Here is a 67,974-nt window from a genome sequence, read left to right on the forward strand (position 1 = left end):
TGTAAGCTCTTATAGCTGCTAACACCGATCTATTGAGTCTCTCACTGGCATTCGCCTGTGGTGAATATATCGCCGTACGAATATGTTGTATCCCAAAGCGGGTTAGAAAAGCCTGAAAGGCTCCAGAAACGAATTGAGATCCGTTATCTGTTAATATCACCTCGGGGACTCCAAATGTACAGAACAAATAATTTTCGAGGTAATCGCACACCCGATTGGAAGTAAACACCCTAAGGGGGCATAGGAAATGAAATTTTGTGAAGTGATCTACGATAATAAGTAAGCCAATATGCCCTTTCTTGGATCGGGGATATGGACCCAGCAAATCCATATAAAGCTTTTGAAACGGACGATCAGACACCATTGGTTTTCCCATGGGTGGTTTCAACACGGTGTTCGGGTGTTTGGTGTGACGACACACTTCACAATGAGTTACATACTCACGTATTTGCTTGTTCATTTTTGGCCAAAACAAATATCTTTTAATCTTTTCGATGGTTTTCCCTACTCCACTGTGAGCGGCATTGGGCGGATCATGAGCCCGCGAGATTACACCCTGGGTGAGTTCCCTAGGAATCCACAATTTCCAAGATAGATTATCTACACCATTATTTCCCTGATCAGGTTCGGTTCTTTTGTAGACAAAATCATTGAGAATCTTCAAGTCTGGTAATTTGTCTTGCTTAGCGCGAATATTATCAATTAAGGTCATATATTCTGGTGATTTAAATTCTGCGGCAGATAGATCAACTATCGGACCCTGCTCTTCCATTTCAGAGACAGTAATTTCCTCTTTACGCGATAGGGCATCCGCTACCACGTTTAGTGAGCCCTTCCGGTGCGTTATCTCAAAAGAGAATCCCTGTAGTTTTATGGCCCATCGAGCTAATCTACCAGACAACTCCTTCTGACGCATAAGCCATTGTAATGAGGCATGATCGGTTATCACCTCGAATGCCTGACCTTCTACATAAGCACGAAACTTTTTAATTCCCTTTATCACCGCTAAGCATTCTAATTCCGTGACTGAGTAGTTTTTCTGAGCTTTAGATAGCTTCTCGGACATGAATGCTACGGGTAATTCTTCTCCTTCTTCGTTTTTCTGAGCTAACACACAACCAATTCCTACAGTACTAGCATCACATAACAGCAAAAAGGGTTTTGAGAAATCAGGAGTAGACAAAATGGGAGCTGACGTCAAGCACTGTTTAAGTTTTTCAAATGCCTGATTGGCCAAAGGGTTCCACGCATACGCTTTCGGTTTTTTTAATAGTTCTGTGAGGGCGCAACTTACCGTTGCATAATTGTCGACGAAACGACGGTACCACCCAGCAAGACCAAGGAATCGTCGCAATTGTTTCACCGTCTTGGGAACGGGGAATTCTTTAATAGCTTCAATTTTACTCGGATCCGTCTTTACCTGTCCGTATCCAATGATGAACCCCAGATACTTAATCTCACGCATGCAAAAGTGCGACTTGGCAATGTTTATCGTAAGATTAGCCTTTCGTAAGTGTACTGCAACTTCTCTCAGTAACATTAAATGGGATTCGAAATCGTCTGATAAAATTAGTAAGTCATCGAGGTAAACAAACACTCTCGTACGCAAGTTAGCAGGTATTACCTTATCCATTAAACGACAGAGGGTTTGTGAGGCATTGGTTAGACCAAAAGGCATAACTTTGTATTGATACAGCGGTCGGTTAGGTATGGTAAACGCGGTGTATTGGCGTGAAGACTCCTCTAGGGGAATTTGCCAATAAGCATGCTTCATATCGAGTCCCGTTATGTATTTGGCAGGTGGCAATCGACTGAGTATCCCATCTATATGGGGAAGGGGGTATGCATCTTTTCGGGTATATTTGTTGATCTCTCGAGAATCAAGGCATAACCAATTCTTGTTCCCTTTCTTTACTAGGACGCAATTGCTACTCCATGGACTATTTGAAGGTTCTATCACGCCCAGCTTAATCATCTTCTCTACTTCTTCGAACATCACTTTCTCTTTCGCGGGGGAAATGAGCCAATGTCGTTGTTTGACGGGTACTTCGGCATTGATTACCATAGAATGTTGTATTAGGTGTGTACGACCTAGTCCGTCGCATTCATATGACGGGAAGGTTCTTATTACCGCCTCTAATTGGTTCCTTTGTTCTTCATTTAGGGAATGCATTTTAGGGGTTTCCTTCATAATCGTGTCGTCTCTATTCTCCAAACAGCTAACAGTTCCTTCTCGGGTCAATAATTGGGATAGAAGACCGAAATCTTTCCAAAAGTCAACTCCTAAATAAACATCTTGCTTTAAATCTGGTATGATAAAGAACTCTACTTCCTTAACTATTTTACGGAATTCAATCGGAACCACCAATTTGGACACTACGGTACAAGCTTCGTTGCTGGCAGTGCGTATGGTTCCCAAACACTTCTGAGACTGTGGGTGATGTGCTAAAAAGGTTGCTGCTCTCCCACCCAAACAACTAATGGTTGCTCCTGAATCCAGCAAAGCCTTATAAGTTTGCCCTTCGATCATTACCTCCGTGTACAATCGGTTATCTGAACTCAGAATAACTGCTGAGACTAAACGTTTTCGAACAGATTGGACCTTTTTCCAGAACGCTCGTCTCCGGACCGTTGATCGTTTGGGCTTAACTATCAATTTAAACCACGTATTCACATTTTCTGAATCTAACTCTTTGCTCTCCATCGTTTGAGTCGCTACATCTATACCTGTGCAAATTTGGTGTAGTATCATATCCGGTTTTACGTCAACTACCCCTTCGGAAAGCCCTCTTAAGGTAGTTGGTTTACTTTCGTTTAGTTGCTGTTCTTGGTCGGATGTACTGACTGGGCTCCGGTCGGTACATCCCGTTTCAAGTTTTTCGCTGGGTTACATTTGACGCATCGAGGTTTATAAATATCCTTAGCACCACACCCATAGCAGAAAATTCGCCTTTCTCCTAAACAATCATCAAAACGATGCCCTTCCTGGTCGCAGTTCCAGCATACCAGTTTCTTACGATAAATCTGCGAAACGTCTTCTTCCTCCATATCTTCATTGTCCGTAAGTATTTCTGCTACATTCGGTTTGCTGAATTTACCTCGTGGAAAAGGGTTATGGTTGTCTTTACAGAAGTTTTCATGCTTGCGAACTTCTTCTCTCAGGCCAGTTCGATCGCTGATTTTGAGATGCAAGAGTTCATATCTGAGGGCCGTTTTTGTGTTACGTTTTAAAATGTCTACTAACTTATTTTCGCTAACCTCGTGTGAGAGCCTGGACACTAATTCTTCGACGGCCGTCTGGTAATCGTCAAACGATTCACCCTCTCTCTGACGGCGTTTTCTAATCAACTCCCACAAGTCGAAATCATCTTTAGCATCATCGAATCGTTGTCTAAATGAGGCAGAAAAAGTTTGCCAAGAAAACTGTGGGTTCTTTCTATGGAAGTTCCAAAACCAATCGCTGGCTTTAGACGAGAAAAGCAGATGCATATTGTCACAGAGTAATTCGTAATCGTTATTTAAAGTGGAGGATGTAAGTGAACGAACCCTGTACAGGAATTCGTCGACGTGCATAGCGTCTTTGGATCCGTCAAACTTTAGTCGCCAACTGGCTAAGATATTAGCGGCCTTCCCAGGAGCTATTGCCCTGTTAGAGACATTTGGATGTGGTAATCCCCTTTCCCTTTCATTTTCTGAAGACAACGAGTTTCCTGTTATATTAGGCTCGTGATTTTGCCTTGTCGCTTGCACAGGCGTGCTATCTGAAGCTATAGTCATCCTACTTAATTGTCCGCGTAGATTTTCTTCGATCAAATTCTTAACGAATGAACTTAGCTCCACCATCATTTCTTTCTGCTCACCTTTTATCAGGGCTTGTATAACCTCAAGGGTTCTTTCCGACATATCTCCTTCGCCCGACCTATGGCTGATACTGCCCAAAGAATTATCCCGAAATTGTTGAGACTGCAACCTAGTATGCATCCCTCTGCGCGATGTAGTTCCCCGTCCCTGTTTAGGCCTAGCCCCTCTTGACTTTTGGAAGTCCTCTCTCTGAAGCGTTTGACTCCGGGTTGGATCCCCCTTCTAACGGCACTATACCCGAACCCATGTCGGGTGGTAATTCGGCTGCTAGAGTATTCTCATCAAACGAAAGTTCCTCCGGATTCAACTCCGCCCTACATACGGGGCAATTTCTGTTATTTTTCACGAATTCTTTCATGCAAGTATCATGATACCTGTGCCCACAAGATGCAGTACATATTAGTTGACTTCTTCTTATGGCTTCTTGACATATACCACAGATCTGGGCGTCCACGTCACCCGACGCCTTGCCCCCTGGGGTACGTTGTACTGGTGACATGTTAAGGTAACCCAGTAATACGAGTTCTGATCACTAAATGTGGAAATCCCTAATTATAGGACCAAAGCTTCAATAAATTCTACAAAATTTTCCTAAATACCCAATATTTGTCCTTTTCGAGCTTGACTCCGTCCGATATACGCTTTCTCTTGTCGCCGGAATATAACCTCAATGAAATCTAATTTGGTCTATGGTATGTTTATGTGGTCAGTAACCTTGGCAATGGCTAATTTCCAAATCTATATCTAGAAAATTAGACTTCCGAAAGCCATCGATACTCTTCCCTCATAAACTCTTTTGGGGTTATCCTATTATAATTTGGCCGACCTATCCGCCTTTGTGAATAGCTGTCGTATATTCGCAAATTAATTCTGGTAACAAAAAAAAAATCAGTTTCCATCCCTTGCTACCTGGCGGATTCTATTTGGTTAGGTATTCCGAAACTCAGAATCTTAAACCCAAAATTCCATCAATATCCTCCGTTACAGTAGTTGGACGGGAAGTATTAATTTTAATGTGGAATTTAAAATTGCAACGAGCAAAGTTTTTGGGGGTTTTAACCAGTAGTAACTCGTACTCTGGCCCCACGTTGGGCGCCAATCTATGTAATGTGCCAGAAATTCATATTCGTAGAGGTGTGAGATTGTATGTACGGATGGAGGTTGTACATACTTTTTTTGACGGTCAGACACCAATAGTATAGCAGGATTTCGGAACGTGTACCTCTAGCTATGCTCTAACTAGCTCGCCGGAATGTCGTGGGATCTTTCCTACTCTCCTATCTGCTATACGAACACATTCGCAAAGATGTTTTAGGTACACTTGATTTAATGTTCAAAAGGAACTCTACAAAAGAAATCAAAAAGAAAAGAATGTGAATTTTAACTAACTGTTTAACCGACTACCGACAAATAGTCAGGCTACATTCCGTCGCTCTTGGGGAACTCAGATGACTTTGACCCCTTCTCTACCCTCCCTACCTTTGTATGCCGTTTAATCGACAGCATAACCCTAATCGAGCGCATCTCTATTTGATCATCGGACTTCCTCAGGCTCTACTCAGGACAAACACGAAAGGTTTAATGTTCCATTATTATCTACTAATTATTATTTAATAATTCAAAATTTAAGGGTTTGGACTTCATGGTTTTCCAGACAAGTATAAACTTAGCATAAAGTAATTAAATAAAGAAGGAGGAAATAGTATCCAGTTATACCTAGTTATATGTATATATGTATATAGGACTTATGTGTAGAGAATATGGCGTAAAAGAAATTGAATTGGAAAGAAGAGAAAAATATGATAATTATATAACTAGAAGGCAAACGTGAAAGTAAAGTTAGTAGCCGATCCGCTTTAAATTATGGCACGGATATGGTTGTTTTATATACCGGAATAGAAGTTTTATCAGACAGATATATATTTCGAAAATACTCGAGAATTCCGTTTAAGGAAGTTTCGTAACTCACTCATACTTTATACGAATTATCCGGCGTGTCCGTTGAGCTCAAGGGGCGACGTAGGAACATATTCTGAGGAAGGGAGAAAAATTATGAATATACAGGTCTTCACTTCTAATTCGGATGAAACACCGATTTTCTTTCCATTTCCATACCCGTACGATGACGATTTGCCACTCAACGGCGGATCTTAAAAAAAATGTGGTTTTCATTTGCGCTAATTTCTAATTATGGGTAATTATATACATTATTGGTTTTTTTTTTCTTTTTAAATCTAGACAATACAAAAATAGTTAGTGCGTAGCCTAATCTTTAATAAATGGAAAATCTCATGACGAGACTCAAGACTAATACTTTGGTACATTTTCACACGACGACTATTAAACGGCAGTGTGGATCGCCGCAGAATAATGTTTTATTTTCACAGTTTGAGAGCCACTCCACACGTTGCGAAGAACTACATGCAAAAGCCTTAGCCGCGCGCTTAATTCATAAGCGAGAAGGGTGACGAGTGCGGCATATTAGTTTCTCCGAATTCGCAAGAAAACTATTGTAAGGTCCAAATACCTTTTATTTTTTCTTAATCCAAAAGGAATAATGTAGTCCACCAGAACTTCAATTTACTTGGCACGTGTTTGATTGCACAACGTTTTCAAATTCACTTGGATCTATATATTTGTATAAAAAGACACATCCGAATTCGCACAGCTTCACTATAGCAATGATCTAGCCAGAAGTTCTATTACTTGCATTAGCCCTTACGATCGGAACTTTACCTTCCACAACCAACGGGGTAATCGTACGATTCCAGACAAAGCTTACACCTTGCTTCCCTAGATAACGGAGTAATCGTACGATGCTAAGCAAAGCTTACACATAGCTTCCACGACTAACGGAGTAATCGTATGATTTCTAGTAAAGCTTTAAAACATAACTCCCACAGATCCACGCTGCTTCTCTAAATTAGACATTAAGCTCTTCAATGGAAGCTTTAACTACTGCTCTCTTGTAATTGATCTCTTATCTTGTTTTTGTAAAGAGCAGAGTTAATGTTATGTTCCCAAGCTGTTCTCTGGAGTTTTAGAGTCACAACTGGCCACTACACATACTGACTAAGTATCGGGTATAACTGTAGAGTTGCGGTGTCCGCAGCAACTCACAACGTTCCCCCTCGTTTTTCTTTGTGGATTAAACTCTTGGCACATTGATTTAGTTTTAGACTCGAATTTTTAAAGATTATTTGTTTCACTCGCTTTATTTTTCAGTTACTTAACAGTGAATTTTCTTTCTGATATTTTTCCATAATTTTTGTGGATCAATTTTATTTTGATATAAACAAAAAAATGTATTTGTAAAGAAAGAACTTTTTCCAATTTTATTTTTTTTGTTTTCCTTGTGAAATAAATTCTTGGCACATTTTTTTTGATTTCAGATTCTTATTTTTTAATGATTATTTCCTTCGCTCGCTTTATTTTGTTATCAATTCAATAGTGTATTTTTTTTCCATTTTTTATCAATTCATCTTGATACAATAAAAAAAAAATGTGTGTATTTTTTCCAAATAAATGGGATCCATCTCTTGTTATTCTCTGATATTATTTTTGAATGAATGGAATATGTTATATATGTAAGTTTTGGCCCCACCAAGGCACTTATTGAATGCCAAATCTTGAATATCTTTAATTCTACAAAAAAAAAAAAAGTGTTCTGTTTCCTTCGGCTTCGTCTGAAATGTTAACTATTTTATGAAAATATCTTCTGTAGCACATTCGGATATGTTCTTGCGTCGAAAAGTTGCCCCAACAACCGCCAATCAGTCAAGTCAGCCAGACAGACAGTCGCTCCTTCCAAATGCATCTCCAGGCCGTGGAGACTGGGTCGATAGCGGTGGGCTTTGGGGTTAAGCTTAAAATGCTTTAGGTTTACGTAAAATGCATTTCGCCAGCAAATGACGCGTGCCTTTGACTGACAGCCATTGTAGTTGTAGTTGCAGTTGCTGCTGCTGTTGCGGTGGCAGGGATATGGATGAGGATGAGAATGGTGATGGTGATGGCGATGGCTTGCTGGCTGTGTGGCATTCAAACTGACAGCCGGCAAAACCCTAATTGAAATGGAGCTGAAGAATGGTGCTCCTGTTGTTGTTCCGTGAGCGGCAGCGGCGGCGGCGGCTGCGTAATTACAAAACGAGCAATGGAACAATGGAGGAGCAAAGGAAATATTTGTAAAACTAAAATTGGATCAGCGCTTGATAGATGCCTTATTCTTGAGGGGTGGCGGGCGCGACACTGCCTAGCTCCAAATTTATGGCATTCTTAAGGATTTCCAAGCGGGACTCGGACGATTCGGCGGACGCAACTTTAACGTCCCAGGATTCTTTGTCCGGCTGCTTCTCACACTTGATCACATGCCGCTCGTCGGAGAGAATGCTCAGGAAGCTGGGATACTCGATGAGGACAATGATGCAGTTGGCCTGGGCCATTTCGACGATGCGTTGCAAGTAGCGCATGCAAACCCATTTCTGGAACAGCATCTACATTAAAGGAAACCAAAGTCGGGAATGGGCAACTGCTGGGGATCTTACCGAATCTGTGGGTCCACGGGCATAGATGTCGTTCATGTAGGAAGCCGTGATAAACTGGCAGGTCACGAAATCAGCTATCTATAAGATACAGGACGGGTGGAGGGGGGGATCAAGAGAAACGTAGACTCAAAGGCACACAGTGCAAACCTTATCCAAATGGCTGATAATCAGCACCGATTGCTTGGCAATGCTGCTCAGGGCCAACTGGAAGGAGACCATCAGCAAGTTCTGGACATTGTGATCGGACTGGCTCCAGAAGATGTTCCTGTTGTCGCCAGCAATACGGATGGAAGTGCGCACAGTACGCAAATCGAAGTCGAGATCCTGCCGGAGGAAAACGCAATGAAAAACATGTGGAAAACAGAGAGGTCGCATATACCTCTTCGGTCAGACTTTGAGGGCCCTGGGCGCCGGGCACCAGGAACCACACCGTATACTGCTTCATGGTGATGTACTCGAATATGCCGCGCACATGGTTGAACACCTGCATCACGAACTGACGCTCCGAGCGGAGTACGGCCTCGTTGACGGTAATACAGGATTCGGCCAATTTGCACACCAAATCCTCCTCATCCAGCTCCTTGCGAACGAAGAGCTTGGCAAAGATCTCAAAAGGATTGCCCGGGGTCCTGTAATGAATCGCGAAATGTAGCAAACCCCTAAAAACAAATGATTTTAGCCGATGCGAGACCCACTGAAAGTTTTTGTAGCCATTGCCGTCCGCCCGGATGATCTGCAGCCAATTGCCGGCGCACTTGTGCTGCAGATCCCACAGATGGATGGACGAGTACTGGGGATCCTCGAAGAACTGAGCGTGGAACTCGTCCAGCTGCCATTTGAGGATCTCGCCACCGTTCACCGTAAAGGTGACCCAGTCCAGACTCTGGGGATCGTCGAATCGCCGCTCGACCATCACCTCCTTTTCGACTACGAAGATTTTCTTGCGATTACGTGCCGCCTCGTGGCGTTTCTTCCGCTCCTCGAGACGCACTCTTGCCTGCGCCGATGTGGACGGCTCCAGGTCCAAGTCGCTGTCGCTGTCCTCCTCCGAGGGTGCGGGCTGCAACACCTGAAAGCGCAGGGAAACGCTGCCGCGTCCCACCTCCAGCAGCGGCAGCCGCTCCAAGCTCTCGGCGTTCGGAAAGGTCCGAGTGCACAGCAGCTGTATGGCCTGTGCCACAGGCGTCACGGCCACATTGACGGTGTCGCGGGCCTGCTCCTGCCCCATCGGGTTGTACAGCAGCACGTGCACGCTGTTCGATTGGGGGAACGACACGCTCACATCGCTGCAGCCGAGGCAGTCTTTGATGTTCAGCTTCGGGGGCGGCACAGTTGTTAGATTCTATTCATGCTCGAGGGCATACGCCTTTTCCCACTTACCGATAGAAAGCGAATAGTTTTATCGCCCTTAGCCTCGTCCATGTTTTTTTTTTTTGCCGAAATCGAACAATTTTCACCAGAAAAACTTTTTCAGAGAGCTTCACATTCACAGTGTTGCTAATCACCCGCTGGACACCGGCTGGGCAGCGGGTATCGATAGTGCATCGATACTTTCGATACTATCGATACTGGCAAAGCTGAAATTATGCAAGGTGGCCCGCAAATCTCTCTTTTCGGGGCTTATGTTACGCTCAGCACTAGGGAGAGCGCTTTGAGGCCATGTTTAATGAGAGAGAGCTCAAAACAAGACCCGAAAAGAGCGCGAAAAGAGATACTTTCGATACCTTCGACACTGGATTTTAGTGTGGAAAGCGCGGCCCGCAACGAGCTCTCTTTTCGGGGCTTTTTAACGCTTATTACAACAGCACACATCGTTCTTCTCTCTCTCTCATAAAATATGAAAGTATTGCTGAGTAAAATAAGAACCGAAAAGAGAGTTTGTGGACCACCTTGTAAAATTTCAACATGGCCAGCACTACGACTCCCCTTCTCAACTACTTCTGCATCTCATTCTACTTCTACATCTACTACTACTTCTCTTTCTTTTTCTACTTCACTTTCTACTACTCATCGTTCTCATTTTTCCTTCTGCTTCTGGTTCCGCGTCTATCCTAAAATTTATGAATCAGATCAACATTCGGCCTGATTCAGTTCCATGAACCACTAAATTGGTTTTTCGGGATTAACGGCTTTCGAAGTGCCATCAAAACGGGTACCCCTCCCCCCCCCCCCACAGGCAACCCTTTCCACAGAAACATGGAAAAGAAGCAACAATTAGCTCAAAATTTGCCATCAAAATTGAGACCAGAAAATTGTGATTTTCTTTTAATATTTTCGACAGACCTGTGAGCAGACTTTTTCCTCCCAGTGTCTTTATGACTCGTCGAAAAGGGCAGCGAAAAGAAGAGGGAGTGAAAGAGAGCGATGGATGGGTAGAAGAAAAGGAGAACAGAACATTTGCTTATCGCTGCGTAGCTCCCCCTACCCCTCTTTCCTTCCACCTTACGCTTTGCCGGTGCCTTTTTCTCTTTTCTTTACTGTTTTTTTATGCTCTCTTTGCATTTTTTAATGATGATTGCCATTTTTTGGCGGTTCTTTCTGGGGGATTTATGATCTTTCTGGTTGTTAAGCTATTAAGCGTTTTTAACAACTGTTGCAATTTGAAGTTAATGAAAGTCGAGAGGCTGTTTATAATTCACAATTTATTTGCATATGTAAACCAACTTATCGCGTATGTACATATGGGGATGATTGGGGCGAACGATTGACGCGAGGATGTTAGTCTAATAGCTGCGACGATTAGCTCAAGACTGCCCATGCAAGGGCTGACGGGCCAAATTTCCGGGCCCTATGCAGCAAACTTAGACGCGAGCGAGAGCGTATGATAGCCCGAGAGCGTTAGAGCTGCACGGGGACGCTGTTAAGCCGAGTCCGAGAGATTGCGACATAAGGAGACGAAATAATTCCGCTGCATGCGCATATGCGGTAGCAAATGATCTTTGCAGTGGGGGCATTGGAAACGACAACACCAAAATGCATTTCCTTCGGGCCGCACCACTGGCAATAATTTAAAATATTTAAGCTGCTTGACCCGACATACTCCCCCGTTGGAAGCCTGACTTTCAACAGCATCTTTAAGGGGCAGCAGGCACAGCTTGTTGACGGCGCGCTTGGTGATTCCAGATGACGTCTTCAGCACAGCAACTCGGGCAACGCCATCTCGTCCAGGCAAAAGCTCGACCACTCTCGCCAGTGGCCACTTCATGGGAGGAAGATTCTCATCCTTGACAAGAACCAAATCTGCGACTGATAAACTAGGCTTCGCAGTGCGCCACTTTGAGCGCTGCTGCAGTGACGTTATGTACTCCTCCTTCCACCGGGACCAAAAGAGCTGCTGCAGGTACGAAACGCGCTGCCAGCCGTCCAGGCGATCGAAGTTTAGCTGCGTGACGTCAAGTTCAGCGAACGAAGCAGGAGGGCCACCATTCAAGAAATGCGCTGGAGTTAGAACATCTAGATCGGCAGGGCTCTCTGAAATTGAAACTAAAGGTCTTGAATTAATCACTGCCGTGATGTGGCACAACAGCGTCCGCAGCTCGTCAAATCCAAGAACCGAGTTGCCTATCGCACGGTAGAAGTGGTACTTGGCCGTCTTCACTGCAGCCTCCCATAGACCACCAAAATGAGGGGAGCGCGGAGGAATGAAATGCCAGTCTATAGCCTCGACCAAGCAAAAATCCAGCAGCGCCTTCTGATGGTCATCGCTGAGGACCAGGCGCTTTAATTCCATCAGCTTATTCTTAGCGCCGACAAAATTGGTTGCGTTGTCTGACCAAATTTGCCGCGGCTTCCGTCTGGTACATATGAAGCGCTTTAGTCCATGTAGAAAAGCAACTGTGGATAAGTCCTTTATAAGCTCCAGATGAACAGCCTTGGTAGCGAAACAAATGAAGACGCAGACGTAGCACTTGATTGGAGCCTTGTTGCGTGCCTCCGGTTTGTAGAAAAACGGCCCACAGAAGTCCACGCCTGTGATCTCAAAGGCATGAGAACCATCGAGGCGCTCCTTTGGAAGATCCGCCATAATATGCTCCAATACCTTGGGCTTCAGTCGAAAGCATCTTACGCACTTGTTTACTGCCTTGTTTACCGTCTTCCTCCCCCCAATAGGCCAATATTGGGATCGAATTAGTCCAAGCAAAGCTCGAGGACCAGCGTTCAGATTCCGCTCATGAAAATGGGAGATTATTGCAAGAGTCAGTGGATGGCTGCTGGGCAAGATGATGGGATGACGGCCATCAAAATCCAACGAAGAGTTTTTCAGTCGACCATCTACCCTGAGAAGTCCAAACTGATCCATGAATGGCGATAACGATGCGATTGAGCTCGATGAGGAGACTGCTCCCCTTGCCCGCAGTGACTTCATGTCCTCCCATAGCTGAGTACGCTGGACTAGTCGTAGCAATACCTGGGTTCCATGTTCAATGTCTGAGACAGTGAGTCCGGGGCGCCGAATTCGGTTGCAAAACTTGTGAATGTATCCGAAAATGCGTTGCAAAGAAGCAAAGGAATTCGCATACTTGGAATCAGCAATAATGTCCATGTAGTGCGATTTGACCAGAAGAGTCTTCCGACGAAGTTCAAGGGCTGGCTTATCAGGTAGCACAGTGGGTGGCCAGTCATCTGAGGAGCCGCAAAGAAATGGAGGACCATGAGCCCAAAGAGGTGACTCATTCAGCTCAGTCGGATGAGCCCCTCGAGACAGAATGTCGGCTGGGCTTAAAGCTGTGGGAACATAGCGCCATTCCATTTTTTCGGTCATTTCCTGAATCGTTGACACTCTATTTGCAACAAAAATATTAAATCTTGACGGCTCGTCCCGAATCCAAGAGAGCGCAACGGCAGAATCACACCAACAGTAACACCTTCCCTTGAATACATTCATTCCAGCTATCTCAGATATGAGCCTAGCCAGCAACTCCGCTCCACAAAGCTCCAACTTTGGTACTGTAAGTGTCTTCAAAGGAGCCACACGAGATTTGGCACAAAGTAAGTGACTGCTGAAATGCTGACCCTTGGACACGACATAAATGCATGCACCATAAGCCTCGATGCTGGCATCGCAAAATCCGTGAATTTCCAGCGTAGAGTCTGGAAGGAGCACAAGCCGAGGAAATTCAAGTCGACGAATCTGACCAAAACTGGTGCATATTTCCTGCCACTCGGTGTTCAGTGCGACTGGAAGGCTTTTATCCCAGGACAATTTCTCTTGGCACAAACGCTGGAGAAAGATTTTGGATTTAGTAATTACGGGACCAGCTAGTCCGAGAGGATCGTAGAATCGCGCTATGGATGACAAAACAGAGCGCCTGCAGGAATTCAAAGAAGATTGAAGGGCCGAGAACGAAAATAATAGTAGATCAGAAACCGGATCCCACGCAAGTCCTAAAGTTTTAGTCACATGGCTGCCATCGTCGAACTTCAAAAATGTTTCCTTGTCCTCTTCCGGAACTCCATCCAGCACAGCAGGGACGTTCGAACACCATTTCCTCAATCTGAACTGACCTCTAGACAAAATTCCAGTAGTTTGCTCCCGAATCCGGATAGCCTCCTACTGCGAGCTGGCTCCAGATATCAAGTCATCCACGTAGAAGTCACGGCGAAGGATTTCAGCTCCAACTGGAAACGCCATCTGCTCGTCTATTGCCAACTGATGCATCGCTCGCACAGATAGATAGGAGGCAGGCTTCGTCCCATAAGTAACGGTGTCCAATTGAAACACAGAATACACTGCAAGTTGCTATCCTCGGTCGAGACTCTTACACAACGATACATCTTACAGATATCTCCCGTAATCGCAACGGCGTATGACAGAAATCGAGCAAGAATATGAAACAGTTTGGGTTGGATTACGGGCCCAGCCATTAAAACGTCGTTCAGGGAATATCCAGATGAGGTTGAAGCGGATCCATCAAAAACGACGCGAAGCTTGGTCGTAGAACTATCTTCCTTCATGACGCAATGGTGAGGCAAAAAATATCGGCAGTTGCTGATTGACTGGGTAGGAACCTGAGACATATGGCCTAAATCAAGGTACTCCTTCATAAATTCTGCATACTGAGATTTAACATCAGGGCGCCGATCTAACTTTCTCTCAAGGGTCAGGAATCTACAAAGCGCTTGATTGTAAGATTCTCCAAGGAGATCCAAATTATATTTTGCTGGCAGCCGAACACAATAATCGCCTTTATGTAGTCGACGGATATGCTGCACAAAGTGTGCTTCACAATCTAGCTCTTCTTTGGTAGACTTTATTATTGGTTCGATGCAATTTTCTACCTCCCAAAACCTCCGAAGAAGCACCTCAAGCCGATCCTCTGGACTATTATCCTCAGCAGCTACGGCCCGAGGGCGAGAGACCATCAACGAGGAACCTTTTAAACGCGAACAACTTCCAGACACGACCCATCCCAAGCGCGTTTTCTGAATTGAAGGCAATCCTGGCAGTAGCTTGACCTGACCAACACACAGGAGCTCGAAAAACAGACTTGCGCCAATTAGCAGATCGACGCGCTGCGACTTATAAAACTCCGGATCAACTAGTGGTATGTTAGATGGAATGTTCCAGTTTTGAGTGTCAATTCCAAAGCTTGGCTGTCGATCGGTTATGCTAGAGGCTACAATGGCAGTGATGAGAGTTGATTAATCCGATGAGCGAGAGTGCAGGCTAACGTTGACCGAAAATCCATCCGTGACGAAGCTAGAGTCGCCTATTCCCGAGACTGCAGTCGATGATTTCATTTTTCGAAGCTGAAGCTGATTCGCGAAACGAGAAGTTATTAGATGCAACTGGGAGCCGGAATCCAGCAACGCTCGGCAGGGAACTAAAACTCCGGAACGATTTTTGACTACGACTGTGGCCGTGGCAAGTAAAACAACACCATTCCTGAGATCTTGGGCAATAAGGGCAGACGAGGTAGCCGCTGAAGTAGAGGGCGCAGTGGTATGCTCAGACGGCGTAGACTCAGACAGTGCAGACTGAGATGGAGTATACGGCGCTGATTTCCCTTGGACTGCGGTATCTTCAGGGCTACCAAAATGAAGGAGGGTATGGTGTCTACCCCCGCAGGTACGACAGTTGCTCGAGGTGCACTGAAGTAATCGATGCCCTGTTCTGAGACAATTTATACACAACGAAAGCCGCTTGGCTTCTTTATGGCGATTTGTGGGGGACAGCGCTTTAAACTTCTGGCAGTGCTGGACCTCGTGAGCACCATCGTTGCACAGCGCGCAGCGTGCTACGGTTTGGTTCGTTGTAACCAATGTGGACCTAGAATTATTATGCTTTCTACTTCTTCCCACCTGATTGCTCAACGCATAGCTTGCCATAGAAAAGTCCATCGTCTCCAATGATCTGCATCGCTGCTCCAAGAACGAGGCCATAGATTCCCACGACGGAATTAAGTTTGCGAATGCGGGGTCGTTGCGGAATCGTTCCTCCCACTTCTCTTGGCTCGCTGGATCCAGTTTTCGAAGAATTTCCTGCACGACGATGCATCCTGCGATCTGCTCAGTGGTGCCCAAACCCTGGAGCGCGCGCATATGTGAATTGAACTTGTCTGAAAGCTCCCGAAGCATGACCACTGACCCAGGTTCCACAGCCTGGAGCGCCAAGATCTCATTGATGTGTGCCTGAAAGACCAAGGAGTACGCGGTCGCTTCCACGGCTGGTCTCTGGTCGGAAATGGGGATGGGTTCTTTGGGGTAGCCCTCCAGTTAGGTTGCTTCGCTCCTGCTGGTATTATTTTATTAAAATTCGCGTACTCTTTTTGGGAATGGGAGGGGGACAGACAAGGAAAGGATCGTTAGGGGTACGGAAAATATAGTGGGGCAAAGATAGTGCAGAGAAGGAGTAGGGATCTACCACCGCGGCGGACATCTCTGTTTTGCTGGCACGGAGTCGTGCCACGCCCACCCTACCATGATCCTGAAAGAGCCAATAATAATATCAGGATCCCTGGAGTGTCCGGTATTGGTCATCCTATTTCGCCACACCCCCTTCCGCCCCCGCAAAGGACGAAAATCTGGGGCATCCACAAATCTCAGAGACTATTAAGGCTAGAGGAACTAAATTTGGTATCCGCACTTCTGTTAGATCTCAATATAAAACGTATATCTCAGAATTTCGCCCCACCCCCTTTCGCCCCCACAAAGGACGAAAATCTGTTGCATCCACAATATTGCAGATTCGAGAAAACTAAAAACGTAGAATCATAGATAATGACCATATCTATCAGACTGCTGAATCTGGATCAGATCGGATTATTTTTATACCCAAAAGGAACAAATCAATTTGCATTGGCTACGCAGCGCCCGACGTCACGCTCAGACTGATTTTCTGTCTCTCTCGCACGCACTCTTTGTCGTGTCGTTTAATATTAGCGGCGTCTGCCGCAGGAGAGCCATACTGACTAAGTATCGGGTATAACTGTAGAGTTGCGGTGTCCGCAGCAACTCACAACGTTCCCCCTCGTTTTTCTTTGTGGATTAAACTCTTGGCACATTGATTTAATTTTAGACTCGAATTTTTAAGGATTATTTGTTTCACTCGCTTTATTTTTCAGTTACTTAACAGTGCATTTTCTTTCTGATATTTTTCCATAATTTTTGTGGATCAATTTTATTTGGATATAAACAAAAAAATGTATTTGTAAAGAAAGAATTTTTTCCAATTTTATTTTTTTTGTTTTCCTTGTGAAATAAATTCTTGGCACATTTTTTTTGATTTCAGATTCTTTTTTTTTAATGATTATTTCCTTCGCTCGCTTTATTTTGTTATCAATTCAATAGTGTATTTTTTTTCCATTTTTTATCAATTCATCTTGATACAATAAAAAAACAATGTGTGTATTTTTTCCAAATAAATGGGATCCATCTCTTGTTGTTCTCTGATATTATTTTTGAATGAATGGAATATGTTATATATGTAAGTTTTGGCCCCACCAAGGCACTTATTGAATTCCAAATCTTGAATATCTTTAATTCTACAAAAAAAATTCTGTTTTCTTCGGCTTCGTCTGAAATGTTAACTATTTTATGAAAATATCTTCTGTAGCACATTCGGATATGTTCTTGCGTCGAAAAGTTGCCCCAACAACCGCTAATCAGTCAAGTCAGCCAGACAGACAGTCGCTCCTTCCAAATGCATCTCCAGGCCGTGGTGCCTGTCTTCTAACTGGGTCGATAGCGGTGGGCGTTGGGGTTTAGCTTAAAATGCTTTTAGGTTTACGTAAAATGCATTTCGCCAGCAAATGACGCGTGCCTTTGACTGACAGCCATTGTAGTTGTAGTTGCAGTTGCTGCTGCTGTTGCGGTGGCAGGGATATGGATGAGGATGAGAATGGTGATGGTGATGGCGATGGCTTGCTGGCTGTGTGGCATTCAAACTGACAGCCGGCAAAACCCTAATTGAAATGGAGCTGAAGAATGGTGCTCCTGTTGTTGTTCCGTGAGCGGCAGCGGCGGCGGCGGCGGCGGCGGCGGTGGCGGCGGCGGCGGCGGCGGCGGCTGTGTAATTACAAAACGAGCAATGGAACAATGGAGGAGCAAAGGAAATATTTGTAAAACTAAAATTGGATGAGCGCTTGATAGATGCCTTATTCTTGAAGGGTGGCGGGCGCGACACTGCCTAGCTCCAAATTTATGGCATTCTTAAGGATTTCCAAGCGGGACTCGGACGATTCGGCGGACGCAACTTTAACGTCCCAGGATTCTTTGTCCGGCTGCTTCTCACACTTGATCACATGCCGCTCGTCGGAGAGAATGCTCAGGAAGCTGGGATACTCGATGAGGACAATGATGCAGTTGGCCTGGGCCATTTCGACGATGCGTTGCAAGTAGCGCATGCAAACCCATTTCTGGAACAGCATCTACATTAAAGGAAACCAAAGTCGGGAATGGGCAACTGCTGGGGATCTTACCGAATCTGTGGGTCCACGGGCATAGATGTCGTTCATGTAGGAAGCCGTGATAAACTGGCAGGTCACGAAATCAGCTATCTATAAGATACAGGACGGGTGGAGGGGGGGATCAAGAGAAACGTAGACTCAAAGGCACACAGTGCAAACCTTATCCAAATGGCTGATAATCAGCACCGATTGCTTGGCAATGCTGCTCAGGGCCAACTGGAAGGAGACCATCAGCAAGTTCTGGACATTGTGATCGGACTGGCTCCAGAAGATGTTCCTGTTGTCGCCAGCAATACGGATGGAAGTGCGCACGGTACGCAAATCGAAGTCGAGATCCTGCCGGAGGAAAACGCAATGAAAAACATGTGGAAAACAGAGAGGTCGCATATACCTCTTCGGTCAGACTTTGAGGGCCCTGGGCGCCGGGCACCAGGAACCACACCGTATACTGCTTCATGGTGATGTACTCGAATATGCCGCGCACATGGTTGAACACCTGCATCACGAACTGACGCTCCGAGCGGAGTACGGCCTCGTTGACGGTAATACAGGATTCGGCCAATTTGCACACCAAATCCTCCTCATCCAGCTCCTTGCGAACGAAGAGCTTGGCAAAGATCTCAAAAGGATTGCCCGGGGTCCTGTAACGAATCGCGAAATGTAGCAAACCCCTAAAAACAAATGATTTTAGCCGATGCGAGACCCACTGAAAGTTTTTGTAGCCATTGCCGTCCGCCCGGATGATCTGCAGCCAATTGCCGGTGCACTTGTGCTGCAGATCCCACAGATGGATGGACGAGTACTGGGGATCCTCGAAGAACTGAGCGTGGAACTCGTCCAGCTGCCATTTGAGGATCTCGCCACCGTTCACCGTAAAGGTGACCCAGTCCAGACTCTGGGGATCGTCGAATCGCCGCTCGACCATCACCTCCTTTTCGACTACGAAGATTTTCTTGCGATTACGTGCCGCCTCGTGGCGTTTCTTCCGCTCCTCGAGACGCACTCTTGCCTGCGCCGATGTGGACGGCTCCAGGTCCAAGTCGCTGTCGCTGTCCTCCTCCGAGGGTGCGGGCTGCAACACCTGAAAGCGCAGGGAAACGCTGCCGCGTCCCACCTTCAGCAGCGGCAGCCGCTCCAAGCTCTCGGCGTCCGGAAAGGTCCGAGTGCACAGCAGCTGTATGGCCTGTGCCACAGGCGTCACGGCCACATTGACGGTGTCGCGGGCCTGCTCCTGCCCCATCGGCTTGTACAGCAGCACGTGCACTCTGTTCGATTGGGGGAACGACACGCTCACATCGCTGCAGCCGAGGCAGTCTTTAATGTTCAGCTTCGGGGGCGGCACAGTTGTTAGATTCTATTCATGCTCGAGGGCATACGCCATTTCCCACTTACCGATAGAAAGCGCATAGTTTTATCTCCCTTAGCCTCGTCCATGTTTTTTTTTTTTGCCGAAATCGAACAATTTTCACCAGAAAAACTTTTTCTGAGAGCTTCACATTCACAGTGTTGCTAATCACCCGCTGGACACCGGCTGGGCAGCGTGTATCGATAGTGCATCGATACTTTCGATACTATCGATACTGATTTTTAGTGTGAGAAAGCTGAAATTATGCAAGGTGGCCCGCAAATCTCTCTTTTCGGGGTTTATGTTACGCTCAGCACTAGGGAGAGCGCTTTGAGGCCATGTTTAATGAGAGAGAGCTCAAAACAAGACCCGAAAAGAGCGCGAAAAGAGATACTTTCGATACCTTCGACACTGGGTTTTAGTGTGGAAAGCGCGGCCCGCAACGAGCTCTCTTTTCGGGGCTTTTTAACGCTTATTACAACAGCACACATCGTTCTTCTCTCTCTCTCATAAAATATGAAAGTAGTGCTGAGTAAAATAAGAACCGAAAAGAGAGTTTGTGGACCACCTTGTAAAATTTCATCATGGCCAGCACTACGACTCCCCTTCTCGAGTACTTCTGCATCTCATTCTACTTCTACATCTACTACTACTTCTCTTTCTACTACTCATCGTTCTCATTTTTCCTTCTGCTTCTGGTTCCGCGTCTATCCTAAAATTTATGAATCAGATCAACATTCGGCCTGATTCAGTTCCGAATTATTTAATGGTTATTTAATCATACGCTTTATTTTTGCATACATTTTTTTAAAATCAAATTTATATTGATATACAAAAAAAATTTAAAAGAATTTTTTCTAATAATCTCGCATTCATTCTTTATTCAATTAATTATAAGTAGATTTGTGTTCAGTAATCAATTTTTTATCAAATACAAAAAAAAAAATTATGTATAAAGAATTGTTTCTCATAATCTCACATTATTTCATTCTTTTTGTTGTTCTCTGGTATTTATTTTTCTCGTGTTTTCTTTGTGGAATAAATTCTTAGAACATTGATTTGACTTGAGTTTCGAATTTTGAAATCATTATTTGTTTCATTCGCTTTATTTTTCAATTAATTATAAGTGAATTTTCTCTCAGATATTTTTCCATCATTTTTGTGGATCAATTTTAATTGGTTAAATAAAAAAAATAAAAATTAATATAAAGAGACTTGTTTCCCATAATCTCACATTCATTCATTCTTCTTGTTGTTGTTCTTTGATATTATTTGTGGTTATTATTATTTTTATTTGTGGATTAAACTCTTGGCACATTGATTTAATTTTAGACTCGAATTTTTAAAGATTATTTGTTTCACTCGCTTTATTTTTCAGTTACTTAACAGTGCATTTTCTTTCTGATATTTTTCCATAATTTTTGTGGATCAATTTTATTTGGATATAAGCAAAAAAATGTATTTGTAAAGAAAGAACTTTTTCCAATTTTATTTTTTTTGTTTTCCTTGTGAAATAAATTCTTGGCACATTTTTTTTGATTTCAGATTCTTATTTTTTAATGATTATTTCCTTCGCTCGCTTTATTTTGTTATCAGTTCAATAGTGTATTTTTTTTCCATTTTTTATCAATTCATCTTGATACAATAAAAAAAACAATGTGTGTATTTTTTCCAAATAAATGGGAACCATCTCTTGTTGTTCTCTGATATTATTTTTGAATGAATGGAATATGTTATATATGTAATGTATGTTTTGGCCCCACCAAGGCACTTATTGAATGCCAAATCTTGAATATCTTTAATTCTACAAAAAAAAAAAGTGTTCTGTTTCCTTCGGCTTCGTCTGAAATGTTAACTATTTTATGAAAATATCTTCTGTAGCACATTCGGATATGTTCTTGCGTCGAAAAGTTGCCCCAACAACCGCCAATCAGTCAAGTCAGCCAGACAGACAGTCGCTCCTTCCAAATGCATCTCCAGGCCGTGGTGCCTGTCTTCTAACTGGGTCGATAGCGGTGGGCGTTGGGGTTTAGCTTAAAATGCTTTTAGGTTTACGTAAAATGCATTTCGCCAGCAAATGACGCGTGCCTTTGACTGACAGCCATTGTAGTTGTAGTTGCAGTTGCTGCTGCTGTTGCGGTGGCAGGGATATGGATGAGGATGAGAATGGTGATGGTGATGGCGATGGCTTGCTGGCTGTGTGGCATTCAAACTGACAGCCGGCAAAACCCTAATTGAAATGGAGCTGAAGAATGGTGCTCCTGTTGTTGTTCCGTGAGCGGCAGCGGCGGCGGCGGCGGCGGCGGCTGCGTAATTACAAAACGAGCAATGGAACAATGGAGGAGCAAAGGAAATATTTGTAAAACTAAAATTGGATGAGCGCTTGATAGATGCCTTATTCTTGAAGGGTGGCGGGCGCGACACTGCCTAGCTCCAAATTTATGGCATTCTTAAGGATTTCCAAGCGGGATTCGGACGATTCGGCGGACGCAACTTTAACGTCCCAGGATTCTTTGTCCGGCTGCTTCTCACACTTGATCACATGCCGCTCGTCGGAGAGAATGCTCAGGAAGCTGGGATACTCGATGAGGACAATGATGCAGTTGGCCTGGGCCATTTCGACGATGCGTTGCAAGTAGCGCATGCAAACCCATTTCTGGAACAGCATCTACATTAAAGGAAACCAAAGTCGGGAATGGGCAACTGCTGGGGATCTTACCGAATCTGTGGGTCCACGGGCATAGATGTCGTTCATGTAGGAAGCCGTGATAAACTGGCAGGTCACGAAATCAGCTATCTATAAGATACAGGACGGGTGGAGGGGGGGATCAAGAGAAACGTAGACTCAAAGGCACACAGTGCAAACCTTATCCAAATGGCTGATAATCAGCACCGATTGCTTGGCAATGCTGCTCAGGGCCAACTGGAAGGAGACCATCAGCAAGTTCTGGACATTGTGATCGGACTGGCTCCAGAAGATGTTCCTGTTGTCGCCAGCAATACGGATGGAAGTGCGCACAGTACGCAAATCGAAGTCGAGATCCTGCCGGAGGAAAACGCAATGAAAAACATGTGGAAAACAGAGAGGTCGCATATACCTCTTCGGTCAGACTTTGAGGGCCCTGGGCGCCGGGCACCAGGAACCACACCGTATACCGCTTCATGGTGATGTACTCGAATATGCCGCGCACATGGTTGAACACCTGCATCACGAACTGACGCTCCGAGCGGAGTACGGCCTCGTTGACGGTAATACAGGATTCGGCCAATTTGCACACCAAATCCTCCTCATCCAGCTCCTTGCGAACGAAGAGCTTGGCAAAGATCTCAAAAGGATTGCCCGGGGTCCTGTAATGAATCGCGAAATGTAGCAAACCCCTAAAAACAAATGATTTTAGCCGATGCGAGACCCACTGAAAGTTTTTGTAGCCATTGCCGTCCGCCCGGATGATCTGCAGCCAATTGCCGGCGCACTTGTGCTGCAGATCCCACAGATGGATGGACGAGTACTGGGGATCCTCGAAGAACTGAGCGTGGAACTCGTCCAGCTGCCATTTGAGGATCTCGCCACCGTTCACCGTAAAGGTGACCCAGTCCAGACTCTGGGGATCGTCGAATCGCCGCTCGACCATCACCTCCTTTTCGACTACGAAGATTTTCTTGCGATTACGTGCCGCCTCGTGGCGTTTCTTCCGCTCCTCGAGACGCACTCTTGCCTGCGCCGATGTGGACGGCTCCAGGTCCAAGTCGCTGTCGCTGTCCTCCTCCGAGGGTGCGGGCTGCAACACCTGAAAGCGCAGGGAAACGCTGCCGCGTCCCACCTCCAGCAGCGGCAGCCGCTCCAAGCTCTCGGCGTCCGGAAAGGTCCGAGTGCACAGCAGCTGTATGGCCTGTGCCACAGGCGTCACGGCCACATTGACGGTGTCGCGGGCCTGCTCCTGCCCCATCGGCTTGTACAGCAGCACGTGCACGCTGTTCGATTGGGGGAACGACACGCTCACATCGCTGCAGCCGAGGCAGTCTTTAATGTTCAGCTTCGGGGGCGGCACAGTTGTTAGATTCTATTCATGCTCGAGGGCATACGCCTTTTCCCACTTACCGATAGAAAGCGCATAGTTTTATCGCCCTTAGCCTCGTCCATGTTTTTTTTTTTTTGCCGAAATCGAACAATTTTCACCAGAAAAACTTTTTCTGAGAGCTTCACATTCACAGTGTTGCTAATCACCCGCTGGACACCGGCTGGGCAGCGTGTATCGATAGTGCATCGATACTTTCGATACTATCGATACTGATTTTTAGTGTGAGAAAGCTGAAATTATGCAAGGTGGCCCGCAAATCTCTCTTTTCGGGGCTTATGTTACGCTCAGCACTAGGGAGAGCGCTTTGAGGCCATGTTTAATGAGAGAGAGCTCAAAACAAGACCCGAAAAGAGCGCGAAAAGAGATACTTTCGATACCTTCGACACTGGATTTTAGTGTGGAAAGCGCGGCCCGCAACGAGCTCTCTTTTCGGGGCTTTTTAACGCTTATTACAACAGCACACATCGTTCTTCTCTCTCTCTCATAAAATATGAAAGTATTGCTGAGTAAAATAAGAACCGAAAAGAGAGTTTGTGGACCACCTTGTAAAATTTCAACATGGCCAGCACTACGACTCCCCTTCTCAACTACTTCTGCATCTCATTCTACTTCTACATCTACTACTACTTCTCTTTCTACTACTCATCGTTCTCATTTTTCCTTCTGCTTCTGGTTCCGCGTCTATCCTAAAATTTATGAATCAGATCAACATTCGGCCTGATTCAGTTCTGAATTACTTAATGGTTATTTAATCATACGCTTTATTTTTGCATACATTTTTTAAAAATCAAATTTATATTGATATACAAAAAAAAATTTAAAAGAATTTTTTCTAATAATCTCGCATTCATTCTTTATTCAATTAATTATAAGTAGATTTGTGTTCAGTAATCAATTTTTTATCAAATACAAAAAAAAAAATTATGTATAAAGAATTGTTTCTCATAATCTCACATTATTTCATTCTTTTTGTTGTTCTCTGGTATTTATTTTTCTCGTGTTTTCTTTGTGGAATAAATTCTTAGAACATTGATTTGACTTGAGTTTCGAATTTTGAAATGATTATTTGTTTCATTCGCTTTATTTTTCAATTAATTATAAGTGAATTTTCTCTCAGATATTTTTCCATCATTTTTGTGGATCAATTTTAATTGGTTAAATAAAAAAAATAAAAATTAATATAGAGAGACTTGTTTCCCATAATCTCACATTCATTCATTCTGTTGTTCTTTGATATTATTTGTGGTTATTATTATTTTTATTTGTGGATTAAACTCTTGGCACATTGATTTAATTTTAGACTCGAATTTTTAAAGATTATTTGTTTCACTCGCTTTATTTTTCAGTTACTTAACAGTGCATTTTCTTTCTGATATTTTTCCATAATTTTTGTGGATCAATTTTATTTGGATATAAACAAAAAAATGTATTTGTAAAGAAAGAACTTTTTCCAATTTTATTTTTTTTGTTTTCCTTGTGAAATAAATTCTTGGCACATTTTTTTTTGATTTCAGATTCTTATTTTTTAATGATTATTTCCTTCGCTCGCTTTATTTTGTTATCAGTTCAATAGTGTATTTTTTTCCATTTTTTATCAATTCATCTTGATACAATAAAAAAAAAATGTGTGTATTTTTTCCAAATAAATGAGAACCATCTCTTGTTGTTCTCTGATATTATTTTTGAATGAATGGAATATGTTATATATGTAATGTATGTTTTGGCCCCACCAAGGCACTTATTGAATGCCAAATCTTGAATATCTTTAATTCTACAAAAAAAAAAAGTGTTCTGTTTCCTTCGGCTTCGTCTGAAATGTTAACTATTTTATGAAAATATCTTCTGTAGCACATTCGGATATGTTCTTGCGTCGAAAAGTTGCCCCAACAACCGCCGGCGGCGGCGGCTGCGTAATTACAAAACGAGCAACGGAACAATGGAGGAGCAAAGGAAATATTTGTAAAACTAAAATTGGATGAGCGCTTGATAGATGCCTTATTCTTGAGGGGTGGCGGGCGCGACACTGCCTAGCTCCAAATTTATGGCATTCTTAAGGATTTCCAAGCGGGACTCGGACGATTCGGCGGACGCAACTTTAACGTCCCAGGATTCTTTGACCGGCTGCTTCTCACACTTGATCACATGCCGCTCGTCGGAGAGAATGCTCAGGAAGCTGGGATACTCGATGAGGACAATGATGCAGTTGGCCTGGGCCACTTCGACGATGCGTTGCAAGTAGCGCATGCAAACCCATTTCTGGAACAGCATCTACATTAAAGGAAACCAAAGTCGGGAATGGGCAACTGCTGGGGATCTTACCGAATCTGTGGGTCCACGGGCATAGATGTCTCTCATGTAGGAAGCCGTGATAAACTGCCAGGTCACGAAATCTGATATCTATAAGATACAGGACGGGTGGAGGGGGGGATCAAGAGAAACGTAGACTCAAAGGCACACAGTGCAAACCTTATCCAAATGGCTGATAATCAGCACCGATTGCTTGCCAATGCTGCTCAGGGCCAACTGGAAGGAGACCATCAGCAAGTTCTGGACATTGTGATCGGACTGGCTCCAGAAGATGTTCCTGTTGTCGCCAGCAATACGGATGGAAGTGCGCACAGTACGCAAATCGAAGTCGAGATCCTGCCGGAGGAAAACGCAATGAAAAACATGTGGAAAACAGAGAGGTCGCATATACCTCTTCGGTCAGACTTTGAGGGCCCTGGGCGCCGGGCACCAGGAACCACACCGTATACTGCTTCATGGTGATGTACTCGAATATGCCGCGCACATGGTTGAACACCTGCATCACGAACTGACGCTCCGAGCGGAGTACGGCCTCGTTGACGGTAATACAGGATTCGGCCAATTTGCACACCAAATCCTCCTCATCCAGCTCCTTGCGAACGAAGAGCTTGGCAAAGATCTCAAAAGGATTGCCCGGGGTCCTGTAATGAATCGCGAAATGTAGCAAACCCCTAAAAACAAATGATTTTAGCCGATGCGAGACCCACTGAAAGTTTTTGTAGCCATTGCCGTCCGCCCGGATGATCTGCAGCCAATTGCCGGCGCACTTGTGCTGCAGATCCCACAGATGGATGGACGAGTACTGGGGATCCTCGAAGAACTGAGCGTGGAACTCGTCCAGCTGCCATTTGAGGATCTCGCCACCGTTCACCGTAAAGGTGACCCAGTCCAGACTCTGGGGATCGTCGAATCGCCGCTCGACCATCACCTCCTTTTCGACTACGAAGATTTTCTTGCGATTACGTGCCGCCTCGTGGCGTTTCTTCCGCTCCTCGAGACGCACTCTTGCCTGCGCCGATGTGGACGGCTCCAGGTCCAAGTCGCTGTCGCTGTCCTCCTCCGAGGGTGCGGGCTGCAACACCTGAAAGCGCAGGGAAACGCTGCCGCGTCCCACCTCCAGCAGCGGCAGCCGCTCCAAGCTCTCGGCGTCCGGAAAGGTCCGAGTGCACAGCAGCTATATGGCCTGTGCCACAGGCGTCACGGCCACATTGCCGGTGTCGCGGGCCTGCTCCTGCCCCATCGGCTTGTAAAGCAGAACGTGCACGCTGTTCGATTGGGGGAACGACACGCTCACATCGCTGCAGCCGAGGCAGTCTTTAATGTTCAGCTTCGGGGGCGGCACAGTTGTTAGATTCTATTCATGCTCGAGGGCATACGCCTTTTCCCACTTACCGATAGAAAGCGCATAGTTTTATCTCCCTTAGCCTCGTCCATGTTTTTTTTTTTGCCGAAATCGAACAATTTTCACCAGAAAAACTTTTTCTGAGAGCTTCACATTCACAGTGTTGCTAATCACCCGCTGGACACCGGGTGATGAGAGAGAGCTCAAAACAAGACCCGAAAAGAGCGCGAAAAGAGATACTTTCGATACCTTCGACACTGGGTTTTAGTGTGGAAAGCGCGGCCCGCAACGAGCTCTCTTTTCGGGGCTTTTTAACGCTTATTACAACAGCACACATCGTTCTTCTCTCTCTCTCATAAAATATGAAAGTAGTGCTGAGTAAAATAAGAACCGAAAAGAGAGTTTGTGGACCACCTTGTAAAATTTCAACATGGCCAGCACTACGACTCCCCTTCTCGAGTACTTCTGCATCTCATTCTACTTCTACATCTACTACTACTTCTCTTTCTACTACTCATCGTTCTCATTTTTCCTTCTGCTTCTGGTTCCGCGTCTATCCTAAAATTTATGAATCAGATCAACATTCGGCCTGATTCAGTTCCGAATTATTTAATGGTTATTTAATCATACGCTTTATTTTTGCATACATTTTTTTAAAATCAAATTTATATTGATATACAAAAAAAATTTAAAAGAATTTTTTCTAATAATCTCGCATTCATTCTTTATTCAATTAATTATAAGTAGATTTGTGTTCAGTAATCAATTTTTTATCAAATACAAAAAAAAAAATTATGTATAAAGAATTGTTTCTCATAATCTCACATTATTTCATTCTTTTTGTTGTTCTCTGGTATTTATTTTTCTCGTGTTTTCTTTGTGGAATAAATTCTTAGAACATTGATTTGACTTGAGTTTCGAATTTTGAAATGATTATTTGTTTCATTCGCTTTATTTTTCAATTAATTATAAGTGAATTTTCTCTCAGATATTTTTCCATCATTTTTGTGGATCAATTTTAATTGGTTAAATAAAAAAAATAAAAATTAATATAGAGAGACTTGTTTCCCATAATCTCACATTCATTCATTCTTCTTGTTGTTGTTCTTTGATATTATTTGTGGTTATTATTATTTTTATTTGTGGATTAAACTCTTGGCACATTGATTTAATTTTAGACTCGAATTTTTAAAGATTATTTGTTTCACTCGCTTTATTTTTCAGTTACTTAACAGTGCATTTTCTTTCTGATATTTTTCCATAATTTTTGTGGATCAATTTTATTTGGATATAAACAAAAAAATGTATTTGTAAAGAAAGAACTTTTTCCAATTTTATTTTTTTTGTTTTCCTTGTGAAATAAATTCTTGGCACATTTTTTTTGATTTCAGATTCTTATTTTTTAATGATTATTTCCTTCGCTCGCTTTATTTTGTTATCAGTTCAATAGTGTATTTTTTTCCATTTTTTATCAATTCATCTTGATACAATAAAAAAAAATGTGTGTATTTTTTCCAAATAAATGGGAACCATCTCTTGTTGTTCTCTGATATTATTTTTGAATGAATGGAATATGTTATATATGTAATGTATGTTTTGGCCCCACCAAGGCACTTATTGAATGCCAAATCTTGAATATCTTTAATTCTACAAAAAAAAAAAGTGTTCTGTTTCCTTCGGCTTCGTCTGAAATGTTAACTATTTTATGAAAATATCTTCTGTAGCACATTCGGATATGTTCTTGCGTCGAAAAGTTGCCCCAACAACCGCCGGCGGCGGCGGCTGCGTAATTACAAAACGAGCAACGGAACAATGGAGGAGCAAAGGAAATATTTGTAAAACTAAAATTGGATGAGCGCTTGATAGATGCCTTATTCTTGAGGGGTGGCGGGCGCGACACTGCCTAGCTCCAAATTTATGGCATTCTTAAGGATTTCCAAGCGGGACTCGGACGATTCGGCGGACGCAACTTTAACGTCCCAGGATTCTTTGACCGGCTGCTTCTCACACTTGATCACATGCCGCTCGTCGGAGAGAATGCTCAGGAAGCTGGGATACTCGATGAGGACAATGATGCAGTTGGCCTGGGCCACTTCGACGATGCGTTGCAAGTAGCGCATGCAAACCCATTTCTGGAACAGCATCTACATTAAAGGAAACCAAAGTCGGGAATGGGCAACTGCTGGGGATCTTACCGAATCTGTGGGTCCACGGGCATAGATGTCGTTCATGTAGGAAGCCGTGATAAACTGCCAGGTCACGAAATCAGATATCTATAAGATACAGGACGGTTGGAGGGGGGGATCAAGAGAAACGTAGACTCAAAGGCACACAGTGCAAACCTTATCCAAATGGCTGATAATCAGCACCGATTGCTTGCCAATGCTGCTCAGGGCCAACTGGAAGGAGACCATCAGCAAGTTCTGGACATTGTGATCGGACTGGCTCCAGAAGATGTTCCTGTTGTCGCCAGCAATACGGATGGAAGTGCGCACAGTACGCAAATCGAAGTCGAGATCCTGCCGGAGGAAAACGCAATGAAAAACATGTGGAAAACAGAGAGGTCGCATATACCTCTTCGGTCAGACTTTGAGGGCCCTGGGCGCCGGGCACCAGGAACCACACCGTATACTGCTTCATGGTGATGTACTCGAATATGCCGCGCACATGGTTGAACACCTGCATCACGAACTGACGCTCCGAGCGGAGTACGGCCTCGTTGACGGTAATACAGGATTCGGCCAATTTGCACACCAAATCCTCCTCATCCAGCTCCTTGCGAACGAAGAGCTTGGCAAAGATCTCAAAAGGATTGCCCGGGGTCCTGTAATGAATCGCGAAATGTAGCAAACCCCTAAAAACAAATGATTTTAGCCGATGCGAGACCCACTGAAAGTTTTTGTAGCCATTGCCGTCCGCCCGGATGATCTGCAGCCAATTGCCGGCGCACTTGTGCTGCAGATCCCACAGATGGATGGACGAGTACTGGGGATCCTCGAAGAACTGAGCGTGGAACTCGTCCAGCTGCCATTTGAGGATCTCGCCACCGTTCACCGTAAAGGTGACCCAGTCCAGACTCTGGGGATCGTCGAATCGCCGCTCGACCATCACCTCCTTTTCGACTACGAAGATTTTCTTGCGATTACGTGCCGCCTCGTGGCGTTTCTTCCGCTCCTCGAGACGCACTCTTGCCTGCGCCGATGTGGACGGCTCCAGGTCCAAGTCGCTGTCGCTGCCCTCCCCCGAGGGTGCGGGCTGCAACACCTGAAAGCGCAGGGAAACGCTGCCACGTCCCACCTCCAGCAGCGGCAGCCGCTCCAAGCTCTCGGCGTCCGGAAAGGTCAGAGTGCACAGCAGCTGTATGGCCTGTGCCACAGGCGTCACGGCCACATTGACGGTGTCGCGGGCCTGCTCCTGCCCCATCGGCTTGTACAGCAGCACGTGCACGCTGTTCGATTGGGGGAACGACACGCTCACATCGCTGCAGCCGAGGCAGTCTTTGATGTTCAGCTTCGGGGGCGGCACAGTTGTTAGATTCTATTCATGCTCGAGGGCATACGCCTTTTCCCACTTACCGATAGAAAGCGCATATTTTTATCTCCCTTAGCCTCGTCCATGTTTTTTTTTTTGCCGAAATCGAACAATTTTCACCAGAAAAACTTTTTCAGAGAGCTTCACATTCACAGTGTTGCTAATCACCCGCTGGACACCGGCTGGGCAGCGTTGTATCGATAGTGCATCGATACTTTCGATACTATCGATACTGATTTTTTGTGTGGGAAAGCTGAAATTATGCAAGGTGGCCCGCAAACCTTTCTTTTCGGGGCTTATGTTACGCTCAGCACTAGGGAGAGCGCTTTGAGGCCATGTTTAATGAGAGAGAGCTCAAAACAAGACCCGAAAAGAGCGCGAAAAGAGATACTTTCGATACCCTCGACACTGGATTTTAGTGTGGAAAGCGCGGCCCGGGTCTTTTTAACGCTTATTACAACAGCACACATCGTTCTTCTCTCTCTCTCATAAAATATGAAAGTAGTGCTGAGTAAAATAAGAACCGAAAAGAGAGTTTGTGGACCACCTTGTAAAATTTCAACATGGCCAGCACTACGACTCCCCTTCTCGACTACTTCTGCATCTCATTCTACTTCTACATCTACTACTACTTCTCTTTCTTCTTCTACTTCTCTTTCTACTACTCATCGTTCTCATTTTTCCTTCTGCTTCTGGTTCCGCGTCTATCCTAAAATTTATGAATCAGATCAACATTCGGCCTGATTCAGTTCCGAATTATTTAATGGTTATTTAATCAAACGCTTTATTTTTGCATACATTTTTTTTAAATCAAATTTATATTGATATACAAAAAAAATTTTAAAAGAATTTTTTCTAATAATCTCGCATTCATTCTTTATTCAATTAATTATAAGTAGATTTGTGTTCAGTAATCAATTTTTTATTAAATACAAAAAAAAAAATTATGTATAAAGAATTGTTTCTCATAATCTCACATTATTTCATTCTTCTTGTTGTTCTCTGGTATTTATTTTTCTCGTGTTTTCTTTGTGGAATAAATTCTTAGAACATTGATTTGACTTGAGTTTCGAATTTTGAAATGATTATTTGTTTCATTCGCTTTATTTTTCAATTAATTATAAGTGAAATTTCTCTCAGATATTTTTCCATCATTTTTGTGGATCAATTTTAATTGGTTAAATAAAAAAAATAAAAATTAATATAGAGAGACTTGTTTCCCATAATCTCACATTCATTCATTCTTCTTGTTGTTGTTTTTTGATATTATTTGTGGTTATTATTATTTTTCTTTGTGGATTAAACTCTTGGCACATTGATTTAATTTTAGACTCGAATTTTTAAAGATTATTTGTTTCACTCGCTTTATTTTTCAGTTACTTAACAGTGCATTTTCTTTCTGATATTTTTCCATAATTTTTGTGGATCAATTTTATTTGGACATAAACAAAAAATGTATTTGTAAAGAAATAATTTTTTCCAATTTTATTTTTTTGTTTTCCTTGTGAAATAAATTCTTGGCACATTTTTTTTTGATTTCAGATTCTTATTTTTTAATGATTATTTCTTTCGCTCGCTTTATTTTGTTATCAATTCAATAGTGTATTTTTTTTCCATTTTTTATCAATTCATCTTGATACAATAAAAAAAAAATGTGTGTATTTTTTCCAAATAAATGGGAACCATCTCTTGTTGTTCTCTGATATTATTTTTGAATGAATGGAATATGTTATATATGTAAGTTTTGGCCCCACCAAGGCAATTATTGAATGCCAAATCTTGAATATCTTTAATTCTACAAAAAAAAAAAGTGTTGTTTCCTTCGGCTTCGTCTGAAATGTAGCACATTCGGATATGTTCTTGCGTCGAAAAGTTGCCCCAACAACCGCCAATCAGTCAAGTCAGCCAGACAGACAGTCGCTCCTTCCAAATGCATCTCCAGGCCGTGGTACCCGTCTTCTAACTGGGTCGATAGCGGTGGGCGTTGAGGTTTAGCTTAAAATGCTTTTAGGTTTACGTAAAATGCATTTCGCCAGCAAATGACGCGTGCCTTTGACTGACAGCCATTGTAGTTGTAGTTGCAGTTGCTGCTGCTGTTGCGGTGGCAGGGATATGGATGAGGATGAGAATGGTGATGATGATGGCGATGGCTTGCTGGCTGTGTGGCATTCAAACTGACAGCCGGCAAAACCCTAATTGAAATGGAGCTGAAGAATGGTGCTCCTGTTGTTGTTCCGTGAGCGGCAGCGGCGGCGGAGGCGGCTGCGTAATTACAAAACGAGCAATGGAACAATGGAGGAGCAAAGGAAATATTTGTAAAACTAAAATTGGATGAGCGCTTGATAGATGCCTTATTCTTGAGGGGTGGCGGGCGCGACACTGCCTAGCTCCAAATTTATGGCATTCTTAAGGATTTCCAAGCGGGACTCGGACGATTCGGCGGACGCAACTTTAACGTCCCAGGATTCTTTGTCCGGCTGCTTCTCACACTTGATCACATGCCGCTCGTCGGAGAGAATGCTCAGGAAGCTGGGATACTCGATGAGGACAATGATGCAGTTGGCCTGGGCCATTTCGACGATGCGTTGCAAGTAGCGCATGCAAACCCATTTCTGGAACAGCATCTACATTAAAGGAAACCAAAGTCGGGAATGGGCAACTGCTGGGGATCTTACCGAATCTGTGGGTCCACGGGCATAGATGTCGTTCATGTGGGAAGCCGTGATAAACTGCCAGGTCACGAAATCAGCTATCTATAAGATACAGGACGGGTGGAGGGGGGATCAAGAGAAACGTAGACTCAAAGGCACACAGTGCAAACCTTATCCAAATGGCTGATAATCAGCAACGATTGCTCAGGGCCAACTGGAAGGAGACCATCAGCAAGTTCTGGACATTGTGATCGGACTGGCTCCAGAAGATGTTCCTGTTGTCGCCAGCAATACGGATGGAAGTGCGCACAGTACGCAAATCGAAGTCGAGATCCTGCCGGAGGAAAACGCAATGAAAAACATGTGGAAAACAGAGAGGTCGCATATACCTCTTCGGTCAGACTTTGAGGGCCCTGGGCGCCGGGCACCAGGAACCACACCGTATACTGCTTCATGGTGATGTACTCGAATATGCCGCGCACATGGTTGAACACCTGCATCACGAACTGACGCTCCTAGCGGAGTACGGCCTCGTTGACGGTAATACAGGATTCGGCCAATTTGCACACCAAATCCTCCTCATCCAGCTCCTTGCGAACGAAGAGCTTGGCAAAGATCTCAAAAGGATTGCCCGGGGTCCTGTAATGAATCGCGAAATGTAGCAAACCCCTAAAAACAAATGATTTTAGCCGATGCGAGACCCACTGAAAGTTTTTGTAGCCATTGCCGTCCGCCCGGATGATCTGCAGCCAATTGCCGGCGCACTTGTGCTGCAGATCCCACAGATGGATGGACGAGTACTGGGGATCCTCGAAGAACTGAGCGTGGAACTCGTCCAGCTGCCATTTGAGGATCTCGCCACCGTTCACCGTAAAGGTGACCCAGTCCAGACTCTGGGGATCGTCGAATCGCCGCTCGACCATCACCTCCTTTTCGACTACGAAGATTTTCTTGCGATTACGTGCCGCCTCGTGGCGTTTCTTCCGCTCCTCGAGACGCACTCTTGCCTGCGCCGATGTGGACGGCTCCAGGTCCAAGTCGCTGTCGCTGTCCTCCTCCGAGGGTGCGGGCTGCAACACCTGAAAGCGCAGGGAAACGCTGCCGCGTCCCACCTCCAGCAGCGGCAGCCGCTCCAAGCTCTCGGCGTCCGGAAAGGTCCGAGTGCACAGCAGCTGTATGGCCTGTGCCACAGGCGTCACGGCCACATTGACGGTGTCGCGGGCCTGCTCCTGCCCCATCGGCTTGTACAGCAGCACGTGCACGCTGTTCGATTGGGGGAACGACACGCTCACATCGCTGCAGCCGAGGCAGTCTTTGATGTTCAGCTTCGGGGGCGGCACAGTTGTTAGATTCTATTCATGCTCGAGGGCATACGCCTTTTCCCACTTACCGATAGAAAGCGCATAGTTTTATCTCCCTTAGCCTCGTCCATGTTTTTTTTTTTTGCCGAAATCGAACAATTTTCACCAGAAAAACTTTTTCAGAGAGCTTCACATTCACAGTGTTGCTAATCACCCGCTGGACACCGGCTGGGCAGCGTGGATCGATAGTGCATCGATACTTTCGATACTATCGATACTGATTTGTAGTGTGGGAAAGCTGAAATTATGCAAGGTGGCCCGCAAATCTCTCTTTTCGGGGTTTATGTTACGCTCAGCACTAGGGAGAGCGCTTTGAGGCCATGTTTAATGAGAGAGAGCTCAAAACAAGACCCGAAAAGAGCGCGAAAAGAGATACTTTCGATACCTTCGACACTGGATTTTAGTGTGGAAAGCGCGGCCAGCAACGAGCTCTCTTTTCGGGGCTTTTTAACGCTTATTACAACAGCACACATCGTTCTTCTCTCTCTCTCATAAAATATGAAAGTAGTGCTGAGTAAAATAAGAACCGAAAAGAGAGTTTGTGGACCACCTTGTAAAATTTCAACATGGCCAGCACTACGACTCCCCTTCTCGAGTACTTCTGCATCTCATTCTACTTCTACATCTACTACTACTTCTCTTTCTTCTTCTACTTCTCTTTCTACTACTCATCGTTCTCATTTTTCCTTCTGCTTCTGGTTCCGCGTCTATCCTAAAATTTATGAATCAGATCAACATTCGGCCTGATTCAGTTCCGAATTATTTAATGGTTATTTAATCAAACGCTTTATTTTTGCATACATTTTTTTTAAATCAAATTTATATTGATATACAAAAAAAATTTTAAAAGAATTTTTTCTAATAATCTCGCATTCATTCTTTATTCAATTAATTATAAGTAGATTTGTGTTCAGTAATCAATTTTTTATTAAATACAAAAAAAAAAAATTATGTATAAAGAATTGTTTCTCATAATCTCACATTATTTCATTCTTCTTGTTGTTCTCTGGTATTTATTTTTCTCGTGTTTTCTTTGTGGAATAAATTCTTAGAACATTGATTTGACTTGAGTTTCGAATTTTGAAATGATTATTTGTTTCATTCGCTTTATTTTTCAATTAATTATAAGTGAAATTTCTCTCAGATATTTTTCCATCATTTTTGTGGATCAATTTTAATTGGTTAAATAAAAAAAATAAAAATTAATATAGAGAGACTTGTTTCCCATAATCTCACATTCATTCATTCTTCTTGTTGTTGTTTTTTGATATTATTTGTGGTTATTATTATTTTTCTTTGTGGATTAAACTCTTGGCACATTGATTTAATTTTAGACTCGAATTTTTAAAGATTATTTGTTTCACTCGCTTTATTTTTCAGTTACTTAACAGTGCATTTTCTTTCTGATATTTTTCCATAATTTTTGTGGATCAATTTTATTTGGACATAAACAAAAAATGTATTTGTAAAGAAATAATTTTTTCCAATTTTATTTTTTTGTTTTCCTTGTGAAATAAATTCTTGGCACATTTTTTTTTGATTTCAGATTCTTATTTTTTAATGATTATTTCTTTCGCTCGCTTTATTTTGTTATCAATTCAATAGTGTATTTTTTTTCCATTTTTTATCAATTCATCTTGATACAATAAAAAAAAAATGTGTGTATTTTTTCCAAATAAATGGGATCCATCTCTTGTTGTTCTCTGATATTATTTTTGAATGAATGGAATATGTTATATATGTAAGTTTTGGCCCCACCAAGGCAATTATTGAATGCCAAATCTTGAATATCTTTAATTCTACAAAAAAAAAAAGTGTTCTGTTTCCTTCGGCTTCGTCTGAAATGTAGCACATTCGGATATGTTCTTGCGTCGAAAAGTTGCCCCAACAACCGCCAATCAGTCAAGTCAGCCAGACAGACAGTCGCTCCTTCCAAATGCATCTCCAGGCCGTGGTACCCGTCTTCTAACTGGGTCGATAGCGGTGGGCGTTGAGGTTTAGCTTAAAATGCTTTTAGGTTTACGTAAAATGCATTTCGCCAGCAAATGACGCGTGCCTTTGACTGACAGCCATTGTAGTTGTAGTTGCAGTTGCTGCTGCTGTTGCGGTGGCAGGGATATGGATGAGGATGAGAATGGTGATGATGATGGCGATGGCTTGCTGGCTGTGTGGCATTCAAACTGACAGCCGGCAAAACCCTAATTGAAATGGAGCTGAAGAATGGTGCTCCTGTTGTTGTTCCGTGAGCGGCAGCGGCGGCGGAGGCGGCTGCGTAATTACAAAACGAGCAATGGAACAATGGAGGAGCAAAGGAAATATTTGTAAAACTAAAATTGGATGAGCGCTTGATAGATGCCTTATTCTTGAGGGGTGGCGGGCGCGACACTGCCTAGCTCCAAATTTATGGCATTCTTAAGGATTTCCAAGCGGGACTCGGACGATTCGGCGGACGCAACTTTAACGTCCCAGGATTCTTTGTCCGGCTGCTTCTCACACTTGATCACATGCCGCTCGTCGGAGAGAATGCTCAGGAAGCTGGGATACTCGATGAGGACAATGATGCAGTTGGCCTGGGCCATTTCGACGATGCGTTGCAAGTAGCGCATGCAAACCCATTTCTGGAACAGCATCTACATTAAAGGAAACCAAAGTCGGGAATGGGCAACTGCTGGGGATCTTACCGAATCTGTGGGTCCACGGGCATAGATGTCGTTCATGTGGGAAGCCGTGATAAACTGCCAGGTCACGAAATCAGCTATCTATAAGATACAGGACGGGTGGAGGGGGGATCAAGAGAAACGTAGACTCAAAGGCACACAGTGCAAACCTTATCCAAATGGCTGATAATCAGCAACGATTGCTCAGGGCCAACTGGAAGGAGACCATCAGCAAGTTCTGGACATTGTGATCGGACTGGCTCCAGAAGATGTTCCTGTTGTCGCCAGCAATACGGATGGAAGTGCGAACAGTACGCAAATCGAAGTCGAGATCCTGCCGGAGGAAAACGCAATGAAAAACATGTGGAAAACAGAGAGGTCGCATATACCTCTTCGGTCAGACTTTGAGGGCCCTGGGCGCCGGGCACCAGGAACCACACCGTATACTGCTTCATGGTGAAGTACTCGAATATGCCGCGCACATGGTTGAACACCTGCATCACGAACTGACGCTCCGAGCGGAGTACGGCCTCGTTGACGGTAATACAGGATTCGGCCAATTTGCACACCAAATCCTCCTCATCCAGCTCCTTGCGAACGAAGAGCTTGGCAAAGATCTCAAAAGGATTGCCCGGGGTCCTGTAATGAATCGCGAAATGTAGCAAACCCCTAAAAACAAATGATTTTAGCCGATGCGAGACCCACTGAAAGTTTTTGTAGCCATTGCCGTCCGCCCGGATGATCTGCAGCCAATTGCCGGCGCACTTGTGCTGCAGATCCCACAGATGGATGGACGAGTACTGGGGATCCTCGAAGAACTGAGCGTGGAACTCGTCCAGCTGCCATTTGAGGATCTCGCCACCGTTCACCGTAAAGGTGACCCAGTCCAGACTCTGGGGATCGTTGAATCGCCGCTCGACCATCACCTCCTTTTCGACTACGAAGATTTTCTTGCGATTACGTGCCGCCTCGTGGCGTTTCTTCCGCTCCTCGAGACGCACTCTTGCCTGCGCCGATGTGGACGGCTCCAGGTCCAAGTCGCTGTCGCTGTCCTCCTCCGAGGGTGCGGGCTGCAACACCTGAAAGCGCAGGGAAACGCTGCCGCGTCCCACCTCCAGCAGCGGCAGCCGCTCCAAGCTCTCGGCGTCCGGAAAGGTCCGAGTGCACAGCAGCTGTATGGCCTGTGCCACAGGCGTCACGGCCACATTGACGGTGTCGCGGGCCTGCTCCTGCCCCATCGGCTTGTACAGCAGCACGTGCACGCTGTTCGATTGGGGGAACGACACGCTCACATCGCTGCAGCCGAGGCAGTCTTTGATGTTCAGCTTCGGGGGCGGCACAGTTGTTAGATTCTATTCATGCTCGAGGGCATACGCCTTTTCCCACTTACCGATAGAAAGCGCATACTTTTATCTCCCTTAGCCTCGTCCATGTTTTTTTTTTTGCCGAAATCGAACAATTTTCACCAGAAAAACTTTTTCAGAGAGCTTCACATTCACAGTGTTGCTAATCACCCGCTGGACACCGGCTGGGCAGCGTGTATCGATAGTGCATCGATACTTTCGATACTATCGTTACTGATTTTTAGTGTGAGAAATCTGAAATTATGCAAGGTGGCCCGCAAATCTCTCTTTTCGGGGCTTATGTTACGCTCAGCACTAGGGAGAGCGCTTTGAGGCCATGTTTAATGAGAGAGAGCTCAAAACAAGACCCGAAAAGAGCGCGAAAAGAGATACTTTCGATACCTTCGACACTGGATTTTAGTGTGGAAAGCGCGGCCCGCAACGAGCTCTCTTTTCGGGGCTTTTTAACGCTTATTACAACAGCACACATCGTTCTTCTCTCTCTCTCATAAAATATGAAAGTATTGCTGAGTAAAATAAGAACCGAAAAGAGAGTTTGTGGACCACCTTGTAAAATTTCAACATGGCCAGCACTACGACTCCCCTTCTCGAGTACTTCTGCATCTCATTCTACTTCTACATCTACTACTACTTCTCTTTCTTTTTCTACTTCACTTTCTAATACTCATCGTTCTCATTTTTCCTTCTGCTTCTGGTTCCGCGTCTATCCTAAAATTTATGAATCAGATCAACATTCGGCCTGATTCAGTTCCATGAACCACTAAATTGGTTTTTCGGGATTAACGGCTTTCGAAGTGCCATCAAAACGGGTACCCCTCCACAGGCAACCCTTTCCACAGAAACATGGAAAAAAAAGCAACAATTAGCTCAAAATTTGCCATCAAAATTGAGACCAGAAAATTGTGATTTTCTTTTAATTTTTACGACAGACCTGTGAGCAGACTTTTTCCTCCCAGTGTCTTTATGACTCGTCGAAAAGGGCAGCGAAAAGAAGAGGGATTGAAAGAGAGCGATGGATGGGTAGAAGAAAAGGAGAACAGAACATTTGCTTATCGCTGCGTAGCTCCCCCTACCACTCTTTCCATCCACCTTACGCTTTGCCGGTGCCTTTTTCTCTTTTCTTTACTGTTTTTTTATGCTCTCTTTGCATTTTTTAATGATGATTGCCATTTTTTTGGCGGTTCTTTCTGGGGGATTTATGATCTTTCTGGTTGTTAAGCTATTAAGCGTTTTTAACAACTGTTGCAATTTGAAGTTAATGAAAGTCGAGAGGCTGTTTATAATTCACAATTTATTTGCATATGTAAACCAACTTATCGCGTATGTACATATGGGGATGATTGGGGCGAACGATTGACGCGAGGATGTTAGTCTAATAGCTGCGACGATTAGCTCAAGACTGCCCATGCAAGGGCTGACGGGCCAAATTGCCGGGCCCTATGCAGCAAACTTAGACGCGAGCGAGAGCGTATGATAGCCCGAGAGCGTTAGAGCTGCTCGGGGACGCTGTTAAGCCGAGTCCGAGAGATTGCGACATAAGGAGACGAAAGAATTCCGCTGCATGCGCATATGCGGTAGCAAATGATCTTTGCAGTGGGGGCATTGGAAACGACAACACCAAAATGCATTTCCTTCGGGCCGCACCACTGGCAATAATTTAAAATATTTAAGCTGCTTGACCCGACATACTCCCCCCGTTGGAAGCCTGACTTTCAACAGCATCTTTAAGGGGCAGCAGGCACAGCTTGTTGACGGCGCGCTTGGTGATTCCAGATGACGTCTTCAGCACAGCAACTCGGTCAACGCCATCTCGTCCAGGCAAAAGCTCGACCACTCTCGCCAGTGGCCACTTCATGGGAGGAAGATTCTCATCCTTGACAAGAACCAAATCTGCGACTGATAAAATAGGCTTCGCAGTGCGCCACTTTGAGCGCTGCTGCAGTGACGGTATGTACTCCTCCTTCCACCGGGACCAAAAGAGCTGCTGCAGGTACGAAACGCGCTGCCAGCCGTCCACGCGATCGAAGTTTAGCTGCGTGACGTCAGGTTCTGCGAACGAAGCAGGAGGGCCACCATTCAAGAAATGCGCTGGAGTTAGAACATCTAGATCGGCAGGGCTCTCTGAAATTGAAACTAAAGGTCTTGAATTAATCACTGCCGTGATGTGGCACAACAGCGTCCGCAGCTCGTCAAATCCAAGAACCGAGTTGCCTATCGCACGGTAGAAGTGGTACTTGGCCGTCTTCACTGCAGCCTCCCATAGACCACCAAAATGAGGGGAGCGCGGAGGAATGAAATGCCAGTCTATAGCCTCGACCAAGCAAAAATCCAGCAGCGCCTTCTGATGGTCATCGCTCAGGCCCAGGCGCTTTAGTTCCATCAGCTTATTCTTAGCGCCGACAAAATTGGTTGCGTTGTCTGACCAAATTTGCCGCGGCTTCCGTCTGGTACATATGAAGCGCTTTAGTCCATGTAGAAAAGCAACTGTGGATAAGTCCTTTATAAGCTCCAGATGAACAGCCTTGGTAGCGAAACAAATGAAGACGCAGACGTAGCACTTGATTGGAGCCTTGTTGCCTGCCTCCGGTTTGTAGAAAAACGGCCCACAGAAGTGCACGCCTGTGATCTCAAAGGCATGAGAACCATCGAGGCGCTCCTTTGGAAGATCCGCCATAATATGCTCCAATACCCTGAGCTTCAGTCGAAAGCATCTTACGCACTTGTTTACTGCCTTGTTTACCGTCTTCCTCCCCCCAATAGGCCAATATTGGGATCGAATTAGTCCAAGCAAAGCTCGAGGACCAGCGTGCAGATTCCGCTCATGAAAATGGGAGATTATTGCAAGAGTCAGTGGATGGCTGCTGGGCAAGATGATGGGATGACGGCCATCAAAATCCAACGAAGAGTTTTTCAGTCGACCATCTACCCTGAGAAGTCCAAACTGATCCATGAATGGCGATAACGATGCGATTGAGCTCGATGAGGAGACTGCTCCCCTTGCCCGCAGTGACTTCATGTCCTCCCATAGCTGAGTACGCTGGACTAGTCGTAGCAATACCTGGGTTCCATGTTCAATGTCTGAGACAGTGAGTCCGGGGCGCCGAATTCGGTTGCAAAACTTGTGAATGTATCCGAAAATGCGTTGCAAAGAAGCAAATGAATTCGCATACTTGGAATCAGCAATAATGTCCATGTAGGGCGATTTGACCAGAAGAGTCTTCCGACGAAGTTCAAGGGCTGGCTTATCAGGTAGCACAGTGGGTGGCCAGTCATCTGAGGAGCCGCAAAGAAATGGAGGACCATGAGCCCAAAGAGGTGACTCATTCAGCTCAGTCGGATGAGCCCCTCGAGACAGAATGTCGGCTGGGCTTAAAGCTGTGGGAACATAGCGCCATTCCATTTTTTCGGTCATTTCCTGAATCGTTGACACTCTATTTGCAACAAAAATATTAAATCTTGACGGCTCGTCCCGAATCCAAGAGAGCGCAACGGCAGAATCACACCAACAGTAACACCTTCCCTTGAATACATTCATTCCAGCTATCTCAGATATGAGCCTACCCAGCAACTCCGCTCCACAAAGCTCCAACTTTGGTACTGTAAGTGTCTTCAAAGGAGCCACACGAGATTTGGCACAAAGTAAGTGACTGCTGAAATGCTGACCCTTGGACACGACATAAATGCATGCACCATAAGCCTCGATGCTGGCATCGAAAAATCCGTGAATTTCCAGCGTAGAGTCTGGAAGGAGCACAAGCCGAGGAAATTCAAGTCGACGAATCTGACCAAAACTGGTGCATATTTCCTGCCACTCGGTGTTCAGTGCGACTGGAAGGCTTTCATCCCAGGACAACTTCTCTTGGCACAAACGCTGGAGAAAGATTTTGGATTTAGTAATTACGGGACCAGCTAGTCCGAGAGGATCGTAGAATCGCGCTATGGATGACAAAACAGAGCGCCTGCAGGAATTCAAAGAAGATTGAAGGGCCGAGAACGAAAATAATAGTAGATCAGAAACCGGATCCCACGCAAGTCCTAAAGTTTTAGTCACATGGCTGCCATCGTCGAACTTCAAAAATGTTTCCTTGTCCTCTTCCGGAACTCCATCCAGCACAGCAGGGACGTTCGAACACCATTTCCTCAATCTGAACTGACCTCTAGACAAAATTCCAGTAGTTTGCTCCCGAATCCGGATAGCCTCCTCCTGCGAGCTGGCTCCAGATATCAAGTCATCCACGTAGAAGTCACGGCGAAGGATTTCAGCTCCAACTGGAAACGCCATCTGCTCGTCTATTGCCAACTGATGCATCGCTCGCACAGATTGATAGGAGGCAGGCTTCGTCCCATAAGTAACAGTGTCCAATTGAAACACACGCAAGTCTTCTTCCCTGGAGTTTCTCCACAGAATACACTGCAAGTTGCTATCCTCGGTCGAGACTCTTACACAACGTTACATCTTACAGATATCTCCCGTAATCGCAACGGCGTATGACCGAAATCGAGCAAGAATATGAAACAGTTTGGGTTGGATTACGGGACCAGCCATTAAAACGTCGTTCAGGGAATATCCAGATGAGGTTGAAGCGGATCCATCAAAAACTACGCGAAGCTTGGTCGTAGAACTATCTTCCTTCATGACGCAATGGTGAGGCAAAAAATATCGGCAGTTGCTGATTGACTGGGTAGGAACCTGAGACATATGGCCTAAATCAAGGTACTCCTTCATAAATGCTGCATACTGAGATTTAACATCAGGGCGCCGATCTAACTTTCTCTCAAGGGTCAGGAATCTACAAAGCGCTTGATTGTAAGATTCTCCAAGGAGATCCAAATTATATTTTGCTGGCAGCCGAACACAATAATCGCCTTTATGTAGTCGACGGAAATGCTGCACAAAGTGTGCTTCACAATCTAGCTCTTCTTTGGTAGACTTTATTATTGGTTCGATGCAATTTTCTACCTCCCAAAACCTCCGAAGAAGCACCTCAAGCCGATCCTCTGGACTATTATCCTCAGCAGCTACGGCCCGAGGGCGAGAGACCATCAACGAGGAACCTTTTAAACGCGAACAACTTCCAGACACGACCCATCCAAAGCGCGTTTTCTGAATTGAAGGCAATCCTGGCAGTAGCTTGACCTGACCAACACACAGGAGCTCGAAAAACAGACTTGCGCCAATTAGCAGATCGACGCGCTGCGACTTATAAAACTCCGGATCAACTAGTGGTATGTTAGATGGAATGTTCCAGTTTTGAGTGTCAATTCCAAAGCTTGGCTGTCGATCGGTTATGCTAGAGGCTACAATGGTAGTGATGAGAGTTGAGTAATCCGATGAGCGAGAGTGCAGGCTAACGTTGACCGAAAATCCATCCGTGACGAAGCTAGAGTCGCCTATTCCCGAGACTGCAGTCGATGATTTCATTTTTCGAAGCTGAAGCTGATTCGCGAAACGAGAAGTTATTAGATGCAACTGGGAGCCGGAATCCAGCAACGCTCGGCAGGGAACTAAAACTCCGGAACGATTTTTGACTACGACTGTGGCCGTGGCAAGTAAAACAACACCATTCCTGAGATCTTGGGCAATAAGGGCAGACGAGGTAGCCGCTGAAGTAGAGGGCGCAGTGGTATGCTCAGACGGCGTAGACTCAGACAGTGCAGACTGAGATGGAGTATACGGCGCTGATTTCCCTTGGACTGCGGTATCTTCAGGGCTACCAAAATGAAGGAGGGTATGGTGTCTACCCCCGCAAGTACGACAGTTGCTCGAGGTGCACTGAAGTAATCGATGCCCTGTTCTGAGACAATTTATACACAACGAAAGCCGCTTGGCTTCTTTATGGCGATTTGTGGGGGACAGCGCTTTAAACTTCTGGCAGTGCTGGACCTCGTGAGCACCATCGTTGCACAGCGCGCAGCGTGCTACGGTTTGGTTCGTTGTAACCAATGTGGACCTAGAATTATTATGCTTTCTACTTCTGCCCACCTGATTGCTCAACGCATAGCTTGCCATAGAAAAGTCCATCGTCTCCAATGATCTGCATCGCTGCTCCAAGAACGAGGCCATAGATTCCCACGACGGAATTAAGTTTGCGAATGCGGGGTCGTTGCGGAATCGTTCCTCCCACTTCTCTTGGCTCGCTGGATCCAGTTTTCGGAGAATTTCCTGCACGACGATGCATCCTGCGATCTGATCAGTGGTGCCCAAACCCTGGAGCGCGCGCATATGTGAATTGAACTTGTCTGAAAGCTCCCGAAGCATGACCACTGACCCAGGTTCCACAGCCTGGAGCGCCAAGATCTCATTGATGTGTGCCTGAAAGACCAATCGCCGATTATTGAATCTGTTTTCCAACAAATCTAATGCCACAGCATAATTGCCATCTGAGATTTCCAGCGACCGAACAGTCTCCCGCAGCCGAATCCCGCAGACAGGAACGCAAATGCTGGAGCTTTTCTATTTTTGTTAAGTCCGGATGGCTGTCGATGATGGGGGCAAACATTGAATAAAAGTCCGTCCAGTTCAAGGTAGAATGAAACGGCATGCGGCCGCTACTCTGTAACGAGTAACGAAGAGAATCTTCGCACGATGAAGCTGGTGGTCGGCTAACTGAGAAGGAGTACGCGCTCGCTTCCACGGCTGGTCTCTGGTCGGAAATGGGGATGGGGTCTTTGGGTAACCCTCCAGTTAGGTTGCTTCGCTCCTGCTGGTATTATTTTATTAAAATTCGCGTACTCTTTTTGGGAATGGGAGGGGGACAGACAAGGAAAGGATCGTTAGGGGTACGGAAAATATAGTGGGGCAAAGATAGTGCAGAGAAGGAGTAGGGATCTACCACCGTGGCGGACATCTCTGTTTTGCTGGCACGGAGTCGTGCCACGCCCACCCTACCATGATCCTGAAAGAGCCAATAATAATATCAGGATCCCTGGAGTGTCCGGTATTGGTCATCCTATTTCGCCACACCCCCTTCCGCCCCCACAAAGGACGAAAATCTGGGTCATCCACAAAACTCAGAGACTATTAAGGCTAGAGTAACCAAATTTGGTATCCGCACTTCTGTTAGATCTCACTATAAAACGTATATCTCAGAATTTCGCCCCACCCCCTTCCGCCACAACAAAGGACCACAATATTGCACATTCGAGAAAACTAAAAACGCAGAATCATAGATATCGACCATATCTATCAGATTGCTGAATCTGGACCAGATCAGATAATTTTTATAGCCAAAAGGAACAAATCAATTTGCACTGGCTACGCAGCGCCCGACGTCACGCTCAGACATATTTTCTGTCTCTCTCGCACGCACTCTTTGTCGTGACGTTTAATATTAGCAGCGTCTGCCGGAGGAGAGCCATACTGACTTAGTATCGGGTATAACTGTAGAGTTGCGGTCTCCGCAGCAACTCACAACGTTCCATTGTTGCCCCCAACGACAAATGATAAGACCTTCCTTTTCTTTAATCGAATTTCTCTTTATTCGTACTTATATTAGGACTTAGGGCTAGATGCACAGCTGCACAGATGCACAGATGCACATGCATAGCTTATCTATGGATCTCCACCACGCGTGGGCTCTCGTCGGGTGTGGCAGCGTTGAGGCTATTGATTGGGACAGTTTGACCTCCGCTATTGCTTTGGCCCGCCACGCAAATCCGCACTCTACGTCTCGCACTCCCCTCGTAGCTTCCGCCGGCAACTGTGGATCACCTCTTAACTTGGACTCACTCTGGGGGCAGGCGGGGTCTGTCTTCCAGTTGCTATTCACTTCACTGCACTTCTTCGAACCGTACCGGGTACTACTCTTACGTTTCGGCGGGGTTTCAACGTGCGCGCGCGATCACTTCTCCACGGAAAAAAAGAGACCCGCTTCGTTGCCGCAGCCTCCTTTTATAGCCCCTTGACGGGCCCCGGCTCGGCGTTGGTAGTTTTCCATCTCCGTCTCCTGGTTTCCACGGCCTTCGTAACGGGGCCTGGCCGGTGGCGTGATCCCATGCCCATATTTGGTCATGCGTCGGATCGCTGCCGGCCCGATCCCGCCGTCTCCTCTGCCCCTCGCGTTTCTCTCGCTCCGAGAGCGGGACACTTCTCCTCTCGGGGCCCTTGGCCTCTTCGCCGCACCCGGATATCCGTGGGTATCTGGGCTGACCTTCGCCTTATCCAGCCAGCCATCAGCCTTTATCCGACCGTCCCACCGCCTTTATCCGGCTATGCTTTGGTCGAATTCGGCCTGTGGGAACCGCGGTTCCTCACACCCCCCTCTTTCTTCCCGCAGCGGAATACTCCCGTTTTCCGCGACCTTGCGACGGAGTGTGCTTTCCCCATTCAAACGGCCCCATTTTACGCGCGCTCCTTACTGCATCTGGGATCACGGGCGCCCTGGCGCCCTCTGGCGCCTTTGCTCGGGCGGCGCTGCCAGCCCTTGGAATTTTCTGGCTGGGGCCGAATCCCCGCCTATCGATAAGGTGTAGGGGCGTTTAGGCGATCCACTCGATATCTCTCCCCAGTAAGTATTCCACTCTTCTCTTTTTCGTCTTCTCTTTATTCATTTTCCTCCCGCGTGTTTCGCCCTTGTTTTTTTTCCTTTTTTTTTCTTTTTGCTCTTTTTTTCCTTTCCCCCTTTTTTTCCCCTTACTTCTGTTCGCGGAACACCTCCGTGCGTGTGGCCGACATCGCAATGCGGTACCGGGTACCCCGCTCGCTCACCAGCTTCTTCCCCCTCCTACCCACGAGGCGAATCTGGGTCTGCGCGCGGACCACCGCCGCCGGCCACTCCTCCCGCGGGATCGCCGTCCAGTGGACCGTGGCTGCCGGTGCCGAGCTCTGCCGTTGCAGGGCCGGTCGCTTCGGTCCTGCACAGGGCTCCGGGCAGGAGGCCTGCCGCTTCAGAGCCGGGCGCTCGGCCGCCGTCGACCTCTCCGGTGCGGGCCACACCCACGGTCCGCGCTCCCACGCCTCGAGTTCCACCTCCGCCGGTGCTGTCGCCGCCGTCGCTGCTGCCTCGGCCGTTGCTGTCTCGGTCGCCGTCGCCGTTTCCGCGGTCTGCGTCCCGGCTGCCGTCGTCGCCGCCTCTGCAGTCCGCGTCGCTGCCTCCGCCGTCGCCATTGCTGCCGCTGAGGTCGTGGGGGCGGGTCCGTGGTCCCTCCTCCGCGGGTCCCTGTTGTTGCTGCCGCGTGGACTCTCCTCCCACACCCGGGAGCCGGCCTCTGGCTGGGCTTCGCTCGGGGCGGGCCCCGAGGCCCACGTGATGTGCAGGGTCTGGTGGTGCCACACCATCCCCTGGCGTCCCCTCGATTTTGTCGCGCAGGGTCAGCGGCCTTCCATTCCTCGTCTCCGGCTCCGCCCCTTGCTGCCGTCTCCATCTGGCCTTCTCCTGAGCGGTTGGCGCGCGCGGGCCGTCGGTGCATATGACCTCGTCGTCGTCCTCCTCCTCCTCATCCGATGACACCGTCGGCGACACCGAGTCGTGCCCCGATGGCGCCGGTGACACCAACGGCGAGGCCAGCAGTTGAAGGAACTGGGAGCCATCGCACCAATCCTCCTCGTCGCTACGCGAGAGCAGAGACGCCCGTCGCTGACGAGAAGTACCGGCGCGATAGCCCCCTTCTCCCACGCTCGCCTGTTGCTCCTCCAGGAAGGCCCTAATATCCTTCATCTTCTTCCTGCCATCCTCGTGGTTGAGCCCGCGTTTCATCTCCATTTTTTTATTCTTGCTGCTTTTCTTGCGTTCTTTCTGGTGATAATTACCTTCAAGTGTTCGCTGTTCCGTTTTCCACCCGCCTATATACACGCGTTGCATTGCCAATCGTTCCCTCTACCGGTGCCGGTGCTCCGTGTTTCGGTCTCTCCTGCCTGGTTCTAACGGTTGTTGCGTTTGTACTCATGGCCCTCAGTCTCGTCTCTCTGCCGGCCGCGCTCTCTAACGGCATCTTTCCCCTGGTTGTGTGAGTGCCGTCGCGCTCTCCGCTCTCTATCCGATTTCGCCTTATCCCTTTTTTTTGGATGCTGTTGTGTTCTCGCCGCGTTTCTCTGTTGGCTCATGGATAACACTTTTCCATCTTTGATGGACCCACCCCCTTCCCGTTCATGATTATTTTGCTTTTTATTCCCCCATTTTATTTTTGCTTATTCACAATTTTTATTTAGCCCTTTATTCTTGTTTATTTTAATTGCTATTTAATGGATTGATGGATTGCTAATTATTTACTTTTAATCGTTATAAAAATTGCTATTTATTCTTACATGCCACCGCCGACCTGTCTTCTTCATCCTGTGCTGCTCGGACCCTCCTTGGCCTGGGTGAGTCCTCCCGACCCGGATGACTTTTACTCAATCCTTTCTCCCTTTCCAGATCGCCCTCTGCCCTCAATGCGGGCCGCTTGCCGCGATTCCGCTCGTGAACAATGGGTCCTCCGACCCTCCGCCCGGGCTGGAATCTTGGGCTCACATCCCGGGGCAGCTCCTATGCGCCACCGGCCGGACTCTTTTGACAGGTGTCTCCCTCACACAGTGGCTCGGACCCGAGGATCATCCGACTCCTCGCCCGGTAGTCCACGCATGAGCGGCACCCGTCGTTCCGGCCCGACGCTCGTAGTTGCCCCGTGAGTCCGCGTTGAGGCGTGAGCCTGGCCCCTGGGTTTTTCCTGGTCATCCGCTGTCTGAGATTACACTCCCCGACCCTGGATTCGCCTCCCAGCTTTGGGTGATGCGTTTCCTGTTCAGGTTTGCTGAGCTTTTCCTCTTCTCGTTTTATCTTCCTTTCTTTTTACTAATTTTCGCTTTTTTTTTCAGATTTCTCCAACCACAGTCTTCCTGTTCGCCTTTTTTTTTATCTAAGTGCACAAGTCCATCACCCTGCGTGCTGACGAGTCTCGTGCGTGTCCTGCGCGGCACCCTTCCCCAGTGTCCTGCGTGGCACTCTACCGTTCCTGGTCCTGCGTGACCCTTTAGGGCGACCTATTACAGCCATTCTCCTTCACCCCTGTGTCTCTCGCTCCTCGGGTTGGGGTTTCAGATCTCGTATGTGTGCCGTTCTCTTCTTCCTGTCGCCCTCCTTTCTCAGGTTGCATATAACCGGGGATATAAAGTCCTCTATCTGGTATGGCCCATCGTACCTTGGTGCCAGCTTCGCGGCGAATCCCTCCGCTGCATTGGAAAGGTGGTGCTGTTTGGCCCACACGACCTCTCCCACTTTGGGCCGAATTCATGGCCAGCATCAGCTCCGCCCATTTTTCATCCCAACACCTTTGATCACCCTCGGTTAACTGAGCTATCATGGTCTTCACCGTTCTGTTCGTTCGCTCTGTCGGATTCTCTTGCGGCGTGTATGGCGCCGTAAACTGGTGGCGAACTCCTAGCTGCTCCAGGAATCTTGTAAATGCCCTGCTTGCAAACTGCACCCCATTGTCCGTAATGAAGACTTTGGGCGTGCCAAAACGGGCTATTATGCGCTCTCGACATGCCTTTATTAGTGCCTCTGCTGTGGCCTTCCTCAGCGGCACCAACTCGGTCCACTTGGAGAATCGATCCACCAGCACCAACAGCATCGAGTTCCCATGTTTCGACCTCGGCAGAGGACCCACAAAGTCCGCGCATACCGTTGCCCATGGTTCTTCCGGCACCTGTGTCAACATTTCTCCTGCCGCTTGTAGCTGACTTGGCTTAAAGCGAAGACATAGTTCGCACTTCCGCACGTAGGCCCTCACGTCCCTGTACATCCCTGCCCAGTAATATCTTGCCGCCACCCGTGCCGCGGTTCTCCTTCCGCCGGCGTGGCCTGCTTCCGGGCTATCGTGGCTTTCCTTTAAAACCCTTTCTCGGGCATATTTCGGCACACATAACTTCCACGAGGCGACTTCTTCGCTCCCTGCCCGGTGAGGAATGTGCCGGTACAAGTTTCCCCCCTTCTCCACATAGTCGGGGTACTTCGGGGATTCTTTTCTGATCTTTTCTACCATGCCCTCTAACCACTTGCAGGGCGGCTCGCCTACTGGTTGTGTTCCCTCCTCATTTCTTATCCGACGGCCTCGCTCCTCCACCGGTTGTCGGGAGAGTGCGTCGGCTACCACGTTGGGCTGTCCTTTCCTGTACGCGACTTCAAAGTCGTACTGCTGTAGCTCTAATGCCCATCTCGCCACTCTTCCCGACGGACTTTCTATGCTATTTAGCCATTTCAGAGCCATGTGGTCCGTGACCACCTTGAAGCGATATCCTTCCAAGTATGGCCTCAACCGGCGGATGGCCCATACAATGGCCAGACATTCTTTCTCGGTCGCCGAATAGTTCCTTTCGGGTCCATTTAGCGTCCTGCTAGCATATGATATTACCCGTTCGCCCCTTTCCGTCTCCTGCGTGAGAATCGCACCCAGCCCGTAATCACTGGCGTCTGTCTGCAGAATGAACTTCTTCGAGAAGTCGGGGCACACCAGCACGGGGTCCGCCACTAGTCGTCTTTTCACCTCCTCGAACGCTTCTTGCCGTTCTTGTGTCCAGACCCATTCCGTCTTCTTCTTGAGGAGCCCGGTCAGGGGCTGCACGAGGGTGGCGAAGTCGGGCACGAACCTCCGGTACCATGAGGCCACTCCCAAGTACTGTCTCAGCTCCTTGACATTTGTCGGCGGTTTCAATTCGGCTATGGCTGCGACTTTCTCGGGGTCTGTACATATCCCCTCGCCGGTCACCTTGTGGCTTAGATACCGCAGCTCTTTCCTAAAGAACTCGCACTTGTCTGCGTTCAGCCGCAGGTTAGCCAAGCGCAGCCGTCGAAACACCACTTTCAGGTTTCTTCGGTGTTCTTCCTCTGTTCGCCCGATGACCACTATGTCATCCTGGTACGCGAACGCGTGCGGCATCATTTCTGGCCCAATCACTTGGTCTAACGCCCGTTGAAAGGTGGCCGACGCGGAGTGTAACCCAAACGGCATCACCTTCCATTGGTATAGCCCCTTTCCGGGCACCGTGAACGCCGTGATCGGCCGGCTGCTCTCGGCCAGGGGGATCTGCCAATATCCATCCTTCAGATCTAGGCTACTTATGAATTTCGCTTCCCGCAGTTGATCGAGGATGTAATCGATCCTGGGCATTGGGTACGCGTCCTTTACTGATCTCGCGTTAACTTGACGAAAGTCCACGCACAATCTCCATTTGCCATTTTTCTTCTTTACCATCACTATAGGCGAACTGTAGGGGCTCTTTGACGGCTCTATGCATTCCATTTCTAATAGTTCGTCCACTTTCTGGTTAATCTCGGCCTGCATTATGGGGTTCTTCGGGTAATATCTTTGCTTAATCGGTTGCGGGTCACTCATGGTGATTGTGTGCACCGCCACATTAGACACCCCCTCGATCTTGGAAAATGCCTCTAACTCTCGGGCTAAGAATTCCTCCACTGGCTCTTCCCTCGCCCCCTCATTCTGCCTCATGCCCGCTGACACCCCTCTGGCGTCCACTCTTAGGGTCGTGTCCGTTTCGTTGTCGGACTCCGGAGCCGTGTCTCCAGCTTCGGCCTTCGCCACGGACAGTCTTTCCTCCTGGTCTCCTCGTTCCCGATCTTGGGCAGGGATCACCACCCTGTGCCCTGCACAGGTCACCACTGCCCCGACCGCGCGGAGAAAATCCCATCCCAACACTAACTCATCAATCACACCCGGCAATACGAGTAGCACCATTGGGATCCCCTTGTTCCCAAAGCATACCTTCGTTTCAATCTGGCACGTGACCTCCTGGCTATGGCCATCCGCCAACCTCACCCTTTTCCTTGCCGCCGCCTCCCGGCCTTCACCCTTTAGTCGGTCCGCCAGCTCGCGGCTCACGAAACTGCTGGTAGCTCCTGTATCCACCGTGGCTTGCAGCTCCATGCCCGCGACCTCCACTACTGCGGATAACTGTTCCTCCTCGCTGGTCAGCCTGCCGACTAGGCTTGAGGGACCGTTTCTTGCGACCCTGGCACGGCCCTCCGCGGCGTGGGTCGCGGGGCGTTTCCCGTCTTCCTGCAGCATTGCCATGCCGAGATGCCCACTTTTCCGCATCTCCAGCAGTAGGTGAGAGGTCGGCCGTTGCACTCCCGGCTCCAATGATCCGCGCTCCCACACCTTCGGCACGCCTGGGCCGGATTCTTGACATATCCGTTCTCGATATTGCCGTTGGTCGGTGTCGGCATAAGGACACGCGCTCCCCTTTCCTCCCGTGCTGCTCCGTCCAGCGGGCCGTTTTTGCATCGCCGACATGCCGTCGTCTCGGCTGGCTTGTGGAAGGGATTCGCTGCCCGGGCTTTCACGGTTGGATTCTCCCGTTGGAACTCTAGGCGGTCCCTCTCCAACGCCTCGAACTCGTCTGCCAGTTCCATCATGGTGTCGAGGTCCTTGCACCGGTGCGGCCTCATATACGCTCTCAGATCGGGCATGCTATTCTCACGAATCAGCTCCGTTTGCTCCTCTTGGGGACATTTCAGGGGTCGCATAAGTGTCTGCATCTCTACCATATACTCTTTGAATGGCTCGCCCCATTTCTGTTTCCGCATCCTCACTTCCTGCAGCAACTTCTCAAAATATCCCCGCGGCAGAAAGTAAGCCTGGAAGCTGGACGAGAACTCTTTCCACGTTCTCCACTGTCGATTGTTCGCCACGAACCACATCAGCGCCCGCCCTTTTAGCAGCTCCGGCATTGCCCTTGGGATCAGATCCGGATCCAGACCGTACGTCTCGGCGGACCACTCGACCTGCTCCAAGAACTCGAGAGGCTTCGTCGTCCCGTCGAACCGGAACGACCACTCTCTCACCTTTTTCGCCACTCTAGCGTAGTCCAGGTGTGCTGGCCGTATGGTGGCTGGTTCGGTTCTCCCTCTTTCGGTCTCTCGGCTTCGGTCCCTTCCTTGGTGGCGGGGCCTGCTAGGCGTCCCTGTGTGCGAGCGTTCCGGTATTGGCACTGAGAGACTCGCGATCAATTCTCTCTGTATGTCGACTGGGGACCTCCACAGCGCCGCCGCGGCTGCGCCGGGTGGGGGTGCCAGGTGCTCGTACGCGGCTTGTTTGTCGTCCGCCCGACACTCCCATACCTCAATCAGATCGGCCCACTCCGACTCATCTTCGTGTTCCCTCATCCACTCCTTAAATGTTCTTCTCATTTCGTCCACTGTGCCCTCCAGCCGCACGCCGAAGGCGTGGCCGCATTGGACAAGCTCCTCCTTTCTCAACCGGTGGATCCATTGTCCCTTCCCCATTCTCTCGTCTATATTTCTCCTCCCTTTGTCCTACTATTTGTCGTTGTAGGCCCCACGTTGGGCGCCAGTTGTAACGGAACTGCTTCTTGGTTCGCTTGAGTTTGCTGGGCTCGCTCAGCGGTCGGCCGATTCGTCGCAACGTATTTTTATTGTTGCCCCCAACGACAAATGATAAGACCTTCCTTTTCTTTAATCGAATTTCTCTTTATTCGTACTTATATTAGGACTTAGGGCTAGATGCTACACTTCAGCTTATCTATGGATCTCCACCACGCGTGGGCTCTCGTCGGGTGTGGCAGCGTTGAGGCTATTGATTGGGACAGTTTGACCTCCGCTATTGCTTTGGCCCGCCACGCAAATCCGCACTCTACGTCTCGCACTCCCCTCGTAGCTTCCGCCGGCAACTGTGGATCACAACTTAGACTCACTCTGGGGGCAGGCGGGGTCTGTCTTCCAGTTGCTATTCACTTCACTGCACTTCTTCGAACCGTACCGGGTACTACTCTTACGTTTCGGCGGGGTTTCAACGTGCGCGCGCGATCACTTCTCCACGGAAAAAAAGAGACCCGCTTCGTTGCCGCAGCCTCCTTTTATAGCCCCTTGACGGGCCCCGGCTCGGCGTTGGTAGTTTTCCATCGCCGTCTCCTGGTTTCCACGGCCTTCGTAACGGGGCCTGGCCGGTGGCGTGATCCCATGCCCATATTTGGTCATGCGTCGGATCGCTGCCGGCCCGATCCCGCCGTCTCCTCTGCCTCTCGCGTTTCTCTCGCTCCGAGAGCGGGACACTTCTCCTCTCGGGGCCCTTGGCCTCTTCGCCGCACCCGGATATCCGTGGGTATCTGGGCTGACCTTCGCCTTATCCAGCCAGCCATCAGCCTTTATCCGACCGTCCCACCGCCTTTATCCGGCTATGCTTTGGTCGAATTCGGCCTGTGGGAACCGCGGTTCCTCACACCCCCCTCTTTCTTCCCGCAGCGGAATACTCCCGTTTTCCGCGACCTTGCGACGGAGTGTGCTTTCCCCATTCAAACGGCCCCATTTTACGCGCGCTCCTTACTGCATCTGGGATCACGGGCGCCCTGGCGCCCTCTGGCGCCTTTGCTCGGGCGGCGCTGCCAGCCCTTGCAATTTTCTGGCTGGGGCCGAATCCCCGCCTATTGATAAGGTGTAGGGGCGTTTAGGCGATCCACTCGATATCTCTCCCCAGTAAGTATTCCACTTTTCTCTTTTTCGTCTTCTCTTTATTCATTTTCTTCCCGCGTGTTTCGCCCTTGTTTTTTTTTCTTTTTTTTTCTTTTTGCTCTTTTTTTCCTTTCCCCCTTTTTTTCCCTTACTTCTGTTCGCGGAACACCTCCGTGCGTGTGGCCGACATCGCAATGCGGTACCGGGTACCCCGCTCGCTCACCAGCTTCTTCCCCCTCCTACCCACGAGGCGAATCTGGGTCTGCGCGCGGACCACCGCCGCCGGCCACTCCTCCCGCGGGATCGCCGTCCAGTGGACCGTGGCTGCCGGTGCCGAGCTCTGCCGTTGCAGGGCCGGTCGCTTCGGTCCTGCACAGGGCTCCGGGCAGGAGGCCTGCCGCTTCAGAGCCGGGTGCTCGGCCGCCGTCGACCTCTCCGGTGCGGGCCACACCCACGGTCCGCGCTCCCACGCCTCGAGTTCCACCTCCGTCGGTGCTGTCGCCGCCGTCGCTGCTGCCTCGGCCGTTGCTGTCTGGGCCGCCGTCGCCGTTTCCGCGGTCTGCGTCCCGGCTGCCGTCGTCGCCGCCTCTGCAGTCCGCGTCGCTGCCTCCGCCGTCGCCATTGCTGCCGCTGAGGTCGTGGGGGCGGGTCCGTGGTCCCTCCTCCGCGGGTCCCTGTTGTTGCTGCCGCGTGGACTCTCCTCCCACACCCGGGAGCCGGCCTCTGGCTGGGCTTCTCTCGGGGCGGGCCCCGAGGCCCACGTGATGTGCAGGGTCTGGTGGTGCCACACCATCCCCTGGCGTCCCCTCGATTTTGTCGCGCAGGGTCAGCGGCCTTCCATTCCTCGTCTCCGGCTCCGCCCCTTGCTGCCGTCTCCATCTGGCCTTCTCCTGAGCGGTTGGCGCGCGCGGGCCGTCGGTGCATATGACCTCGTCGTCGTCCTCCTCCTCCTCATCCGATGACACCGGCGGCGACACCGAGTAGTGCCCCGATGGCACCGGTGACACCAACGGCGAGGCCAGCAGTTGAAGGAACTGGGAGCCATCGCACCAAACCTCCTCGTCGCTACGCGAGAGCAGAGACGCCCGTCGCTGACGAGAAGTACCGGCGCGATAGCCCCCTTCTCCCACGATCGCCTGTTGCTGCTCCAGGAAGGCCCTAATATCCTCCATCTTCTTCCTGCCATCCTCGTGGTTGAGCCCGCGTTTCATCTCCATTTTTTTATTCTTGCTGCTTTTCTTGCGTTCTTTCTGGTGATAATTACCTTCAAGTGTTCGCTGTTCCGTTTTCCACCCGCCTATATACACGCGTTGCATTGCCAATCGTTCCCTCCACCGGTGCCGGTGCTCCGTGTTTCGGTCTCTCCTGCCTGGTTCTAACGGTTGTTGCGTTTGTACTCATGGCCCTCAGCCCCGTCTCTCTGCCGGCCGCGCTCTCTAACGGCATCTTTCCCCTGGTTGTGTGAGTGCCGTCGCGCTCTCCGCTCTCTATCCGATTTCGCCTTATCCCTTTTTTTTGGATACTGTTGTGTTCTCGCCGCGTTTCTCTGTTGGCTCATGGATAACACTTTTCCATCTTTGATGGACCCACCCCCTTCCCGTTCATGATTATTTTGCTTTTTATTCCCCCATTTTATTTTTGCTTATTCACAATTTTTATTTAGCCCTTTATTCTTGTTTATTTTAATTGCTATTTAATGGATTGATGGATTGCTAATTATTTACTTTTAATCGTTATAAAAATTGCTATTTATTCTTACATGCCACCGCCGACCTGTCTTCTTCATCCCGTGCTGCTCGGACCCTCCTTGGCCTGGGTGAGTCCTCCCGACCCGGATGACTTTTACTCAATCCTTTCTCCCTTTCCAGATCGCCCTCTGCCCTCAATGCGGGCCGCTTGCCGCGATTCCGCTCGTGAACAATGGGTCCTCCGACCCTCCGCCCGGGCTGGAATCTTGGGCTCACATCCCGGGGCAACTCCTATGCGCCACCGGCCGGACTCTTTTGACAGGTGTCTCCCTCACACAGTGGCTCGGACCCGAGGATCATCCGACTCCTCGCCCGGTAGTCCACGCATGAGCGGCACCCGTCGTTCCGGCCCGACGCTCGTAGTTGCCCCGTGAGTCCGCGTTGAGGCGTGAGCCTGGCCCCTGGGTTTTTCCTGGTCATCCGCTGTCTGAGATTACACTCCCCGACCCTGGATTCGCCTCCCAGCTTTGGGTGATGCGTTTCCTGTTCAGGTTTGCTGAGCTTTTCCTCTTCTCGTTTTATCTTCCTTTCTTTTTACTAATTTTCGCTTTTTTTTCAGATTTCTCCAACCACAGTCTTCCTGTTCGCCTTTTTTTTTTAATCTAAGTGCACAAGTCCATCACCCTGCGTGCTGACGAGTCTCGTGCGTGTCCTGCGCGGCACCCTTCCCCAGTGTCCTGCGTGGCACTCTACCGTTCCTGGTCCTGCGTGACCCTTTAGGGCGACCTATTACAGCCATTCTCCTTCACCCCTGTGTCTCTCGCTCCTCGGGTTGGGGTTTCAGATCTCGTATGTGTGCCGTTCTCTTCTTCCTGTCGCCCTCCTTTCTCAGGTTGCAGATAACCGGGGAAATAAAGTCCCCTATCTGGTATGGCCCATCGTACCTTGGTGCCAGCTTCGCGGCGAATCCCTCCGCTGCATTGGAAAGGTGGTGCTGTTTGGCCCACACGACCTCTCCCACTTTGGGCCGAATTCATGGCCAGCATCAGCTCCGCTCATTTTTCATCCCAACACCTTTGATCACCCTCGGTTAACTGAGCTATCATGGTCTTCACCGTTCTGTTCGTTCGCTCTGTCGGATTCTCTTGCGGCGTGTATGGCGCCGTAAACTGGTGGCGAACTCCTAGCTGCTCCAGGAATCTTGTAAATGCCCTGCTTGCAAACTGCACCCCATTGTCCGTAATGAAGACTTTGGGCGTGCCAAAACGGGCTATTATGCGCTCTCGACATGCCTTTATTAGCGGCACCAACTCGGTCCACTTGGAGAATCGATCCACCAGCACCAACAGCATCGAGTTCCCATGTTTCGACCTCGGCAGAGGACCCACAAAGTCCGCGCATACCGTTGCCCATGGTTCTTCCGGCACCTGTGTCAACATTTCTCCTGCCGCTTGTAGCTGACTTGGCTTAAAGCGAAGACATAGTTCGCACTTCCGCACGTAGGCCCTCACGTCCCTGGCCAGTAATATCTTGCCGCCACCCGTGCCGCGGTTCTCCTTCCGCCGGCGTGGCCTGCTTCCAGGCTATCGTGGCTTTCCTTTAAAACCCTTTCTCGGGCATATTTCGGCACACATAACTTCCACGAGGCGACTTCTTCGCTCCCTGCCCGGTGAGGAATGTGCCGGTACAAGTTTCCCCCCTTCTCCACATAGTCGGGGTACTTCGGGGTCTCTTTTCTGATCTTTTCTACCATGCCCTCTAACCACTTGCAGGGCGGCTCGCCTACTGGTTGTGTTCCCTCCTCATTTCTTATCCGACGGCCTCGCTCCTCCACCGGTTGGCGGGAGAGTGCGTCGGCTACCACGTTGAGCTGTCCTTTCCTGTACGCGACTTCAAAGTCGTACTGCTGTAGCTCTAATGCCCATCTCGCCACTCTTCCCGACGGACTTTCTATGCTATTTAGCCATTTCAGAGCCATGTGGTCCGTGACCACCTTGAAGCGATATCCTTCCAAGTATGGCCTCAACCGGCGGATGGCCCATACAATGGCCAGACATTCTTTCTCGGTCGCCGAATAGTTCCTTTCGGGTCCATTTAGCGTCCTGCTAGCATATGATATTACCCGTTCGCCCCTTTCCGTCTCCTGCGTGAGAATCGCACCCAGCCCGTAATCACTGGCGTCTGTCTGCAGAATGAACTTCTTCGAGAAGTCGGGGCACACCAGCACGGGGTCCGCCACTAGTCGTCTTTTCACCTCCTCGAACGCTTCTTGCCGTTCTTGTGTCCAGACCCATTCCGTCTTCTTCTTGAGGAGCCCGGTCAGGGGCTGCACGAGGGTGGCGAAGTCGGGCACGAACCTCCGGTACCATGAGGCCACTCCCAAGTACTGTCTCAGCTCCTTGACATTTGTCGGCGGTTTCAATTCGGCTATGGCTGCGACTTTCTCGGGGTCTGTACATATCCCCTCGCCGGTCACCTTGTGGCTTAGATACCGCAGCTCTTTCCTAAAGAACTCGCACTTGTCTGCGTTCAGCCGCAGGTTAGCCAAGCGCAGCCGTCGAAACACCACTTTCAGGTTTCTTCGGTGTTCTTCCTCTGTTCGCCCGATGACCACTATGTCATCCTGGTACGCGAACGCGTGCGGCATCATTTCTGGCCCAATCACTTGGTCTAACGCCCGTTGAAAGGTGGCCGACGCGGAGTGTAACCCAAACGGCATCACCTTCCATTGGTATAGCCCCTTTCCGGGCACCGTGAACGCCGTGATCGGCCGGCTGCTCTCGGCCAGGGGGATCTGCCAATATCCATCCTTCAGATCTAGGCTACTTATGAATTTCGCTTCCCGCAGTTGATCGAGGATGTAATCGATCCTGGGCATTGGGTACGCGTCCTTTACTGATCTCGCGTTAACTTGACGAAAGTCCACGCACAATCTCCATTTGCCATTTTTCTTCTTTACCATCACTATAGGCGAACTGTAGGGGCTCTTTGACGGCTCTATGCATCCCATTTCTAATAATCTCGGCCTGCATTATGGGGTTCTTCGGGTAATATCTTTGCTTAATCGGTTGCGGGTCACTCATGGTGATTGTGTGCACCGCCACATTAGACACCCCCTCGATCTTGGAAAATGCCTCTAACTCTCGGGCTAAGAATTCCTCCACTTGCTCTTCCCTCGCCCCCTCATTCTGCCTCATGCCCGCTGACACCCCTCTGGCGGCCACTCTTAGGGTCGTGTCCGTTTCATTGTCGGACTCCGGAGCCGTGTCTCCAGCTTCGGCCTTCGCCACGGACAGTCTTTCCTCCTGGTCTCCTCGTTCCCGATCTTGGGCAGGGATCACCACCCTGTGCCCTGCACAGGTCACCACTGCCCCGACCGCGCGGAGAAAATCCCATCCCAACACTAACTCATCAATCACACCCGGCAATACGAGTAGCACCATTGGGATCTCCTTGTTCCCAAAGCATACCTTCGTTTCAATCTGGCACGTGACCTCCTGGCTATGGCCATCCGCCAACCTCACCCTTTTCCTTGCCGCCGCCTCCCGGCCTTCACCCTTTAGTCGGTCCGCCAGCTCGCGGCTCACGAAACTGCTGGTAGCTCCTGTATCCACCGTGGCTTGCAGCTCCATGCCCGCGACCTCCACTACTGCGGATAACTGTTCCTCCTCGCTGGTCAGCCTGCCGACTAGGCTTTAGGGACCGTTTCTTGCGACCCTGGCACGGCCCTCCGCGGCGTGGGTCACGGGGCGTTTCCCGTCTTCCTGCAGCATTGCCATGCCGAGATGCCCATTTTTCCGCATCTCCAGCAGTAGGTGAGAGGTCGGCCGTTGCACTCCCGGCTCCAATGATCCGCGCTCCCACACCTTCGGCACGCCTGGGCCGGATTCTTGACATATCCGTTCTCGATATTGCCGTTGGTCGGTGTCGGCATAAGGACACGCGCTCCCCTTTCCTCCCGTGCTGCTCCGTCCAGCGGGCCGTTTTTGCATCGCCGACATGCCGTCGTCTCGGCTGGCTTGTGGAAGGGATTCGCTGCCCGGGCTTTCACGGTTGGATTCTCCCGTTGGAACTCTAGGCGGTCCCTCTCCAACGCCTCGAACTCGTCTGCCAGTTCCATCATGGTGTCGAGGTCCTTGCACCGGTGCGGCCTCATATACGCTCTCAGATCGGGCATGCTATTCTCACGAATCAGCTCCGTTTGCTCCTCTTGGGGACATTTCAGGGGGCGCATAAGTGTCTGCATCTCCACCATATACTCTTTGAATGGCTCGCCCCATTTCTGTTTCCGCATCCTCACTTCCTGCAGCAACTTCTCAAAATATCCCCGCGGCAGAAAGTAAGCCTGGAAGCTGGACGAGAACTCTTTCCACGTTCTCCACTGTCGATTGTTCGCCACGAACCACATCAGCGCCCGCCCTTTTAGCAGCTCCGGCATTGCCCTTGGGATCAGATCCGGATCCAGACCGTACGTCTCGGCGGACCACTCGACCTGCTCCAAGAACTCGAGAGGCTTCGTCGTCCCGTCGAACCGGAACGACCACTCTCTCACCTTTTTCGCCACTCTAGCGTAGTCCAGGTGTGCTGGCCGTATGGTGGCTGGTTCGGTTCTCCCTCTTTCGGTCTCTCGGCTTCGGTCCCTTCCCTGGTGGCGGGGCCTGCTAGGCGTCCCTGTGTGCGAGCGTTCCGGTATTGGCACTGAGAGACTCGCGATCAATTCTCTCTGTATGTCGACTGGGGACCTCCACAGCGCCGCCGCGGCTGGGCCGGGTGGGGGTGCCAGGTGCTCGTACGCGGCTTGTTTGTCGTCCGCCCGGGGCGGCGGCGAGGGCCTGGCCGCCCGACACTCCCATACCTCAATCAGATCGGCCCACTCCGACTCATCTTCGTGTTCCCTCATCCACTCCTTAAATGTTCTTCTCATTTCGTCCACTGTGCCCTCCAGCCGCACGCCGAAGGCGTGGCCGCATTGGACAAGCTCCTCCTTTCTCAACCGGTGGATCCATTGTCCCTTCCCCATTCTCTCGTCTATATTTCTCCTCCCTTTGTCCTACTATTTGTCGCTGTAGGCCCCACGTTGGGCGCCAGTTGTAACGGAACTGCTTCTTGGTTCGCTTGAGTTTGCTGGGCTCGCTCAGCGGTCGGCCGATTCGTCGCAACGTATTTTTATACCCGATACTCAAAATGAGTATTGGGGTATATTAGATTTGTGGTAAAAGTGGATGTGTGTAACGTCCAGAAGGAATCGTTTCCGACTCCATAAAGTATATATATTCTTGATCAGCATCAATAGCCGAGTCGATTGAGCCCTGTCTGTCTGTCCGTCCGTCCGTCCCCTTCAGCGCCTAGTGCTCAAAGACTATAAGAGCTAGAGCAACGATGTTTTGGATCCAGACTTCTGTGATATGTCACTGCTACAAAAATATTTCAAAACTTCGCCCGCCCACTTCCGCCCCCACAAAGGACGAAAATCGGTGGCATCCACATTTTTAAAGATACGATAAAACCAAAAACGCAGAATCGGTGAGGATGACCATATCTTCTACAGTGCAAAATCTGAACCAGATCGTATAATGATTATAGCCAGAATCAAGAAAACAATTTCATTCTTTCTCGCTCTGTCTCTCTCTAACACACAGGTTTCATGGTCGGTTTTGTCAATTGCAAAATATGAGTTCAAGGATCTCAGAACCTATAAGAGCCAGAGCAACCAAATTTGGTATCCACACTCCTGTGATATCGGACCTTGACCGTTTCGTGTCCAAATTTCGCCCCACCCCCTTCCGCCCCCGCAAAGGACGAAAATCTGGGGCATCCACAAATCTCAGAGACTATTAGATCTCACTATAAAACGTATATCTCAGAATTTCGCCCCACCCCTTCCGCCCCCACAAAGGACGAAAATCTGTTGCATCCACAATATTGCACATTCGAGAAAACTAAAAACGCAGAATCATAGATAATGACCATATCTATCAGATTGCTGAATCTGGATCAGATCAGATCAGATCATTTTTATAGGCAAAAGGAACAAATCAATTTGCACTGGCTACGCAGCCCCCGACGTCACGCTAAGACTGATTTTCTGTCTCTCTCGCACGCACTCCTTGTCGTGTCGGTTAATATTAGCGGCGTCTGCCGGAGGAGAGCCATACTGACTTATTATCGGGTATAACTGTAGAGTTGCGGTCTCCGCAGCAACTCACAACGTTCCCCCTCGTTATTGTTGCCCCCAACGACAAATGATAAGACCTTCCTTTTCTTTAATCGAATTTCTCTTTATTCGTACTTATATTAGGACTTAGGGCTAGATGCTACACTTCAGCTTATCTATGGATCTCCACCACGAGTGGGCTCTCGTCGGGTGTGGCAGCGTTGAGGCTATTGATTGGGACAGTTTGACCTCCGCTATTGCTTTGGCCCGCCACGCAAATCCGCACTCTCGCACTCCCCTCGTAGCTTCCGCCGGCAACTGTGGATCACCTCTTAACTTAGACTCACTCTGGGGGCAGGCGGGGCCTGTCTTCCTGTTGCTATTCACTTCACTGCACTTCTTCGAACCGTATCGGGTACTACTCTTACGTTTCGGCGGGGTTTCAACGTGCGCTTCGTTGCCGCAGCCTCCTTTTATAGCCCCTTGACGGGCCCCGGCTCGGCGTTGGTAGTTTTCCATCGCCGTCTCCTGGTTTCCACGGCCTTCGTAACGGGGCCTGGCCGGTGGCGTGATCCCATGCCCATATTTGGTCATGCGTCGGATCGCTGCCGGCCCGATCCCGCCGTCTCCTCTGCCTCTCGCGTTTCTCTCGCTCCGAGAGCGGGACACTTCTCCTCTCGGGGCCCTTGGCCTCTTCGCCGCACCCGGATATCCGTGGGTATCTGGGCTGACCTTCGCCTTATCCAGCCAGCCATCATCCTTTATCCGACCGTCCCACCGCCTTTATCCGGCTATGCTTTGGTCGAATTCGGCCTGTGGGAACCGCGGTTCCTCACAAGTTGCGGTGTCCGCAGCAACTCACAACGTTCCCCCTCGTTTTTTTCTGTTTTTTTTTTTTCTGTCTACAATTAACACTTAGTATATCCAACTACACAAAAACAGACATATCAACGGACTGCGAGGTTCAAGGGAATGCGAGTCACGGTGGGATCTTACTGGCCTCAGTGGCTTTCAGTGGGCGGTGTATACATATGTATGTGAGCACATCTCTTACAGTTTTCATTCAGCCTACATAATGACACTAACGTGCACATAAGACAAACACTGGCCTCCACTGCACTTTAAATAAACGTTTGGAACAGCTAGGCCGAATCACGAGAAGAACAAGAGAGGCGATACCACTAGGGGTCGCCGGGAGGTTATGTACACACGTGGTGCACTATTTTTTCCCGCCCGGTAGGAACATTTAAGCGGCTTCGGTCCTACGCTGACTGCAAGCACCGGTTTCCGTTTCTTGGCCCGGTTTTGAATGCGAAACGGTTACGCCAATTCGCCGCACTAAGCCCGTTCAGACGGCTGTCCTCGTCTCGCGCAGCCAAAGTTCACTGCCCGCGACTTGGTGGATCAGCTGGTTCGTAGTGCGGGGGCTTAAAGCTCGGGCTGCAGCTTTTGGATAATTCCCAAACTAAGTGCCGATTCTATTGTGGAATTTGAAAATACTGATCAGGCTACTTTTTCTAACTCCATGCACATATTTACCCGGTTGGAACTGGCACTGCGAAAATAGGGGGATGGGGTTGAGGTGCTAATTCCTTCTTTCTCCAGGTGTTTTTTTTTTTTTGTGTTGGGGCTGCTCACCTCCAAGCGGAAACTACAGAAAAAGTCGGAAAATCTAACTTCGAGGCTCCTAGCACTGTCGAAGGCCGGTACTCACGTTTTCGATTAGAGCCCAATCTGCTTTCTTGGGTTCTTTTTTCCCGATCGAGTGCACTTTGGTTTCACACCACGGTTATGTACGGCGGTTTAATTTTATTTTTATACCCGATACTCAAAATGAGTATTGGGGTATATTAGATTTGTGGTAAAAGTGGATGTGTGTAACGTCCAGAAGGAATCGTTTCCGACCCCATAAAGTAAATATAGTCTTGATCAGCATCAATAGCCGAGTCGATTGAGCCATGTCTGTCTGTCCGTCTGTCCGTCTGTCCGTCCGTCCGTCTGTCCGTCCGTCCGTCTGTCCGTCTGTCCGTCCCCTTCAGCGCCTAGTGCTCAAAGACTATAAGAGCTAGAGCAACGATGTTTTGTATCCAGACTTCTGTGGTATGTCACTGCTACAAAAATATTTCAAAACTTCGCCCCGCCCACTTCCGCCCCCACAAAGGCCGAAAATCTGTGGCATCCACATTTTTAAAGATACGATAAAGCCAAAAACGCAGAATCGTAGAGGATGACTATATGTTTTAGAGTGTAAAATCTCAACCAGATCGTATAATTATTATAGCCAGAATCAAGAAAACAATTTCATTCTTTCTCGCTCTGTCTCTCTCTAACACACAGGTTTCATGGTCGGCTTTGCCAATTGCAAAATATGAGTTCAAGGATCTCAGAACCTATAAGAGCCAGAGCAACCAAATTTGGTATCCACACTCCTGTGATATCGGACCTTGACCGTTTCGTGTGCAAATTTCGCCACACCCCCTTCCGCCCCCCCAAAGGGCCAAAAACTGGGGCATCCACAAATCTCAGAGACTATTAAGGCTAGAGTAACCAAATTTGGTATCCGCACTTCTGTTAGATCTCACTATAACACGTTTATCCCAGAATTTCGCCCCACCCCCTTCCGCCCCCACAAAGGACGAAAATCTGTTGCATCCACAATATTGCAGATTCGAGAAAACTAAAAACGCAGAATCATAGATAATGACCATATCTATCAGACTGCTGAATCTGGATCAGATCGGATCATTTTTATACCCAAAAGGAACAAATCAATTTGCACTGGCTACGCAGCGCCCGACGTCACGCTCAGACTGATTTTCTGTCTCTCTCGCACGCACTCTTTGTCGTGTCGTTTAATATTAGCGGCGTCTGCCGGAGGAGATCCATACTGACTAAGTATCGGGTATAACTGTAGAGTTGCGGTGTCCGCAGCAACTCACAACGTTCCCCCTCGTTATTATTTTTTTTCTCACCGCGTAACTGAATGCTTGTTCGGCCACGAGGAAAAAGAAAGATTTGGGCGGATCTACTGAACAACAAAAATTTTGTTCTCCGGATCTGCCTTTGCACGATCCTTCGCCATTCACCTTGAATGGTTATGGACATGGTGGTGGACCAGGAACTTTTAACATGTAACACCACAACAAGAAATTAAGCCAACCTAACTAACTATACACTAACTATGGGGACTAAACTTAATAATTAATAAGTATCTCGGTGAGGTGTGATATATACTTGTATAAATAATATAATATATATAAATATATTTATATATATAATATACATAAATATATAAATTGTACAAATACCATCGGGCATACTTTCAGACGAGAACACAAATATGCTTTCCTATCCGCCCGACAAGCGACCACTACAAATCCCCCCGGCCAAGATCACACTTTGGTGTTAATCACAACCAACTTTGAACGCCACTTCACGACTTCGAAGGTTGTACTGCTGTTCGTTTCGTTGGTGTTGTTTTTGTATTGTTCGTTGGGCTGTTTTTCGAATCACATCAAACGAATCTTCCCGACCAAAACTCACGGTACGATCTTCTAAAACCTGCAAATTTTGTAAGAGCTCATAGGTGTCTCCATTGGTGATCATGTGCTGTCCAAATGCAACCCGATAGGGGCTGTCGTTTAGGGCTGAATGCAGACTAGATCGTAAGGCACAACTAATAGAACTAAGCTGCTCATCCCAATTAGTTTGATCTGGCTTGATGTAAGCTTTAATGGCGGCAATGGCTGGCAAAAACCCTCTAGCTGAACACTCCACGAGGGTGCCGGCTGGGCAATGGACACTGCATTATCCCGGGCGAGGATAATGCACTGTCGCTTGCCTTGCCCGGGGTAATGCAGTGTCTAGCTAAGGCTATGGTCCATCGTCTTCCCGTTCCGGGGGAACTGAACCCAGGCCATGGCTAGAGGTGCCTGGCGGCCAGGCATAAAACGCTAGGGGGTGGTCCCCCCGAAAAACATTAACCAGTATGGACCTTCGGGCCAAATATGGAGGTAGATAAGGAGCAAACACGGGTTGGGATGTCAACCCAAACGTCGGTAGAAAGCGTGACTGCTACCACCGGCGGGCACGGGGAGGAGCAATCCTCTCTGCGTGTCGCCAGCGGTCACACCTCGGGCATGGCGGGAGCAGGTCATGTCAGTTGTAATACTACTGCCACAAAAACGACGCGTTGCAGGGTGAGCCGCGCGGGTGCCGTTGTCGATGCAGACTCGGACCTGGAGAGCGTGCTATCCCTTAGCAAGACCGAAGAGGAAAGCCTTCTCCGCTCGCCGGAACCAGGTACCAGCTCCCTGCGTAGGGAAGGGCCGAAGCGTTCCAGGGAGGGGATGAAGGCAAAAGCTCAGTATAAGGCGGCCCTCAAGTTACTGAGCCGGCTCCAGGGCAAGGCGGATATCTCCCAAGAGGAGAAGTCCAAGCTAGCCTGGGCTGAGCAACGGGTACAGGAGGGCCGCGAATACTACGCGCAGCTGCCGCAGATGAAGGCAACAAACGGTGGATTCGCCAACAAGGTGGAGGAGATGTTGGCCACCAAGAGGCAACGCTCGATCGAGAGTGCTGCCAAAGACACTCCGGCGAGCAAGCGGCAACGCGGGCCCAAGGTGGCCACCCCCCAGCCGAAGACGAGGAAGCCGAGGCAGAAGGCCATGAGCGAGGTGCCCAAGAGACATCTCATTGTGGCCATGATCGATCGCAGCGATGAGAACGGGAAGATGACGGCGGCGCAGTGGAAGTTAGTCCACGCGCAGCTCGTCGAGGCACTGT

The 67,974-nt window shown here is 48.1% G+C and overlaps 9 protein-coding genes across 9 annotated transcripts; all 9 read right to left on the reverse strand.

The window, feature by feature from the left end:
• Positions 1-7,208: 7,208 nt before the first annotated feature.
• On the reverse strand, positions 7,209-9,892 carry LOC117191796 (protein ORD-like). The gene is made up of 6 exons (XM_033396556.1): positions 9,783-9,892; positions 9,098-9,717; positions 8,782-9,031; positions 8,550-8,726; positions 8,403-8,480; positions 7,209-8,339 (listed from the first exon to the last, which is right to left on the reverse strand). Exons 1-6 carry the CDS (start codon positions 9,822-9,824, stop codon positions 8,079-8,081), a joined length of 1,428 nt encoding a protein of 475 aa, XP_033252447.1. The 5' UTR covers positions 9,825-9,892; the 3' UTR covers positions 7,209-8,078.
• A 7,252-nt stretch (positions 9,893-17,144) lies between these two features.
• On the reverse strand, positions 17,145-19,788 carry LOC117191797 (protein ORD-like). Its single transcript, XM_033396557.1, has 6 exons — positions 19,703-19,788; positions 19,018-19,637; positions 18,702-18,951; positions 18,470-18,646; positions 18,323-18,400; positions 17,145-18,259 (listed from the first exon to the last, which is right to left on the reverse strand). The coding sequence occupies exons 1-6, from the start codon at positions 19,742-19,744 to the stop codon at positions 17,999-18,001; spliced, it is 1,428 nt and encodes a 475-aa protein (XP_033252448.1). The 5' UTR covers positions 19,745-19,788; the 3' UTR covers positions 17,145-17,998.
• A 1,360-nt stretch (positions 19,789-21,148) lies between these two features.
• On the reverse strand, positions 21,149-23,859 carry LOC117191563 (protein ORD-like). Its single transcript, XM_033396392.1, has 6 exons — positions 23,755-23,859; positions 23,070-23,689; positions 22,754-23,003; positions 22,522-22,698; positions 22,375-22,452; positions 21,149-22,311 (listed from the first exon to the last, which is right to left on the reverse strand). Exons 1-6 carry the CDS (start codon positions 23,794-23,796, stop codon positions 22,051-22,053), a joined length of 1,428 nt encoding a protein of 475 aa, XP_033252283.1. The 5' UTR covers positions 23,797-23,859; the 3' UTR covers positions 21,149-22,050.
• Positions 23,860-25,698: 1,839 nt separating this feature from the next.
• Positions 25,699-26,104, reverse strand: LOC117191809 (protein ORD-like). Its single transcript, XM_033396572.1, has 2 exons — positions 26,054-26,104; positions 25,699-25,990 (listed from the first exon to the last, which is right to left on the reverse strand). Exons 1-2 carry the CDS (start codon positions 26,087-26,089, stop codon positions 25,730-25,732), a joined length of 297 nt encoding a protein of 98 aa, XP_033252463.1. The 5' UTR covers positions 26,090-26,104; the 3' UTR covers positions 25,699-25,729.
• Positions 26,105-26,164: 60 nt separating this feature from the next.
• Positions 26,165-27,217, reverse strand: LOC117191805 (protein ORD-like). Its single transcript, XM_033396567.1, has 3 exons — positions 26,749-27,217; positions 26,433-26,682; positions 26,165-26,377 (listed from the first exon to the last, which is right to left on the reverse strand). The coding sequence occupies exons 1-3, from the start codon at positions 26,964-26,966 to the stop codon at positions 26,180-26,182; spliced, it is 666 nt and encodes a 221-aa protein (XP_033252458.1). The 5' UTR covers positions 26,967-27,217; the 3' UTR covers positions 26,165-26,179.
• A 1,292-nt stretch (positions 27,218-28,509) lies between these two features.
• LOC117191798 (protein ORD-like) lies at positions 28,510-31,060 on the reverse strand. Its single transcript, XM_033396558.1, has 6 exons — positions 30,959-31,060; positions 30,274-30,893; positions 29,958-30,207; positions 29,726-29,902; positions 29,579-29,656; positions 28,510-29,515 (listed from the first exon to the last, which is right to left on the reverse strand). Exons 1-6 carry the CDS (start codon positions 30,998-31,000, stop codon positions 29,255-29,257), a joined length of 1,428 nt encoding a protein of 475 aa, XP_033252449.1. The 5' UTR covers positions 31,001-31,060; the 3' UTR covers positions 28,510-29,254.
• Positions 31,061-32,753: 1,693 nt separating this feature from the next.
• On the reverse strand, positions 32,754-33,680 carry LOC117191808 (protein ORD-like). The gene is made up of 2 exons (XM_033396571.1): positions 33,590-33,680; positions 32,754-33,526 (listed from the first exon to the last, which is right to left on the reverse strand). Exons 1-2 carry the CDS (start codon positions 33,623-33,625, stop codon positions 33,266-33,268), a joined length of 297 nt encoding a protein of 98 aa, XP_033252462.1. The 5' UTR covers positions 33,626-33,680; the 3' UTR covers positions 32,754-33,265.
• Positions 33,681-34,063: 383 nt separating this feature from the next.
• On the reverse strand, positions 34,064-35,050 carry LOC117191803 (protein ORD-like). The gene is made up of 3 exons (XM_033396564.1): positions 34,956-35,050; positions 34,271-34,890; positions 34,064-34,204 (listed from the first exon to the last, which is right to left on the reverse strand). The coding sequence occupies exons 1-3, from the start codon at positions 34,995-34,997 to the stop codon at positions 34,081-34,083; spliced, it is 786 nt and encodes a 261-aa protein (XP_033252455.1). The 5' UTR covers positions 34,998-35,050; the 3' UTR covers positions 34,064-34,080.
• A 1,494-nt stretch (positions 35,051-36,544) lies between these two features.
• LOC117192047 (protein ORD-like) lies at positions 36,545-39,115 on the reverse strand. The gene is made up of 5 exons (XM_033396763.1): positions 38,974-39,115; positions 38,289-38,908; positions 37,754-38,222; positions 37,608-37,685; positions 36,545-37,544 (listed from the first exon to the last, which is right to left on the reverse strand). Exons 1-5 carry the CDS (start codon positions 39,013-39,015, stop codon positions 37,284-37,286), a joined length of 1,470 nt encoding a protein of 489 aa, XP_033252654.1. The 5' UTR covers positions 39,016-39,115; the 3' UTR covers positions 36,545-37,283.
• Positions 39,116-67,974: the final 28,859 nt, after the last annotated feature.

The sequence above is a fragment of the Drosophila miranda genome (genome assembly GCF_003369915.1).
Source record: "Drosophila miranda strain MSH22 chromosome Y unlocalized genomic scaffold, D.miranda_PacBio2.1 Contig_Y1_pilon, whole genome shotgun sequence".
In the NCBI taxonomy this organism is placed as follows: Eukaryota; Metazoa; Arthropoda; class Insecta; order Diptera; family Drosophilidae; genus Drosophila; species Drosophila miranda.

Coding starts and splice junctions, on each gene's coding strand:
- LOC117191796 (XM_033396556.1), bottom strand. CDS start 9,824: ATGGACGAGGCTAAGGGCGATAAAACTATTCGCTTTCTATCG. Junction 8,727..8,781: donor CTCAAAGTCTGACCGAAGAG/GTATATGCGACC, acceptor TTCCTCCGGCAG/GATCTCGACTTCGATTTGCG. Junction 8,481..8,549: donor TTATCAGCCATTTGGATAAG/GTTTGCACTGTG, acceptor TGTATCTTATAG/ATAGCTGATTTCGTGACCTG.
- LOC117191797 (XM_033396557.1), bottom strand. CDS start 19,744: ATGGACGAGGCTAAGGGAGATAAAACTATGCGCTTTCTATCG. Junction 18,952..19,017: donor AATGGCTACAAAAACTTTCA/GTGGGTCTCGCA, acceptor GATTCGTTACAG/GACCCCGGGCAATCCTTTTG. Junction 18,401..18,469: donor TTATCAGCCATTTGGATAAG/GTTTGCACTGTG, acceptor TGTATCTTATAG/ATAGCTGATTTCGTGACCTG.
- LOC117191563 (XM_033396392.1), bottom strand. CDS start 23,796: ATGGACGAGGCTAAGGGCGATAAAACTATGCGCTTTCTATCG. Junction 22,699..22,753: donor CTCAAAGTCTGACCGAAGAG/GTATATGCGACC, acceptor TTCCTCCGGCAG/GATCTCGACTTCGATTTGCG. Junction 22,312..22,374: donor CCCGTGGACCCACAGATTCG/GTAAGATCCCCA, acceptor ATGCTGTTCCAG/AAATGGGTTTGCATGCGCTA.
- LOC117191809 (XM_033396572.1), bottom strand. CDS start 26,089: ATGAGAGACATCTATGCCCGTGGACCCACAGATTCG. Junction 25,991..26,053: donor CCCGTGGACCCACAGATTCG/GTAAGATCCCCA, acceptor ATGCTGTTCCAG/AAATGGGTTTGCATGCGCTA.
- LOC117191805 (XM_033396567.1), bottom strand. CDS start 26,966: ATGGTCGAGCGGCGATTCGACGATCCCCAGAGTCTGGACTGGGTCACC. Junction 26,683..26,748: donor AATGGCTACAAAAACTTTCA/GTGGGTCTCGCA, acceptor GATTCATTACAG/GACCCCGGGCAATCCTTTTG. Junction 26,378..26,432: donor CTCAAAGTCTGACCGAAGAG/GTATATGCGACC, acceptor TTCCTCCGGCAG/GATCTCGACTTCGATTTGCG.
- LOC117191798 (XM_033396558.1), bottom strand. CDS start 31,000: ATGGACGAGGCTAAGGGAGATAAAAATATGCGCTTTCTATCG. Junction 29,657..29,725: donor TTATCAGCCATTTGGATAAG/GTTTGCACTGTG, acceptor TGTATCTTATAG/ATATCTGATTTCGTGACCTG. Junction 29,516..29,578: donor CCCGTGGACCCACAGATTCG/GTAAGATCCCCA, acceptor ATGCTGTTCCAG/AAATGGGTTTGCATGCGCTA.
- LOC117191808 (XM_033396571.1), bottom strand. CDS start 33,625: ATGAACGACATCTATGCCCGTGGACCCACAGATTCG. Junction 33,527..33,589: donor CCCGTGGACCCACAGATTCG/GTAAGATCCCCA, acceptor ATGCTGTTCCAG/AAATGGGTTTGCATGCGCTA.
- LOC117191803 (XM_033396564.1), bottom strand. CDS start 34,997: ATGGACGAGGCTAAGGGAGATAAAACTATGCGCTTTCTATCG. Junction 34,891..34,955: donor AAACTATGCGCTTTCTATCG/GTAAGTGGGAAA, acceptor CCGCCCCCGAAG/CTGAACATCAAAGACTGCCT. Junction 34,205..34,270: donor AATGGCTACAAAAACTTTCA/GTGGGTCTCGCA, acceptor GATTCATTACAG/GACCCCGGGCAATCCTTTTG.
- LOC117192047 (XM_033396763.1), bottom strand. CDS start 39,015: ATGGACGAGGCTAAGGGAGATAAAAGTATGCGCTTTCTATCG. Junction 37,686..37,753: donor TTATCAGCCATTTGGATAAG/GTTTGCACTGTG, acceptor TGTATCTTATAG/ATAGCTGATTTCGTGACCTG. Junction 37,545..37,607: donor CCCGTGGACCCACAGATTCG/GTAAGATCCCCA, acceptor ATGCTGTTCCAG/AAATGGGTTTGCATGCGCTA.